We start from the raw sequence: 70,291 nt of genomic DNA on the forward strand, positions 1-70,291 counted from the left end.
CTCTCCTGTTACCTCACAAGTCCTTATCCACCTTTAAGTCTTGCCTGGGTAACAGCAGTATTGTCCAGGCTGATCACCGCACTTCTTCTCTTTTCACAGCTTATTCTCAAAAGGGAAGGAAGAATGTTAATTAAATCTTCTCCTGCTCAAATCCCTTAAATGATTTTCCAAGGTCAAAGTCCTCACACTGATCCCAGAGGACTGAATCTGTTGCTCATCTTCCCCTTGGCTCTCTGCATTCCAGCCACACTGGCTCCTGTCTGCTTCTCAGACACCTTATGGCTTTTCCCTGGCTGTTCTATTTGTCCAGAATGGCTCTCCTCCAGATTTTTGAATGGTTGAGTCCTCATCTTCAAATCATGCTTCAACTATGCCCTCAGTGAGGTCTATCACAGCTGCCTTATTCACAACTGTACTGATCTTCTCTCTTGCTTCTTATCACCTTTACCCCACTTTCTTTCATTAATTTGCAGCCCTTGTCCCTAACATACTATGCAATTTGTATGTTGTGATTGCTAGTTGACTCATCCCTTCATTCCCACTCTATCAGCTCCTCAGGATGAAGAATAAGACAGGGATCTTTGATACATATATATATGTATATATATTCACACACACACACACACACACACACACACACACGTTGTTGTTGTTCATGGGGCTAGAACTCAGGACCTGGAAACCATCCCTGAGCATTTTTTGTTCATGGATAGCACTCTACCACTTTGAGCCACAGCATCACTTGTGGTTTTCTGGTGGTTAATTGGAGGTAGGGGTGTCATGGACTTTCCTGCCCGAGCTGGCTTTAGTGGTGATCCTCAGATCTCAGCCTCCTGAGAAGCTAGGATCACAGGCATGAGAGCCACAAGCACCCCCACTTTAATTAATATATTTAAGTGCCTAAAAGATGTCAGGCATACAGCAGGTAGTCAATGAAAATTGTTTCATAGAAGCAATAGGATAGAGGGGTATATACCAGGCACTAAGCCTGAGAAGAGGTGAGAGTTATTGGGTAGTAACAGTCATCTTACAGGGTTCATAGTCTAGTCTACTCTTTATGTTGCTCTGAATCCGGAGATTTAGCAGTGGAATCTCCCAACCTGAGACTCATGGTTTTCCCTGGAAGGGATATCTGGAAAACAGAATGTTTCTACCTACTGCATTAACCATTTCATTAATAAGTACGCTTTGAGGATGCTCTTACTCGTGTGTGTGTGTGTGTGTGTGTGTGTGTGTGTGTGTGTGTGTGTGTGTGTGTGTGTGTGTGTGTGTAATGGGACTGGGATATTAAACCTGACCTTTCCAGGAGTGTGACCAAACTCCCAAGGAAGGTCACTGGACTCATTTTGGGAAATTAAAGAATGAAGCACTGGACTGTTGATTCAGCTTTGAGTAAGCTGGGAGAGTTGGCGCCATGGGATCACTGGAGGGAAAGCCTCTGAGTAGGTGTGCCTGGGGTTGGGCTTTGAATCACCTGCTTGGGAAGGAAGGTGGATGAAGGAGTGCATGCCAGGCTGGGAGAGCCTGGACAAGGGGACCAAGTACGTGAGAGTCTCCTGTTGGAGGCGGGCAGACAAGATCCCAGTCTGTTTGAAATGGAGGCTGTGGGTAGAGGCTGTTGAAAGAAGACCCCTTCCCCCCAACCTTAAGGCCTCCTAGGACTAAGGCTGGAGTGGGTGAAACATGTGTGCCATTTGCTTCTTGGCTAGATAGCCATTCTCCAGGCCAAGGCTCCTTATTTCTTCTGTGGCCAACTGTCCACCAAACCCCACTCCCTCCAGTACTTGTTTCCTCTCATTTTCCACAGATTTCCTCAGCCTGGGCAGTGCAGGGTGACTCTTCTCTTTAGTGTCCAGAACCTGGCTGACTCAGTCCTCTAGGAATGAGGCCTGGCTCTGCTGGCTGCACTGATGCCATGCTGGCTGCCCGAGGCAAGAAGACAACTTGGTGTGGGTCCTTCAAACCGGGTGGTTGCATAACCCCACAGGTGGCTGTGTAGTGAGGGGGAGCGATAGACACGTGGTCAGCGTGTCAGGGGATAGGGCACAACGGCCTCTAGCATCTCTTCCATAGCACAAGGAATATCCTTGCCTCAAGATCCAGTCTTATGCTGGCCTCAACTTTCTGTCTCTCTCTTCCCTAGGCAACCACTGGTCCTCAGAACCATCTAGCACATCTCCAGTCTAGAGAAGCTGAATAGCCAGGGACACAGTCTGCTTTTAGCCCTGTTGTAGCTCTGTAGCCTGTTGTGAGCTCTTATAGAGGCAGGTACTGGCAATGCCCTCCTCACTGGCCAGCATGGCATGCTGGGGTCTCTTTTTTCTAGCCTCCTGCCTTCAGGCAGCAAGTCTTGATGTTCTTCCATAAAAGGATACCCCATAACTTTTGACCTGACAGATACTATGTGCCTTTGAGGGACAATCACGGCATCTAATAATCCAGCTGTTTCGCAGTGAATGATGCATGTTTGGCCATCCCACCTGACCAAGTTGCTGAGTGGGGCCTTCCATGCTTCAAGAGTGGCCATGGGGTGGGTTGGAGTCAGTGATGGTGGGGTCAGGAGTAGTTCCTCTTGTATCCTGAGGCAGCTCCAGCACCCTCAACATTCTCCTCAGTACTTTCTGAAAGTCGTAGGCAGGACTCAGGCCAGGTGGCTGAGAAACTCACCAGGACACTTTGGGCCCAGAACAATTTGAGTTAAAGATGTTGTGAGAGATGACTTTATCCAAAGTCATCTTGCAGTCTCTCCATCCTCAAGTTCATGGTAAAGTATTCTGGTAACTGATCTGCAATATGAAAACAAACCAACAAACCAACAGTACTTGACTATATAAGCATAGGTGGAAAGGGAATCAGGCAGAAATGGCCTTTTCTTTAAGTCAACTTACACACAAATTACAAGATTCTAACAAAATTACCTATATTTGGCCAGTTTTTGTTGTTGTTGGTCATGGGCTTGAACTCAGGACCTGGGCACTGTCTTTGTCAAGAATAGTACTCTACCACTTTGAGCCACAGAGCCACTTCCAGTTTTCTGGTGATCAATTGGAGATAAGAGTCTTAAGGACTTTCCTGCCAGGGCTGGCTTCCAATTGTGATCCTCAGGTCTCAGCCTTCTGAGCAGCTAGGATTAAAGGCATGTGCCACCAGTTCCTGGCTCTTGACCAGTTTTTTTTTTTTTACTTATAAGAACAACAGTTTTCATATGATTCAACCCAATATATTGTTCAGCCTCCAAATATCAGTTCCTTTTCAAGCCCTTCTTCCCTGGTTATGAAAGACACATGAACTCTTGACCCCATGCTAGAACATGATCTTCTGTTTTCATTGCTAGTTTGGGTGATTGACACCTTGGGGTGCTTTGTTACTCAGATCAAGTAGCAAGCTCCTGTGGCACCCTAGACCCTCCCTCAGCTAAGGGCTCCAGGCCCTCTTGACTTTAGCTCCTCTGTATTTATTAGCGCCATCAACTTCTTCCCCCCATTTTCATTCCACGCTGCCATCATTTCCTGCTAGGATTACCAGAATCACTTCATCACCCCACTCCCACCCCCTTTTCTCTGTGCTCCATGCAGGACCCAACATAGTCCTTTAAAAATGCAAGTCGGATCATGTCATTTCTTTTCTTAAAGCTCTTCAGTGGCCTCCTTTCACATTTATAATTAAAATTTAAATCTTACCATGTCCTACCAGACTCTGCCTGACCTGACCTCTGCAGCTGTCTCCTCCCAGGGTCCTGCTTGCTCATTACCCTCTGGCTGTGGGGATCTTTCCTTTAGATGTTCACACAAACCAAGGTCTTTCCAGAGGGCTTTCATACTTGCCAGTTCCTCAGCATGCAGCATCTCTTCACTGCCACTTTACTAATTCTTAATTCGGGTTGCACTTTGAATATCCCTTCCTCAAAGAAGCCCTTTGTGCTGCCCTCCCCCAGTGACATTTTGTTATTCTTCTTCATGGCTATTGGTGATTTTCTTTTGTACAGTTTAGCACAATTTTAATCAAACATTGATGCTTATTTGTTCAGTGTCTGCCTCTGCTTACTAGATTGCAAGCTTCTTGAGTGCAGAGAAATGTTAATTCTGTTCACAGCTGCCTTCTCAGTCTTTGACACACAGTAGGTACTCACTAAAAGTGTACTGAACTGGCCTGAGAACGTGGCTTAGCAGTAGAGTGCTTGCCTACCATGTATGAAGCCCTGGGTTCAATTACTCAGTACCACATAAGTAGAAAAAGTCAGAAGTGGCTCTGTGGCTCAAGTGGTAGAGTGCTAGCCTTGAGCAAAAGAAAGTCAGGGACAGTGCTCAGGCCCTGAGTTCAAACCCCAGGACTGGCCAAAAAAAAGTGTATTGAACTGAGTATCAGTGTCTCATGCCTGATATTCTAGCTACACAGGAAGATGACATCTGAAGGGGCTGACTTTGAAGCCAGCCAGCAAAAAGCTGGATTGGAGGTGTGGTTCAAGTGTTAGAGGGCTCGCTGAACAAGCAAGCAGAGCAAGCATGGGGCCCTGAATTCAAACCCCAGTACTGGCTAAACAAACGAACAAACAATACAAAGGTATGCAGGATGATGGCTGAAGGAAGACAGCTCAGTAGGCTAGGCCGTCATGGCCTGTTGTCCCAGATTTAGGTTCAGATCCCTGCTGTTGTGCACCTTCTGAACTGTAGTGAGAAGTGGGGGTTTCCTCTTAGTCACAGAGGGAGATCTCAGGTTTGGTGGATGGATGGATGGGAGTTGTGATAGAAAAAAGTCCCATGGGAGGTTACTTGATAGTCAATACTGCCCTTCACATTTGTAATTATAATTTATGCTAACAAATTCTTATAGACTCTTCAAGCATACCAGGACTTGGTAAGAGAAACTGCTTTAGACCTAAGGACTCCTCTTCTCACCTACATCTCCAGGCTAGAGTATGTTTGGCTCTGGGCCCACACATGTGGAGCCTCTGGCACCTCTGTCTACATCCCTCCCCAGATACCGTCACACCTGGGGTGTGCATAGAGTGGGTTTGGTCTGTTTGGGGCAGGGTGAACCATGTGGGCAGGGAATTTGAGGATCCTGGATTCATGGAGTATAGCTCTGGATGGGTAGTGAGCCCCAGAGGGGGCATCCCATGGCTCCTTGAGGTGGAGATGAGCCAGAGCAGGGCTTCTAGAGCCCAGGTTGAGGTATCAATCTTCTTGCCTTGGTGCAGAGGTGGAGCTACTTCTGTGTGCATGTTCTCTCTGGAATAACTGGGCAGGTCATGGAATAACAGGCATCCGGCTGCACTTGTCCTTTAGGAACACAGCCCCTGTAAACTGCGTTAACCACGGCCTGGACTTGGCTGAGGCTTTGAGTGTTCGTTGTGGTGTTCGGTGTGAAATTCTCTTGCAAGTGAACGATACTAAGTAATATGGGAGCCTCTATCTTTCCCCTGTACCTCTCATCCTTCTTTTTTTTTTTTTTTGGCCAGTCCTGGGCCTTGGACTCAGGGCCTGAGCACTGTCCCTGGCTTCTTCCCGCTCAAGGCTAGCACTCTGCCACTTGAGCCACAGCGCCGCTTCTGGCCGTTTTCTGCATATGTGGTGCTGGGGAATCGAACCTAGGGCCTCGTGTATCCGAGGCAGGCACTCTTGCCACTAGGCTATATCCCCAGCCCCCTCTCATCCTTCTTCCTGGAGTGTCTGGGCCTATGATTGGTTCTTCCCCATCACATTCTCTTATTAAAGGTACCATTGAGTATGAGAATGTGTGCTCAAGTATGCAGGAAGAGTCCAAGGCCCTGTGTATGTGTAAGAATTGTTAGCAGTTTTCTGAAAATGTCAGGCTATAAGGCTACCATTATCAACAAGATTGTGTGTGTGTGTGTGTGTGTGTATACCTATGGGGGATGACAAGATGTTTTTGAGCAGGTAAAAGAGAGAGGGCCAGACTACCAGCAGATTGTGGCTGGTAGGATTGGTGGATAATGAGTCCTTGGGCCTGGTATGTAGGACCACAGTGAGCATGTAGAGCTTTGAGCTACTGTAGCTAAGCTGGTTGAATACAGGCAGATGTGAGCAGGCCAGTCAGCACACAGACAGGGGGTAACCAGCAGAGCAAAGACCTCTTCATTTTCTCTCTAGCAAGGCTGAGTTTCAGTGACCTTCCTTGGCGCCTGAGCAGCCCCTGATGGGATGTAGTGTTAAGGCCAACAGGATGAACATGTCATATCAGCTTTCTGGTCCAGGCATCCCAGGTAATACCCTTGTTATTTTGTTGTTGTTTCTAACATCCATAGGATCTTGATAGATGCAAGTCTTTCCCCATTCTTAAATATTCTAAAGAACGTGAACATTTCTGTGGCTGTATGTTTTATATTCATTTAGCTGGTTGAAGTGCTTTTGTTCTGTGTTTTCCTGGTAATGGTATAACTGATGCTTGAGTTACTTCTACCATTCAGTGAAAGTTGGGAATCAAGGTGAAACTTAATTTTCCATCGCTGCCAATCACTCTGTTCTGGAAAGCTCTGAAACTTCCTCCAATCAACATACCCGGAAAAAGTGCAGAAGAAATGAAGGCCGAACATGCCTTCTTTAGCAAAAGCAGGGCTTCTGATACCCGTGGAGAATCTTCTCACTGGCCTCTCCTGCTATACATTCAATTGTTGTGCCAAGTTGCGAAACCACCACCAAGAAGACCACCAAGACTCAGACATTCTGAAATGCAAAAGCAAGGCAAGGCTTTATTTAAGCAAGCTGCAACTTGGGCCTCGTCCTACCCACCGACACAGCGGAGGTTAGGAGGGAGCCCCGAGTTGTGATTACACAGGGCTTATAAAGGCAAAGAACAAAGTTACAGCAATCAGGTGTTCAAGCAAGCAAGATTAGGACACAGGTACAAATCTGATTGGCTCAGGGTTTGAGGCATTTTAGGGGTGGTCAGAGTTAAGCATTCCCAGCGGTTAGAGTTCTCGACCTACTGGGCCCTAATGGGCTTGTCCTGGGTCTGCTCACAGGGCCTGCTTATCTCAGGTTTGCGTGGTAAAATGGGGTTCGCGTGGTAAAATGGGGTTCACGTGGTAAAATGGGGCCTGACTTCAAAGTCTGGCACTTCATTTCCCCCTTTTTCTTTTTGGTACCTTGTGAGCCAATCATGGCTCCATTCTGTCCATTTCAATGGCTTGCATGTCTAGGGGATGATATAGAGATAAGGCATGGGCCAATAGGGCCCAATGTAGTAACCAAAGGGCCTGTCACCATTTCTCACAAGTACAATCTCTGTACCTCTGTTTTGCATGCCTCTAGTTTATCCTGCCTCATCTTCCCAAAAACAACTCTGGTCCCTCTTTTTTTTTTTTTTTTTTGGCCAGTCCTGGGGCTTGGACTCAGGGCCTGAGCACTGTCCCTGGCTTCTTTTTGCTCAGGGCTAGCACTCTGCCACTTGAGCCACAGCGCCACTTCTGGCCATTTTCTGTATATGTGGTGCTGGGGAATCAAACCCAGGGCCTCATGTATATGAGGCAGGCACTCTTGCCACTAGGCCATATCCCCAGCCCCTCTTTTTTTTTTTTTTTTTTGGCCAGTCCTGGGCCTTGGACTCAGGGCCTGAGCACTGTCCCTGGCTTTTTTGCTCAAGGCTAGCACTATGCCACTTGAGCCACAGCGCCACTTCTGGCTATTTTCTATATATGTGGTGCTGGGGAATCAAACCCAGGGCCTCATGTATATGAGGCAAGCACTCTTGCCAATAGGCCATATTCCCAGCCCCTGGTCCCTCGGTTTTAAAGGACTGACTCAGGGGCGTTGACCTTACCTAGCCAGGAACCTATAACCATAATCTACTTTACCAAGGGACTGCAGGATTACTGCAAACTGAAAATTAACTTTCAGCCATACAGACTTACCATTAGCTGTATAGTGTTTAGTATCCAAATGTAAGCAACAAAATAATACATAACTTCTCAGCTGTGCTCTAAGGGTTGGGTGGCTATACCCGTATTCCTGAGCAAGCCCAAAACTACCTAAAATAAGGGGGTCACCTCACTTTGGAGTGAGCTGACAAAATAACATCAACACTAGCCAGGGTAGTAAGGAAAGAAGGCAAAAAGAAAATTATAACAATATTCAGTCTAACTTTCTTTTCTTGAGGCGAAGGCGAAGCGGCTGAGTCGGGTGCTTAGAGACCTCCCATGTTCCACCACTGTAGTCTTTGTCCAGGGCAAAGGGGTCAACTGGCCTAACACTCAGGCCTCTGGTCTGAACAAATGGGGGGTAGGGACAGAAGCAGAATCATATAGTGCCTTAAGTTGGGGTCACATATTCTTGTGCACGAGCTGCAATCGAGTTTACACAAAAATTCAGCATCATCCAAATCAGCAAGCAATTAAAGTCAAGCTGATAGGGAGAATTTCTTCCTCTAAGCAGAGCAAAAGGAAGGAGTGACACCCAGTCTGCGCCAGTCTCTAAGGCCTATTTAGTTAAGGTCTCTTTTAGAGTCTGATTCATTCTCTCTACCTGTCCTGAACTCTGGGGTCTATAAGCACAATGCAATTTCCAATCCGTCCCCAGTGCAGCAGCTATTCCCTGACTTACTTTTGAGATGAAGGCCAGTCCGTTGTCCGACCCAATGGTGGATGGGAAGCCATACCTGGGTAGGATTTCTTCCAGGATCTTCTTAGCCACTATATTCACAGTCTCATGCTTTGTTGGATAGGCTTCAACCCATCCTGAAAAGGTGTCTACAAAAACTAGCAAATATTTGTAATTTCTGTGAAATCTACTTCCCAATACATGCCTGGCCTATTCCTACAGAGGCGAGCTCTTTTAGTAATCCGTTGATTGGGGGCATTGGCAAGCTGACAGGCCTTGCAATTTTTAACAATATCTTCAATAAGTTGATCTCCTTGTCTAATTTTCACTTTGGAGTGTTGGAGCAAGTCCTGCATTTTTCGGGTTCCCATGTGAGAAGCTCAGTGGATTCTCTAAAGGATCCCCTTACCTAGCCCTTGTGGCAGGATAAGTTTCCCTTCACAAGTTTTCCACCAGTCATTGTTTCCTTCTCTGTCCAGGGGTTTTGTGGGCCATGGGAATTTTCTTTATCCACTCCAAGCCTTCTTGGGAATACTGGGGCACAGGAGGCAAAGCTCATGGCCCTGGGTCTACTAAAGTCTGTTCCCAGGAACTCTGACTTGTCTGGCTGATTTAGGCACAGGGATTTTCAGCACAGTCTACGTGCATCTGACATCCAACGCTTGCTCTCTTTTAATATGAAGCCCAGATGGGTGACTTTCAAAAGATCTTAAAGCGTGCTGAATAAGCATCGGCCGTACATTTTAAGACAAAAACCTTTAACAAATGATTTTAGCATTCTCCAGCCTCATTTTCCAGGGCTTGATAGTTTTAGTAAAACATTTTTAGTCTTAGTAAAACATTTTAGCACACCAAACAATTTTCTGCTTAAGAAGGCTGGGTGGGGGTGCCCCTAGAGTTCTTTTTTGCGGACACTCTCACTGATTGACTGATTGTGGGCTGTCACCTGTACATCTTTCCAGTGAGCTAAAGTCAAGTCCAGGGGAGTGGAAGGAATGTTCCCCATCATCCGTTTGTCAGTCAGGCACAGCGCAAGAAAGAAACACACAAAAATAATCACAGGCACAAAGACCAGACAACACTTACAGACAGACTTAGGGAGCCGCGGCTTACAGGTTCGACTGTGTCTCTCCTGCCCCTGTGAGGGGGCAGACCACACAGTCTTACTGTGTCTCTCCTGCCCCTGTGAGGGGGAGACCACACAGTCTTGAGGCTCTCTCTCTCCCGTTCCTGTGTAGGAGCAGACCAGACAACCCTGAATATAGAGTGGACTGGACGGGCGCCCGTTAGAAGGGCCTCCCGGTCCAGTCCTTCAGGTTCAGGATGGTAGTGGGAAGCCTGAGCCCCCCGTGGAGGGCTTGGGGGCAAGTCCTCCAGGACTGCCCATACGAGCGTGTCCACTCCGGCTGGTCCTTCACTACCTACAGGTTCAGATTCAGGCAGCTGGCCAAAACAAAACCAAACTACAAATCACACAGACACAGACACACAGAATGAACAGCGCTATTTTCTTACCTTCGGAGTCTGGGGTCTCTGGGGTCTTTGGGGCCATCCCGGACGAAACCCCAAATGTTGTGCCAAGTCGTGAAACCACCACCAAGAAGACCACCAAGACTCAGACATTCTGAAATGCAAAAGCAAGGCAAGGCTTTATTTAAGTGAGCTGCAACTCGGGCCCCGTCCTACCCACCGACACAGCGGAGGTTAGGAGGGAGCCCCGAGCTGTGATTACACAGGGCTTATAAAGGCAAAGAACAAAGTTACAACAATCAGGTGTTCAAGCAAGCAAGATTAGGACACAGGTACAAATCTGATTGGCTCAGGGTTTGAGGCATTCTAGGGGTGGTCAGAGTTAAGCATTCCCAGCGGTTAGAGTTCTCGACCTACTGGGCCCTAATGGGCTTGTCCTGGGTCTGCTCACAGGGCCGGCTTATCTCAGGTTCGCGTGGTAAAGTAGGGTTCGCGTGGTAAAATGGGTTTCACGTGGTGAAATGGGCACTTCACAATCACTATTTCTTTCATTTATAATTAATTTGGAATATCAGGAGGGCCTTATATACTGTTTGGGCAGCAATGTAAATTGGTCTCATCTTGCCTCCCGACTTTAACTGATTCATAGAGGTAATCTGAGCATTGCATCTGGTCTCTTCAGGAAGAGTGTGTCACAATTAATTAGCCACATCTGACAAGGCCCTGGAAGGCAGAGTCTGGATATATGTGCCATATACTTGTCATTCCTAATGCAGCTTCCTTCCTAATAGTCAACGTGCCCAGTGCGTGATCTTGCTCTGAGATAATTTCTGCTTAAGCACATTCATTGAAATAGCTCATTTCATATTTAGCTTTCTTTATCTGCTAATGGTCTTTCCCTGGTTGTCTGGTGCAATGTGAGGAGCTGTTGGATTGAATTCTACAACCTAGAGCTAATTCTGACTTTGTGCTAATTATATCCATTTGGGGAGTGACAAGCACTGCGGGGCTCAGCTTTCCATCTAAGACATGAAAAGCCTTGAACTAAGTAACCAAGAAGTTTCCTCCCAGCTTAAATACACTGTTATTTATATGAACCGATATCTGTCTTTTAGGGGCATGCTTCAATGACCCCAGTTATACAGTCTGGGCTTTGGTGATAGCCCTTCAAATATTTGCAGATCATGCTTCTCTGAGTTTTTTGGTCCAAACTAAACATGACCAGTTTCTTTAATCACTGCTTCTATGAGAAAGGGCTCTGGGTTTTTCACCATTCTGGTCATATACCAGTGTCTCTCTGAAAGTATGACAACCCCACAACCTCTTGGTTATCCACATGCGCAGCCTGTCTCTACAGGCAAACAGTGCTGCCCAAGAATCTGTGTAGAGTTATGTTTTGTGGTTTTGAAGCCCTTCTTCCAGGCTGCCTACAGAACAGATGCAAGGAGTCACAGAGTCCAATCTGGAAAGGGGAGGCGCTTCCTGTAGAGATCAGTAAGCAACCAAGAGTGGATTTCAGAACAGGTAGGACTTCTTCATAAATTTAGAAGATTCACCAAAGATACCTTTAATGTTCAAAGAAGTTTCTTTCTTCTCTTCCTCAACCTCTTTGATCTCTATGAATGAAAAAAAAAGTGTTCTCTCAATCTGTCTTCTTTGTTGTTCCCCTCCCTATTCTAGCCAGTATCATGCCACATGACCCCATGGCCCTAGCAGCTCTTTAGTTTGTCCTTTGCACAGAAGGGCAGGCGTAAAGGCTGTTTCTTTAAGGAAGATAAAATCGAAAAATAAAAGAAAGGCAAAAACACATTTGGGGAGGGTTCTAATTAGACTGTAAATCTACTGTAAACGAGGGTGCAAAGGTTATTCTGATGAAGTATGACACCCTGACATATCAGCAGTTCTTCCCACCACCTGAAAACCAAGGACAGGATGAAGACCATGAGGTTTCATATGATGTAGCCCTGGGCCATTTCTCTGGACTCTTCATCTCCTCTCCCTCCCCTTTGCATGGCTCCATCCATCCTTGTCTTTATTCTTTGACCATATTTCTGCTTAGGGCCTTTGCATTTTCTGGCCTTTCCATCTGAAAGACTCTTTGCCACTACATGGCTCATACATTCACTGTCCTGGGCTTTGGTTCCAATGTCACCTCTTTAGAAAGTGTCTTCCAATCACCTTATTTAAGATGAATACTCTCTTCAAACATTTCTTCTCCTAGCCCTTTATTCTATTTTATGTTTTTCAACAGAACGTATCAGCACCTAACATAGATTTAGTGCCTTACTTACAAGAGCTGAAACATAAACCCCATGAAGGCAAGAGCTTTGCTATTTCTCATGACTGATTTCTTAGTATCTCAAGATGTATTTAGTATATGGGAGCCCTCAGTTCATTTCTGTGATGATGTAACTTTTCATTCATTATTTTTTCTCTCTATCTCTTTTTTTCTTCTTCTCTGCAACCTCTTCAGTGCCAGAAGCCCACAGGTAGAGGCCAGGCAATGGTTTGGGACCACAGTTTGCTCTGGCATGGGACATTATGAAAGGCCCAGGGGATGGGCTTGTGTTGGGGAAGGGCAAGGAGAGCTATCCGGAGACGCTGCCCTTCCCCCAGCCCTGGGGCTGTGTGGAAGCAAGCCACACCTCTCTGGGTCTGGAACCAGAAGGGGTGGCTTTGCGACCAGCCCCCCAACTTCTCACCAGCTAGCACGTGTGCTCCCCATTTCGTGGGCTTTGCCCATGGGGTGGTGCTTTGGGAGTGACGTTAGCCCATGAGGGGGTCTTAAGACAAGCTTGCCAGCCTATCGCCAGCTCTTGGTAGATCACCCCTTTTCTCGTCAGCATTACTATATTAACTGTTAGCCACTCCCCTATTAAATCAGATTTGCTCTTGAAGCTGTCTCGGAGACTCCGTGTATGCCTGGCTTCCTTCGTGGGTAAGGAGGGAGGAAAGGGGATCTCGTTCGGCCACGTGCACCTGAGGCCTTCCCTAGCTCCCCACTCCACCCTGGCCTTGCCTGCTGGTCCGGCGAGCAGGGGAGAGGGTGAGAAAGGGAGTGCAGATAAGAGAGTAAGCCTAGCATCTCCGTGCCAGGGGAGGCGAACCTAGCCCGGCAGGCCTGTAACTGTTAAAGCATTAATTTCAGTGATTATTAGCACAAATATTAGTGTCACAGATGCACTTCATGATGTCTAGTAGAAAGGTAGTAAGTCTCTTAGTTGACAAGTGAGTTGGGGATGGGAACATCAGTTGATTTGCATAGTACGGCCTGTTCAGGGGCAACTCACAGAAAAATCAACCATTGTCTATGCAAAGTTGTCAAGAGTCAGTGTGTGCAAGGGAGCACCACAGGCTCCATTCAAAGGTGAGACTCTAGACATGTAGGGAAGAAATGGGGAGTAGTGTATGCTTTTTTCTCCCCCCTCCCTTAAAGAACCACCAAAGCTTATTGCCAGACCTTGAGCTTTCTTTCGCCTGTTATTTTTAGGGCAAGACCAGCTTTGCATGATTTGGTGATTGGGCATGAGGAATGCCTCTAGGTGGCAGGTCAGGGCAGCACAAGCTGCCAGCTAAGTGGGCATGTATGCTGCTCAGGTGGCCTTGGTAGGGGAAAGGTGGTAGGAAAGAGTGGGTACAGAAGAGGGATAAGGATTTGTTAAACCCAGGACCAACAGGGAACTCTCAAGCAGAGCCCAGAGGGGAAATTCAGGAAGTGTAGTGATGTGAATCTGGAGTTCAAATCTGCCAATTATTTGTCCAAGGTGAAGTGACTCTCCAGGAAGTGGGGAAAAGAGGGTAGGTCCTATAGTAGGACATCTGAGGTGGAGAGAGGGAAGCCATCTTGTGAAAACACTCAAAATACACTGCTGTTCCATCAAGAGCTTCTTTATTATCAAGACTTGAGTGAGACCCCAGAATAAAACCTGGTTACATGGGGTGGGAATAACTGTGGACCTTATTAGTTACTACTTCTCAAGGGTAAATCTCACTCATCAAGTGTTTTTCCCCCTTCAGTGGCAATAATAGCCTAGATTTTTTTTCCCCCCACAGAATCAGTCAGTGGCAGAATGACTTTTCTAAAGATGGTCACAATAGTCTCTTCCATCCCATAAGTCAAAGTGACCTTGATAATCCTTTTGAGTGATGGGGTCTTGTCTCCTTCTTACACTTGGTTGGATCTTCTGCACTTGCATCTAAAAATGAATGTGGCAGATTTTCAAATGCCTGGGCACCCTTCCCTTTCATATTTTCCTCTTTTGTAGTGGCTTCCTCTCCCAGTCTCAGGCAAAAAGTTAAAAAATAAAAAAGAAAGGTTTGCCTGGAACTCAGATGCTTTTCTTGAAGATATGCAAGAGCTTCTTGTTGGTAGTCATCTCTTTCAGGTCACCATGCTTTGATTATTGTTGTTTGTTTTTTTTTGCCAGTCCTGGGGCTTGAACTCAGGGCCTGAGCACTGTCCCTGGCTTCTTTTTGCTCAAGGCTAGCACTCTGACATTTGAGCCACAGCGCCACTTCTGGCCGTTTTCTATATATGTGGTGCTGAGGAATCGAACCCAGGGCTTCATGCATGCGAGGTGAATACTCTACCACTAGGCCACATTCCCAGCCTAGTCACCATGCTTTGAGTAAAGAGAAAACCACCAACACCATCCCCAGCTCATGCAGGTGTCAAGGTCAATGGAAATGGCAAGGATGTCTATACAGGAAGTATCACCAGGAAAATGGCTTCTATTCCAACCATGGGATGTCAATCATTCTGGGTCATCTGTAACTACCATTTACCTTTGAGAGGCCATGAACTCCAATAACCTCAAAGTCCTTCAGGTCCAAAAGATAAAGCCCTGTCTGCCACCTCTGACCTTTATCTATTCTAGGCCTTGCCTCATGACTGTACTTTAGATCAGCCCGCAGTGGGTGATTTACTTTCCCTGTAGTTCAATCATCTGATGTTGTTTAGAGACTAGGACTCAGGTTGGAGGCCATTATTCGGTGCCAGTTGGGCTATCCTTTTATGTATTATGGAGGAGCAAATAGTGCTCAAATCTTCTGTGGATCCTGGAGAACCTCTGGTATTCTTCAAGGAACATTTTATTATCCCATGTTGTCCCGAGGAGAGCCAAGGGAGGGCTGACGAAGTTAGCTCAGGTGCCCTCTGTCCTCTCCATGTGTTGGCTGCCCAGATTTTCCTGAGAGGCAGGACTGGAGGTTTCCAGGCACTAGCCATGTCCCAGAGCATCAAGTGTCGGGGCAAGGAGGCTCTTCATGATCCAAGTCTCAGCTCCCAGTGTCCTTCATGGCACACGTTACACAACTGGGCTCTCTGTCTCCAGAGCTACTCCATCAGTGCAGACATCCTTCTTCCTTTTCCCTGGTAATGACAAAGATCCCAGAGTTACCTCTTCCATGTTTAGCATTTTGTCATACTTGGCCTGGCCCCTGAACCTATGTGTCCTGACATAGTCACCTCAGGAAAAGGAACATCTCCAAAATCCTGAGGTGGGGAAGCGGGGGAAAGAGATTCTTTAAGAAGAGACATTCCTTCTAATGTCTAACTATGTCATATATATGGCTTACTAAAGGTATAGAGAGTTAGGGCCATGATGGGCCTGGGTAAGTAATCAGAAGCCATAGGGTAGAATTAAAAGCAGCATGTGACTCCTTGTGTGGATCCTTTCCACTATCCCAGGTGGTTGAGTCCTCTCTGTCCTCTCTGCCTCAGAGGCCAAAGCTACCCTTTTATGAACCTTGAACCATCACACAGTGTGAGTCCATTCGTATAAAATGTCCAGAGTAGACAAATGTATAGCGACTAAAAGATCAGTGGTTGCCCAGGGTCATGGGCAGCATGGGAAGATTTCGACAGTATTGCTAAGTGGTTATAGGGTGGTTCTTTTTTTTGGTTTGTTTTTTAAGAGAGCAATGGAAATGTTTTAAAGATGGTTATGGTGTTAGATGTACAACCCTGTAAATATGCTAAAATTTATAGAGGTTTACACTTTATAAATAGATGGATTGTACAGTGTGTGTCACTTACCTTAATAAGGGTTTACTACTATTGTTGGTCGTAGGGCTTGAACTCAGGGCCTGGGCACTGTCCCTCAGCTTTTTTTGCTCAAGGCTAGTGTTCTACCACTTTGGGGCACAGTTCCACTTCCACAGTTTTAAGGTGGTTAATTGGAGATAAAGGTCTCATGGACTATCCTGCCTGGGATAACTTTGACCGTGATTCTCAGATTTCCACCTGAATAGCTAGGATTACAGGTATGAGCCACTCGTGTCTGGCTAATAAGGATGTTTGTAAAGAGCTGTTCTTTTCCTGAAGTCTATCTTCTTCATTTATTTATTTATTTATTTATTTATTTATTTATTTATTTATTTATTTATTTATTTATTTATTTGCCAGTCCTGGGGCTTGAACTCAGGGCCTTATCATTTCCCCTGGCTTCTTTTTGCTCAAGGCTAGCACTCTGCCACTTGAGCCACAGTGCCACTTCTGGCTTTTCCTGTTTATGTAGTACTGAGGAATCAAACCCAGGGCTTCATGTATATGAGGCATGTATATGTATATGTATATGTATATGTATATGTATATGTATATGTATATGTATATGTATATGTATATGTATATGTGTACTCTACCACTGGGCTATAGTCCCAGCCCAGAGTCTATCTTCTTACTGAAAATAAATACTGGATCTCTCAGGGGCAAAGGGCTAGGGTCAGACACTATTCTTAGTAGACAGGGCCTGTAGGAGGAGTGCAGTCCAAGCTGCTGCCAGCTCTTCTTGTCCCCTGGGAAGAATATACAGCCATCATTCCCTTCTTGCTTGCATGCTTAGGGGATGTGCCAAGATGCTGGCTTTCCAGGACACATTCACTATGGTGAGGTCTCAGTGCTTCTTCTTTGCTGATTCAGGGACCAGCAAGCTTAGACAGCTTGACATGAAAGCAGCTACAGAGCCTGGGTCAGTCAGGTCATGTTTTCAGGGATGGGGGGCACCTGGGGGCAGAGGGAAGGCTAAGCTGGGTGTAGGACTCAGAAGTGGGCCTGATCTCAGGCTTCTCCCCTCCATCCTCTTTTTAAAGGTGGCACTGCCAGGCATTGCCCAGGGAGGGTATTTCTTCTCTCAGAGAGACACTTTCTAGGAATGGTAGGCAGGAAGAGGTTGTGAGTCATTGATACTTTTCCTCAATACGTATTTATTAATCCTAGTCATATTTTATGAATCATTCTGTTTGAGGCATCACTAATGATACCCCATGGTGGCCCAGCCTTTGCCTTAAAGTGACCAGAATTCACCAAGGGAGTTTTATTGGCTCTGTGGTCAAGGTAAGCAAGGGAGATGAAAGAAAGTCTGCAGCTAGCTGTGGGTATATGAGGGAGGCTTCCTGGAGCAGGCTAACTTGGAAGATTTAAGCCAAATAGAAAAGGGGAGTTGAGAGGAAACTCCCAGGCAGAAGGAATAGAAGGTGCAAAGGCCCAAAGATGTGTAGGAGAGTATGTCATTTGGAGAATGTTGAAAGAGACGTTACATATTTCAGTCCAGTTGGAGAATGATGAGTGAGATGAAGAGGGTCAAGAGACGAGGTAGGAGAGGTGAAGGGAATAGGTCCTCTGGAGCAGAAGAAAGTTCAACCCACATCTCCTCCCCAGTAGATTCACCTCCTTCCCCATCTCCTGTACCCGCTGGATTCCTCCTACCTGAGCAGGGGCCACAGTGCCATGCTGAGAAGAGACCAACCAGGACCAGGAGCAGTGAGACTGGCACCACAACCAGGAGCACATCCTTGTAGGAGGTCTTCCCTGATGCTGGACACAGAGAGGTGGGGTCAGGGTGGGCCTAATGCTTTACCCTCCTTCCATAACTGATCCCTGGCCTACCTGCCTCATGGTTGCAGCTCTTCCAAGGGGTGACTGTGGCCACATCCCAGCTGACAGGGTTGGAGACAATACAGGAATAAGCCACATCCTTGTCTCTCAGTCCCATTGAAATACTTAGCACCTGTCCCTCTGTAAAGAGGCGATGTGGCTCAACATCGAGGCCCAGTGTCCCCTCTCGTCGCCAGCTATAGGTAATGTCACTGATGTTGGGGCCCAAGCAGGACAGGAAGACCTGGCAGGTGTTGGAGGGCCGAGCATCCCCTGTTACAGCAACGAACACTTGAACTGTGGGCCTTGGTACTGCATCTGGGCAAGCAGAGTGAAAAGATATTACAGCGATGCCAGGTAGGGCCAATCAGACAAAAGCTGATTCTTAGGCCAATATCAAAAACCCTTTGTGAAATGATTCCCATCAATATCTCCAGCTATACCTCCTTTTCATACTCATTAATTTGTGACTTGCCTAAGCATGTGATGCTGTTCCAGATTGTTCATGCTTCTGTGTAGCTCACTGGTGCACATAAATGGTTTCTCTCCTCGTTCTTCTAAAGAACTCCTATGCAATCTTTAAGACCCAGCTTGGGGGGACATAGTAAAGTCATTAAAGTGTAAATCGTGAAACTTTCCCTGTTATTTCAGGAATGTTTCTTAGCTTTCTAAGTAGTCAACAAGAGATAACCAACACTGATCAATTCAGGCAGGAAAACACATCCCTGGGGATCTGGAGTTTATAGTTTAGTAAGAAAGACAGATACTGACACATGATCATGAGTAACTAAAAATGAATAATGAGAAGAATGCAGGGCAATACACTTTTAAGGAACTCAGAAGGAGGGGGCTCTTTCTAGTTACCTCAGTAACCTTAGTGGTCTAGTGTTAGAAAATAAGTGTTCAATACCTTGGCCACTGAGCAAATTGGTGTCCTGGTGCCCTAAGCAGTGCCTTCCTGATTCCTATAGAGATTGATGAGTAAATCCGAATCTCTGTAGCTATGGGGCCTGTGGGAGAGCATTACGATGTCAACGGGAGTGCTCACTGTCTGACAGCATTCCAGAGTCAAGCGGAGTAAAACCTCCTTAATGCCAGCTCGGTCTGGTGGGATTTGTGATATGAAAGAGGAAATGATTTGCTGGGCATACTAATAGTATAAACAAAGATTACAGAGGGGATATTTACACCACTTAGGAGGACACAGCGGCTTCCAAACACGATCAGGCGCAGTAGAAACACCCATCGACATGTCTAGTAACTGATCTGCTAATTCACATCATTCTTATCTATTGTCAAAGCAGAGCTCCTAAGGACGGCAGCTTGGCAGCTTCCTGCAATTAGTTCTAATCACGCTATGTATTTGGAAGCAATAAAACAGCAATTTCCTTAAAATCTGTAATTCAGATACTGAGAACAAGGCATTTTAGAGCTTAGCCATGTGGGTGCTGTGTGTGTTGTCACATTCAATGTCCTCATTTAACACACGCAGCAGCTGAGAATCACAAGTGGGGAGGGGCTCCAGGGACTCTGTGGTCGTGGGGGGCTACTCAGTGCACAAGGGCATCAGGCTAGGGGGCTAGAGGGGTGCTGAAATCCAGCCAGCATTCTGCTTGCCAAGATATGCAACCTGTCTCAAGGCTTTGTGTATCCAAAAGGGCATCCTATCATTGCACACCGGTACCATGAATGGCTCCCCCAAGGGCAGCCTGGTAACTGTCTCTAAGAGTTCAAGATGCCTCTCTGGTTTGCTTATAGCCTTCCTTTCCTCTGCTTCCCTTTCCTCAGTTTCTATCCCTACTTTCCATTATTGATTAATTGATTGAATGGGTGGGCATGTATGACAATATTGGGGATTGCGCTCAGGGCCTGGGTGTTATCCCTTAGCTTTTTGGCCCAAGGCGGGCACAATATCATGTGGATTACAGCTCTACTTTTGGCTTTTGGTGGTTAATTGGAAATAAAAGTCTCATGGCTCTTCCTTCCTGGGAAGGCTCTGAACCATGATCTTCAGATCTCAACCTCACTAGGATTACAGGTGTGAGCCGCTGGCACTGGGCCCTACTATCCATTTGGATTTTTCCTTTCCATTTTATGCATATCTCAGTCCACTATTTCCACTGAAATAGTGGTTTGGGAACCCCTCTCATCCCCTCCCGAAGCCATTAGAGAGATGAATGAGACTAAAAGGTCATTCTTTCTTGACTAGCAGAAATGTGTAGAGGCGGTGGAGGAATGGAAGTGGGCGGTGCAGGAGGGGTTGTTGCAAAACAAGGCCCACCCTGCTCCCAGACAACTCAGCTACTCCAGCTGCAAGGGATTAAAGCAGCTGCATGCACCACCCTGGAAGATCAAGTGAAGCAGAAAGTTTGCCTAATGAAGCCCTGCCAACCCAGAGGACCATGAAAAATACAAGCAGCTGTTTTTTAGCTCTTAAGTTTTGAGGTATTTTTTGTTTTTTTGCAATGATGAATGACAGAGAACTCAGGGATAATATATAGTTAAAATGTCTCTAAAAACAAACCACCTCTTTTAACAAATGCAGGGCTACATTTAATGTACAGATGTGAAAATGGAACCAGGTAACTTGAGGGGCTGGGTGGGGAGCGACTGATGGAAGGAGTACCTTTGATCAAGATGTATTATACTCATAAACAGGCACATTGAACTCAAATGCCTTTGTACAACTACTTAAAGATAAAAAACAAATAAAATAATTAAAAAAATGCAGGGCTGAGAGTATAGATCAGTGGCAGAATCCATACTTAGCAAGGACAGGCCTTATTTTCAATCTCTAGCACTCAAACAATAAAAACAGTGCCAACAACCACACCCCAAAATACCAACAATCAAACTAAAGAGAAATACACACAAAAAACGATAGTGTAATTATAGTAGAAGTTTAATCTAAGTCATAAGCAAAAACTGTTATGTTGTAATTTATATTTTAATTTGAAAAATTTGTTTGACTAGGATTCCACAACGTGTTCAGAGGACAACAAAAGAAGGGTGCACAAAAGGAGAGAAGAGACGAACAAATATAGCCATTATGTTCATTGTACAGTATGTAAAACTGAACTATGTAGTTTGAGGGTAGGAGTGGAAGTGGGAAAAATGGGGGAGAATGGTGGAAGGGTTGGCATTGATCGAGATGCGTTGTAGTCATAACCTGACATGGAATTGTCACCTCTTTGTACAACTACTTTATAATAAAACAAATACGTCTTTTTTAGTGGAGCTGGGGTTTGAATTCAGAACCTTGCATTTGGTAGCACTGTTTAATATGTAACACTCTTCCTTTTTAGTTGCACAGAAAAGAATTGCATGACATAATCTGTTGGTGAAACGTTAGAACGAATGGACAGGGCAGGTCTGTCTTAAGTGCTTTTGCAAGTGTCATTGCATTTCGCCTTTATGGTCACTGCCCTCAGGATTGTCGTAATGCTCACTTCACAAATGAGAAGGTTGAAGGTCAGAGAGGTTAAGAATTGTGTCTAAGGCTGCTGAACCAAGAACAGATCAAGTGGAGTTCAGAGAAGGACAGTGGGATTGCAAAGCTCAGCTGCCCCAGGCTGGTTCTCACATGGAAGTATCTGGGGAGTATTCTTTGGTGTGACTGTCCGGGAGCAGCTGTTCCCTGAGTTAGCAAACATGATCAGAGTCCAAAGCTTTCTGGAGCTCACCTCTCCCCAGGTGCCATGACTCATGATGCCGGCTGCTTTGCAGAAGGAGAGGGTCAGGAAGCCAATGTCACCCACACTCACCATACACCTTGAGCTGCAGGGTCTGTGTCCAGGCCCGGCCTCCTGTGTCCACCATCAGCACGGAGAAGTTGCCGCTGTCTCCAGACTCCAGGGGCCCAAGTTCCAGGCTGAGGTTACTGTGTAGCTGAGCTCGGCCCAAGAAGCGAGAGTGGTACAGAGTCTCCAGGGAGCCCCTGAAGAACGTGGCCAGGAGCTCCTCCGAGGGCCCCAGAGAGCGCCAGATGGCCTCACGGACTTGAAAATCAGGCGGGTGCTTTACCACCAGCAGCACAGAGCCCCCCACCTTGCTCAGCACTTGAGCACAAATAACTTCAATAAGAAGTAGTGCTGGAAGGACAGAGAGCCTGGTCAGCCTGCCTGTGAAGGCTTCTTACCCCCTCTCTCTTGCATGACCCCCAGCTGCCCTGGAGTGAATGAAGGCTTCCCTCTCTCTTCTGAAGTTGAGTCTAGGTGTTGGGGATAAAACAACTGTGAAGAGAATTTCATTGTAGTCTCTATGCATGTTGGAAGTCAGCCACTCAAGCAAGTCATTAAGAATATGTTAATCTGGGCACTGGTGGCTCATGCCTTCAATCCTAGCTACCCAGGGGGTTGAGATCTGGGGATTGAGGGGTAGATAAATCCTCAAGACTCTTATTTTCAATTACCCAACAAAGTGGGTAGTGGAAGTGGAGATGCAGCTCAGGCGATAGTGCCAGCCTTGAGCGAAATAGTCATGTAAGATTGTGAGGTTCGGAGTTCAAGCCTGAGCACTGGCAGACCCAGAGACAAAGAACATTAAGTATTGTGATGGAAAAATGGGGTGGTCCTAGGAAAACACAGGGAGGGTGATAGGGATTTTCACTCAGCCTTGAGGGAGTTGAGAATGGAAGGAGGAGTGTGGGAATCAACCAGCCAAGCAATGGCTGCTTGAGGTAGGGATGGGGAAGTGTTTAGAAAGTGGGAACAGCAGTGGGAGGGCAGGAGAGAGAAAGCATGTGCCTGGGGGAACTGAAAGTGGCTCTTGGGAGGAAATGACACTGCAGAGGTAGCAGGAGCCAGATAGTGCTCAACCCCTGGAAGCTGCATTGGACTTTGGGCTTTAGAGCACTGGCGTGTGTGTGTGTGTGTGTGTGTGTGTGTGTGTGTGTGTGTGTGTGTGATGGGTTTTAAGTAGTAGCACAACATGACTAGAAGCTTGGTTGGGAAGATCAGCCAGCAGAGGTGTGGCGAATGCATCCCAGGGGGTGAAAGACTGAGGGAGAGGGGATGGAAACTTGAGCCTAGGGGAAGGAGCCTCAGGAGAAGTGGGACCAACCAAGAGATGATTGTAATCAGTAGGATTTAGCAATAGATTAGATCTGGGGAGTACAGGAGACAAAGGAATAGAGATGGCTCCCAAATCCTTGGGACCCTTGGGCACCATTCTCTGTGAGCTGGAACTGGACAGAAATTCACAGGGGGAGGCTTAGGGGAGGGGACTGAATTTGAGTTTGAAATACCCTCCTGATTTTCTTCTCTGGCTGTTTTCTGCCCATTCTTGAAGTTTCCCTGCTCCTTCCAACCTCCCCCACCCCATAGCCCAGGTTACAACTCTCTTTCTGTGCTCCCAGGGTGGCCAGGCATCAGCGCCATGACTATTGTTATTCTATTATTGTCTGCTTCTGAGTCAGCACCTCCTGGCAGACCATGTGCTCTTCAAGGCCAACAACAGTTTATTTCATCCTTGCACTCTCCATGCCCACCCTGTTTAGGATCAGGCTACAGGAGAAGCTGAGTCAATCCTGCTGAATTTGCTGAGGACTGACCGCTGTGCTCGGCACTGTGGCAGACAGGAGGGATAGCACTGAATAAAGGCTGACATGTAGTGGACCTCAGTGCTGGGAACTGGGTTAAGGAGTATGTTCTAGATGGTCACAGAACTGGGTGCAATCGCTCCAGTCCCTCATCCATCTCACATCCTTTCCTAGCCCCAGTTGTTTCCATCTCGCTTAGACGTGGCTTCATGTCCAATGTTAATGCAAAATGGAGACACAGCATGTAGGGAGAATTATACTAGATGCCAGTTGAGACTTAGGTTGTATTCTGCCCTGGTGTTGACACAAATCAGTTGTGTCATTCATTGTGTCAGTTGTGCGCATTCATTGTATCATCCTCCCTCCCTAAGCTTCAGTGGTCTCACCTGTAAAACATGGGGTCTGTATTAGATCATTTTTTACTCATCTCTTTTGCCCTGAAGAACCCTATTAAAATGATTTAAGGGCTAGGGATATTGTTCAATGGTTAGATCACCTGTTTAGAATGCACAAAAGCAATAATTATCTTTCAAAAAGTACACATGTTCAATGTCTAATGCCAACGACAGACATATCCACTGACTTACAAGGTTTTTAAAGATCTTTTGACAATTAAAGTGCCACTTCCCACATACATTTAGAAATGCTGAAGACAGCCAAAGGGCTTTTAGAGCCCTAAGGGCCAGAAACTCAGGCAGGGATGATGGGCAAAACAACAGGTGTGTCTCTGTTGTAAACAGTGGCGTTGTGGCCTTTGCTATACCATTTGACTCCCATCCTGTGGCCTGTGGGGGTTTATTCTTGTCATGCTGGCCACTTGTTGATAAAGAGGGGAACTCAGGCATCAGACTGATGGAAGGATCTGCCCAATGAAGAGGAGGCCCCCAGCCATTCCCACATCATGCCATTGTCGGCCATTCTCAAGTTCATAGGAACTATGTTGAAGCCTGCTTTACTTTCTCCTTCCTACTTAACATCCCCCCTCCTCTTGAACAGGCTGTAAAGAGGGACCCCAGCATTCCCACAGGCTTCTGAGAACACATTTCTTAGATGGTAAGGAATCCTGCTCTGCCCGGGCCTTCCTCTTCTCTCCCCAGACTGTATGTAGAATTCCTACAGTAAGAATACCACAGCCTCATAATTCCAACTTTCTCCCTGGATCAGCAGTGTTCCTGGTTTGGTTCTAACTGTCCTGGGCCACAAAACAGATTATGTCTTGGAGCAGAGATGCTTCTAATGTGGTTACCTCCTCCCACCCAGTATCCAGCGTCCTACTTTGCATCTGCTGCCTTTAAATGTTGCCCCACAACTTGCTTTACTTTTCTCTACTCTCTAGCTCCCAGTGGTGGTGGTGGGGGCTGCTCAGGGGTCTGCATGGGGCCTTCAGTGCTCTGAGGACAGACTGCCCACCTCCCCCGACTTACCTTCCCAGAGAAGCAGGCGCCAGAGGGACCACATGGCCATCTTCTTCCTCCAGACAGGCAGGCAAACTCCCTTGACAACCCAACTCCAGAACATCCCAAGGCCAAGGCAGATGCACAGAAGCAGCTGTGGTCTCCTTCTGGAAAGTCCCACATTGAGAAGGAGGAATCTTGACTCAGAACAAGATACCCCGAAAGTGAAAACATCCACAGTAAAGTGGAAGTTGGCAGCAGGCCTTGCTGGATCTCTCTGGGTTTTCAAGAGCAGATTCTTGTAAGTCAGCCTCTTTCCTGTGCACATGGCTGGCTGATGCATGTGTGACAAGCACACCCACACAGCCCATGCGTAGCTCGATCACTGTTAGCAGGCCTCACCGCATCCAGCCCTGCCCAATGCTGCCCATGTCCACCCTATAGCCACAAAGAGCCATCTGAGCTGCAGTACCGGCCAACTCACTTCCCCTCTGCTTGGGAGTTCATTTCTGGCTTCCTGTTGCTCTCGGGATAAAGACTGAACTCTCAGCTCAGCACTCGAGGCTTTGGCATACCTACTGTGCTCTCTGGCTGTTTCATCCAGAACCATCTCTTGTCAGAACCACCAAATTACTTGTTCCTCCTCCAGGCATAAATGCGTTTCCATTTCTTCTTGCAGGCCTGGTTCCGCTTTGTGCCTAGCCAGGTTGTCCTTCAAGACTTCCTGACCTCAGGTGGAGTGAGAACGCCTGCTCCTGCTCTGTTTCTCTGTGTGATAGGCCCTGTGCACATCATCATGGCGAGTTTCCGACTTTCACTGATTAGCCTGCGATGGACAGTGTTTGTTTCTGTGTTCCCTTCAGTGCTGGGTACATAATAGATGTTTAATGCATATCTGTTAAATGATTACTAGACATGATTGCTTGTTTTGCTGCGTGTAGTCTCTGTGACTGTTCTCAGACAGACCTTCTGGTAGCCTTGTTGGAAGTGGAAGAGTTAAAGGCAAGGAGTGCTCTGACACCTTGCTGAGGTGTGCAGAGAGGCAGAATGAGCTTCACGTTTGCCACAGTTACCCTCTTTTCACTCTCTTTCTCTTTTCACTTTTACTTACTTGGTAGCTTATGTGAGAAAAGATGTTGTCCTTGAAGAAGATTCCTGGCTGTCCTGAGTGAGGGTGATTGAGTCTGGTCCTGTGTAGCCTTTGACAGCATGTTTCGGACGCAGCCAAGGTGCAGGCGGATGGCATGGTGGGAAGCAGAAGAGTTTGGGACTAGAGCTCCTGCCTTCCAGGTGCTCACAACTAACAGGTAGAAGAAACTATGCTGCCTGTAAACAGGCCTCCTTGATTCCATACTGCAGGGGGTGGGGTGTGGAAGAGGTCTCTGGGGATCTGGGCTGGGAATGCCTTCTGAGCAAGTGGCATGGGACATGATTTAGATTAAGGAGAAAGGAGTGGGCCAGAGGCACAGATGGGCCTTGAGCACAAGGGAGAGAGCAGAATGTGCAGTCATGCTGGTAAGAAAATAAGCTGGGGATGGAGGAGAGAGGAGATGAGGGCCCACAGGGAAATGGTGGGATTGGGTCCAGATTACAGGGACCTTGAATGCTAGGTTAAGATATTCTGGAGGCCAGTTGCTCACACGGTTGTGAAATACTTGGGTTGGCTTCCCAGGGATGCTGGCGTTGTGGGTGGGGATGGTCCCAAGAATCTTAGTTCTAACAAGCACTTTGCTTCAGGGGAATGTGCAGCTGATGGATTTTGAGAGAGCTCTAAGAAGCACTGCCTGGATGCCTATTTTGGTTTGGGGGTAACTTCCTGATAAGAGGACAGCATAAAGGGAAGGTTGACAGAGAAAGAACAGACAGGAAAGCCTGGAGACCAGCTGTTGTGATGGTCCTGGGAAAAGGAGATGGACCTGAAGTAGGAATGAAATAACTTGAGTAGAGAGAAATGGGACAGAGCAGAAATCCTGGCAGAACTTGGAAGCTTCCTGGTTGTAGGATAGAGAGACCCAGGGAGAGGAATTATTTATGACTGTATTGTCAATTCTGTCACCCATTCATCAGGCATTTATTGAGCATCTATTTAGGTGCCAGGTGCCGGGGACACAGACATGAAAGGCTTAGCCCCTGCCCTCAAGGAATTTGAAGTTTAGAGGAGAGGATGGGATATGTAACCCAATAATTACAATCAATGTGGTGAGAACAATGCCAGAAGTGTTCAGAGGATGCTATGGGAGCTGGAGGGGAAGAATCCAGCCCCAGCCTGGGAGGGTGGGAGCTAGGGAAGGCTTTGTGAAGAGGCTGGTGTTTGAGCAGAGCAGGGAGTTAAGAATTCCAGCTCTTTTTTTATTTATTTATGGTCTTTAAAAAAATTATTGTCAAACTTTGTCAAACTGATGTACAGAGAGGTTACAGTTTCATACATTAGGCATTGGATACATTTCTTGTACTGTTACCTCCTCCCTCTTTCCCTCCTCCCCCTCCCCCTTTCCCTCCCCCCCCCCCCCCAAGTGTTTGGTGTAAACTCCAGCTCTTGAGTTAGAGTTGGGATTGAATCTTGGCTGTCAAATCACAAGTGAAGTAACTCCTGTGTTGCAGTGTGCTCCTCAGAGGAATGGGAATTCATAACAAGATCTGCCTCTTCATGCTGCCAATCCAACACCTGTCAGGGTTTGCAATAGGTCTGTTGCATGTGGAGTTCTTAAACCATTGTGAACCATTGTTTTATGAAGGCGCACAAGATAAAGAATTGGGAACAGCTATGTGGATGAGGATAAAGGTATGTTTGAGATTGAGCAGTACCCTGTTTCAACTCTTCTCCTAGTTGCAAGCCCCATCAGGGCAGAGACCAGGCCCTGTTCATTTCTGCATCCTGCCCATTCCTGAGGACAGGCTTTCCATGGGGGAGATGCCCTCTAAGCATCTTCCAGATTGGACCAGAGCCAGCATGGACCAGATCTTGAATTCTTTCAGAAGGGATAATGGACAGTCATTATTTCTTTCAGAAAAATTAGTTGCCCCTAATGGTTCTCTAACTCTCTCTCAGCCTTGGAAGCTGAGGGGGAAGAGGAGGAGGTTTGGTGAGGAATGGAACATACTTCAGCTCCCCAGAGAGAAGAAATGTGAGCCAGCCTTGAAGGACCACTGAAGAAAGATGGACTGAAGATGGCCATGCTTCTGCCCAGGTGCAGGGAAGGGTTAAGGCAGCTACAGGCAGGTTCTCCCCACTGCTGCTAATCACTGGTTCACACCACATTAATTACCCAGCCACAGGGGGGAGTGTGCAAGAGCAAATTAGCAGGTGAGTTCAAAGGGGCCACTCCCTGCATTCCTTAATTAAGAGAGCAGCTGGCAGCCAGGGCTGCTACTCAGCCTCCCCGGGGCCTTTCTGGGAAACTGGAGTCAGGCGGAGCCTGGTGTGTGCTTGTGTGTGCTGAGGCCTGAGCAGTAGCAGCAACATCTGCCAGGCGCCAATGGTGCAGACTCCACCATTAGCCTACCTCTAGTGTAGGCTGCCTGGAAGGGGAGGGAGGACGGGGGGGAGCAGGTGTTAACCTTGGCCAAACAGTTTGCCTGACCTTGACCATTCACCCTGAGTTGTCTGGTGTAGAGATTCAGGCTGGATGGAATTTAGAGGAAGATGTGCCAAGCGATGCATGAGGTGCCCACGGGGCCTTGCTTCTCCTGGGGACTGGGGGCAGGGGAGAGAGTGGAAAAGGAAAAGAAGGCGGGGTGATGGAAAAGTTAAAGAGGGGGAACCAGGCAGGAAGGGAAGCAGAGGGAGCATGGAGGAAGTTAAGGCATTTGACAGGCTTGGGGGGTGGGGCGCAGCATGCTGGGAGAAGATGCAGGTGTTATTGGGGAGAGGCTAGACCCCTGGGTACAGATTTGATGGACATGTGGGGATGGGGCTGAAGGGGACAGGAAGAACCCGCTCAAGAACCCCACTGCTCAACTTCAAGGGGATTATTGTTTTGGATGGAGATCCTGACCAGTCCAAACCAGAATGGAGTTATTCCTGCTAAGTGCACACTTAATCCAATTGATCTTTAAACAGGCGAGTTCCCAAAACAAATGAACAAAAGTGAGAGACTCACAGCAGCTGCTTAGAAGAGGACCAAACTTCCTGTGCCCAAGGAGGTCCCTTCAGGAGAATAGCTTTGAAATGACTTATTAAGTAGCTGGGTCACCTACTAAGCATGTAGAGAGTTGTGGCCCCAGTTCATGACTTGTGAATAAAAGTCAATTAGATCACATAACTAAATTGGTTGAACTTTGGTTTTGCAACACCATGAAAGCCCTACCTGCACGGTCCGTCAGCAGGCACTGTGCCGGGGTGCTGAGACCCTAGCAGCCTCTTCTTGGCCAGCCATGGTAGGCAGCAGTGGAAGGGCAGGAGGATTGGGCTTAAGGCAGACTACCCCGGAAGGAAAGTTGCCTCTGTCACTTCTGAGAAACACCCCCTGTCGCTGTGTTTCTTCAGGGATGACATGCAGAGGTACCTTACCTCTCCTGACACGGCACAGGCACGACCCTGCATCTCACTGTCTCCTTCAATTTTGTGCTTGTACCATCTCTCTCATCTCATCCTGGCCCTGAGGGAAGTAGGGAGAAGAAAGGGGATCTTCAATGAACACACAGGCATCAAACACACAGCTGGGTGGGGAGAAGCTGGAGATCCAGGAGGAAGAGTGTGAAGGAATACCTGTAGCAGAGTGGGTGCAAAGGGCCTACTACTTAGGTTCCTTCTGCTTTTGAGGCAATACTACATCCTTCCAGAGATTTGGAGAAGAGGAAACAAAGTCCCAGTTGTGCTTTATTGAGGCAGAGAGGGGAAACTAGAAGCTCCTTCACGCATTCACCACACACTTAGAGTCCCATCTTGCATGCACGAATGCATCAAACAAACATTTATGGAGCATTGAGCATATGGATTATACCCCACGAGGTCAGGAACTCACGCGGATGATGACAGCAATCATATACTAATGATGAAAGGAACAGTCACTATTGATCTGGGCCTCACGTGGGAAAGAATTCTACAAGAAGAACATGGGCTATTTTCTCAGAGTCTGAAAGAATTGTGCTGAGCCAAGGCACAGCCAGCAAGGCAGACTCGCTGATGGTTTCAGGGCCTGCCAGCTGCTGCTGCTTCCAGCAATGCAGAAGGAAATACGGACATGTGGCAGCACACAAAATATCTCCATAGCAGATGGAAAAGCTGGGTGTTTGGCATACCATACAGCCTGTCTGTAGTCAGTGTCATTAAAGTTTATATAAAGATGAAAGACACCCAGTGCTGCTTTGTGGATACTAGTTTCAATAAAAGTGTAGCATTTATTTATTTATTTATTTATTTATTTATTTTTGCCTGATCTAGGGCTTGAACTCAGGACTTGGGTGCTGTCTCTTAGCTGTTTTTGCTCAAGGCTCGTGCTCTACCATTTGAATCACAGCTCCACTTCTATTGTTGGTTAATTGGAGATTAAAGCCTCACATACAAACTTTGCTGCCTGGGCTGGTTTTGAACCATAATCCTCAGATCTGAGCCTCCTGAGTATAAGCAAGAGCCCCTGATGCAGGGCTAAATTTTCTTAGCCAAATGTAAACAGACTGGGAATTGAAATATCTTGTGCCAGGGAAAAATCATGCTCCATTTTTAGCTTATATCTAAATTGCATAGCCACATACAAAACAAGGACTGCATGTCTCATCATATTTAATGATGAAATTGCCCAGTGAATGAATCAATCCATGTGGGTGGTGTGTCAGGGCTTGGCTTCCTGAGAGCACCACCAGAGGGCAGCCATGAGTCCCCAGCGGTCTTGGGTTTGTTTCTTTATTAAGGAAGTGGCTCCTGGTTCCTAGAAAAGGTGGCAGCATTAACTCTTTGGCTAGGTTTGCATTAGGCTCTGTAGAGAAGGGGGAAAAAAACCAAACAAAAACAAGTTTCATGGAGCAGGATGTGTGACGCCTGCAGTAGGCAGTGGATGGTGGCAGCAGCACCCGCTAAGGCTGCTCCTAGAGAACTGTGGATGTCCTCCCTGGGTGATGGCCCTGGCCCTTTCCCTACTCACTACTCCCTGCTCCAGCATCCTTCAGAAGTAGAAGCAGATTTGTGCTCCTAAAACCAAGGGCTGGGTGTGTGGACATTCTACAAACCAGTGAGAGTCGGGCGGAAAAGCATGGGTCTTCTATGAGAAGCTCTCCTCCCTGCCCCCACCCTTAAATTTTTAGATATGGTTCATTTTGGAAAAAGAAATTCCAGCTTATTCTTTTCAAAACTAAGGGGAAATGATGTTGTCATTTGCACAAACAGATCTGGGGCGGGGGAGGGTTTCCATTAAGAGTGCAAAGTGCCTGAGCAACCAGACAGTGCTGTGTGTGTGAGAGAGAGAGAGAGACAGAGAGAGAATGGGAGTGTGTGTGTGGTAGGTAGATAGGGCTTCTTGCCCATCAGGCCATTGGGGCTGAAGGACCTATTTTTTTAAACTTCAAATCCATTGTGGAGTTATACTTTTGTAGAATACAGTTAAAGCAAATTACTAGGAAATCCTAACTTGTTATGATTGTATTAGGCCAACACAAAATGACTGTCAGATTGCTAACAACATTTCTCCATTCTTCCTGTGATTTGGCGGCATAATCTATTTTCATGGATTATTAAGAAGCGATTCCCTGTGTGATACCAATCTTTGGTCGCCACTGGTAGAGCAGTGGTGGGAGGGGCAAAGATACCACACACAGCTCAGGAAGGAAGTGGTCTCTGGTCTCTGAGGATAACTGGAACGGGTTTCCCTGTCATCAGTGTTTTGCTTCTTGAGCTGATTTGTCTATGTCTTGATTTTTATCAGAGAGTGATTTTTCCCACCCCATAGAGGTTGGTGCAGCTTAGTCTCGAGGGAGGGACCCACCCTGTTCTAGATTGTCCACCCGGTGTTGCTCAGTCCTTACAGCAGGCAGGTCTGACACTCTGATTGGTGGCTAGGAGTAGGAGGTGTTAGTATATTCTGGACACGGATTGGACTGGTGACAAGAGAGATGGGATGAGGAAGAAGAGGATAGAAAGGGGTTGGTATGGGAGAAGGAAAAGAGGAAAAGGGAATGGAAGAGAAATGGAAAAATAATGCCTGCACAGTTATCTTACTAGTTCTCCTGGCCTTTCTGTCTTTATGCAGAGCAGTACCACAGGCAAAAGCCCCCATGATGACTGGATGAATGTATATGTACCGTGTAGCTTGTGGGTAAATCAACACTTAAAAAAAAACCTCCAGTGTGTGTGGGAATTGCTTGGGGATCTTACTGAAATGCAGATGATAATTCAGCAGGCCTGAGATTGGGTTTCAGAAGCTGCACTTCTAATACGAGCTGGCCATGTCAACACTGCCAGTCTTGGAGAGAAACCATGTTATCAGTTCCGTGCCAGAAGCATTTTGGTAACACTGGTGCCCCCATCATATGTGAGGGAGATGCAGTCTGGTGTAGTCCCTGTCTATAAGCTGGTTCTTGCTCCTGTGAAGCCAGAACAGAAGCCTGTGCCATCAAGCTAGGGTCTCACAGAAGCAAGCATAGCTAATCCTTTATTGACTACCATTAGGCATCAAGGAGTGTGGACTGTTGAGAGAAACTAACCCAGCTGTCAGGGAATGCAAATGATTGATATTGTTGAAAGACATGAAACAAACTGGCATATTCCTATTAAGGAAATTCATTTTACAACCAAGTAACTTTTAAAACAAGTAAAGAGCACATGACTTTACTGATGTACTTCACAACCAAGAGCTTCAGGCAAGCCTCAGTAAATAGTGGGATCTGAGGAGAGGTAGAGCCGGGGGTGAAGGCAGAGGCCTTGATGCCTGCAGAGCTCTGGCCCCTGTTGCCAGGAATTCTGTTATATAGTTTGGGCCAGACCTGTTTCTGGCTGACTTTGGCCTTGTTGAACTTGCGAGCGTCCTCTTAGTCCTGTGGTCACTTACAGGCCTCAGTAACAGCATAGATGTTGGAAATTCATTATGGAGCTGCTTGTTTAAAATGTCAAGATTGATGATCTCTCCTTTGATGGTCAAGCCAAGCACATTCTCTCTCTCTCCCTACCTATCATCTACCTGTCTGCATTGCTATCAGCTATTTATGTATATATGTATATGGATGTATGTTATCTATTAGCTATCTATCCATCTATCTATCTATTAAAGGGGAAATGATCTTTCCTATTTATGTGGAAAGAAGACTTCAGGCTCTATGTTCGGCAGTACTGTTGCAATCCAAGTGGGAGGGTGGGATGGGATGGGGGCCGTCCTTTCCCGCCTCATTACTTTGTCTTTTGCTAAGAACTCACAGTTTGAGAGTTCTGTCTAGCATAAGAGAACAGAGGCTTCCTCAGGGATGGGGCCAGGACCTGGAGGACACACAGAATGGGTTGGAGGGAGATGCCCGGAGGTGGGTATATGTTGGAATGAGATGCCATCACTTGTAGAGAACATTCTCATAGTCATCTGAGGAATTTTGTCTTGATAGGTCTGACTTCTTTGACTGAACTCCTTGCTGAACTCTCCCCAAGCGGTGGGCATCTCACCTCTGTGTAGACAATAGAAACGTCCTATGAGAGAGTTGGATTAAAGTTGAGAACACAGATATTAGACAGAGGGTAAGAGAAGAACAAGGGTCCTGCGCACCTTTTGGCTCCAAGAGAAATCCTCAGCGGGCCTGGCTGTAGGGGAAAGAGAAGAATTCAGGTCAGGATATCTGTGCTCATCTGACCATCTCACTGCTTTCTTCTTGTCATTCCTCTCGCTCTACATAGCATGGGCCCAACCCAGGAAGTTTTCCTTTCACTTCTCCTCTGGAGAGGAAATAGAAGTAGAAATCATGAGACTAGAGTTCTCATCCCCATTCAACCACTACCAACCGTGCAACCTTAGGCTTTAGATTCTGAATCTCAACTTTGTCAACCACCAACACCACTGCCAACACCACCGAACCCAAACCAAACCAAACTAAAACAGAAAAAAAAAAAACACCCCAAACAAAAAACAGAACTGGTAATGGGTAAGGACTTCATCACAGTGATAAGACTGAGACTCAAAAGACACACAAGGGATGCTTTTAAAGTAATGGCTACACTAGACTCCACTGGAGTATAACCTTTTAGGTATGAGAACTATCTTTATTGTATCTAATCTCACATAAGTCCTGCAAAGTAGAGATTATTGATTTCTTTTAATATTTGGAAATCTACTGTCACTTCTATAAGAAAAGGAACTGTAAGAAAATACCAAATAGAAACTATGAAGCATTTTCCAAATGATAAGAGATTCAGTACCTTCCTTCTTTAACATCTTGGAAGCATAATGGCCTCTCTTGAGATAACTCACCTTTGTTCCTTTTCAGGGTTGTATGCACTTCTGTGTAGATAACACCTTCATCTTCCTCATCTTTCTGATGCTGGTAATATGCTGCCAAAAAAAATGAAGCTTAAATAGGACCTGCCTGACTCTTCCACCTCAGGTTGAAAGTGTCCTGAAGACATTTAAAGAAGGAAGCCAGTCAGTGGCTCTGTCAGGAAGATGACTAGCATGGGGATCTGTCATTAGGGAGGGGATGTCTACCATGGCATAGGAAGACCTCTGCACTCAGCAGAGTCTAGCTGCTTCCCTAGCTCTGACACACTATTTGAACCAGATTGACAAGCATTTTCTTTTCTTTATTTTTGGTCAGGGAGCCTGAATACTGCCCTTGGCTTTTTGCCCAAGGCTAGCACTCTACCACTTGAACCACAGCTCCACTTGTGTTTTTTTGCTGGTTAATTGGAGATAAAAGTCTCATGGACTATCCTGCCTGGGCTGGCTTTGAACTGCAATCTTCAGATCTCAGCTTCTTGAGTAGCTGGAATTATAGGCGTGAGCTACCAGTACCTAGCTGTCAAACATGTTCTATGAAAAAATAGGATAGACATTTTAGGCTTTGTGGACCATATCATCAACATTCAATTCTGCAGTGAGACTGTTTGTTGCTGTACAGAATACACAAATAAGTGTGTATGATTGAGTAGTAATAAAACTTTACTTTTCAAAAACAAGCAGGAGGCTGGGTTTGGCCCATGGGGTTTCAACTTTTCCCCGCCTTGTCCTAAAGTCCTGACTCCTTTCCTGTCTCCATCTCCCACAGTCAGCTGCACTGCGCTTGCTCCTCAAGCCCTCCCCAGAGGTTGCCATTTCCCATCCCTGGATGCCTCCACTTCTGGGGACCTGGTGCTGGGAAGGGCCTCCTTCCTATCCCTGTGAGCCATCCTCCTCTGTCTTCACAGACAGACCAGGGTCCTGCTGGAAGTCCTTACCATTGCCATGCAGTGGGCACTGCTCTTCATCTGGAGCTGGGGACTGATTCTGGGATGGAAGCGACCCTAGGAGATACAGAGGCATGTCACAGAGTCTTGTTCATGGCATAGATGGGGCACTGGGGACAAGAGGCTATGAAGAGGATGGTGGCGGAGTTGCTGGCTGTTTGTCAGGATCACTTCACTCACAGGTCTGGATGTGGCTAGTTTAGTATGGGATGTTTCCTTGGGAACATCGTCTCCTCATTAGGAGAGGATAGCTCTGTGGGAATCACCGAGAGGGTGAGAAAGGAGAGGGTCACAGACAGGGTGCAGGAACACCTGCCACAAGGCTTTAGGAGGATAAGCTCATAATAATGTTACCACATACTGGGTGCCAGACACAGGACCAGAAATTTCAAGTGAAATTCTACTTCTGTGTTCCAGGGATCAGCCTGCAGTTGGCTTCTAAGAAAGCCTCCCTTCTTAATTCTTAGGCACTTGCTATTCTTTGTTATCATCTAGCAATGTGCTGCCTCTGTTTGGTTGATGAGAGGACTGAGACTGGGAGAGGTGACCTTTGCAAAATTACAATCAATGGAAGAGACTTTCTTTTTTGCCAGTAATGGAATTTGAATTCAGAAGCTCACTTCACTTGGCTTGCTTTGTTGGCTGGCACTCTACCACATGAGCCATACCTCCAGACTAGCTTTTTGCTAGTTATTTTTGTAGATGGACTTCTGTGGATTTTTCTGCCCCAGGTGGCTCCAAATCATGATCCTTGAGCCTCCTGAATAGCTAGGCTTGCCAAATTAGGTTTGCCCACCTGAGATAGATGTTAATCCAGACATCAGCATGTAGTTGGATTTCACAATATGCTTTTTCCTCCACTAACATACAGCCTCTGTGAAAGCCAATACTTCTAGAATGAAAAAGTAACTTCTGGGGTGGGAGTTGTATAGACTTTAGAATGCCTGCCTGATTCATACCTGGTGCCTGAGAAACACTCATTAGCTCTAAAAGCAAGAAACCCTCAGATTCAACAGGTAGGATCTGTGGAAATGGCCACCTCTCTTTCTCTTTCTCTCTGCTTTTTGTGCCAGTCCTGGGGCTTAAACTCAGAGCCTGGGCACTGTTCCTGAGCTGCTTCTGCTCAAGGCTAGCCCACTAGCGCTTGAGCCACAGAGCCATTTCTGGCCTTTTCTGTTTATGTGGTACTGAGGATTTGAACCCAGGGCTTCATGCATGCTAGGTAAGTACTCTACCATTAGGCCACATTCCCAGCCCCAGCCATTCCTTTAAATGTGGCCTGAAGCCTAAGTAACCTCCTTAACACCCAGCATTCATGCTTAGTTATCACTGCCAAGATAGGAAGAGGAAGATAATTTGGAATATCACAATTAACAAATAGACATTGATCTACTTGTGTTTACTTCCTCTCTGTAAAATCCTTTACTTTGGAACTTTAGCCAAGCTTGTGTGTGTGTGTGTGTGTGTGTGTGTGTGTGTGTGTGTGTGTGTGTTCAATAACTGATTTTAGAAATCAGAAAATGAACAGCAGGTGGAAGAGCAGACCAGGGAACCTACTGGGGTAAGTCTGCTGGGACTAAAATGAGGACTTGCTGCTTACCTACTATGTGCCACTCAAACACATTAAGTACTGGATATACATTAGCTTATTAGCTTGAATCCTGCAGCATCCCTGAGAAGGAGAGAATTTGGTGCATCTTAGAATGAACTGGCCTAAGGCCATAGAATTAGTAAACAGCACTGTTAGGAGAAGGCCACGGCTGAGTCTTCTCTATCATGTTTCCTTTCTGAAGTATCACCATCCATTGAACACTCCCCTAGATACAGCATTGCACAAGGTGAGTGTGAGTATATAAGCATGCACATATGCACTCTAGCTTTCATGTTTTTCTCTACCAACTTGTCTGAGTTTAAGGAAAGTCAGAGGCTTTTTTCCCCAGTCATGCTGAAAACCACAGATTATTTTCCCAATGCAAAGGACATCAATATAAATCACATTTTACTTGAAAGAATTCCTTGGTTCATGACTGTGCAACAGTATGTTTGTGTACAAATCGGTGTGATTGTGAGCATATGCAATAGTGTGCCTGTGCATGTCAATATTCTAGAAGTTGTAAGTGTCCCTCCACATACCCCCTTGTGTGACAAGGGAAGAGAAGATCCAAATTCCACCTGCTACTCAGAAGAGACTGCCTGGTCCCTGTTGGGTTTTGACTTCTCAAAAACTAGGCAGTGGCTGACATGGAAATTTAGCAATCACGAAAGCCCCAAAGAGATACTAACCAGCTTTTCTCCAGGGTCTGAAATATGCTAGAAGTGCAGCAGCAATTAACATTACACCAAGCAGACTCCCAGGTAACCAGGCAACCAACGAGTTGCTGACGGTGAGTGTGGACAGGACTTGAGAACCTGGGAGGGGGAAAGTGACTATGAACAGTGAGGATAAACTCTGGAAATGTGTCCCAAACCAGCACATAAGAGGAAGAATGGCTGGCTTTAGAAGAACCACCTTCCTACAGGAGCACTGGAGAAGGGAATGCAGGATGGCTTGCAAGTTGCCAGCATGACTGAGTCATGCTCTGCATGACCACGTAGCCCCACCCCAAGGTACATGCCATTCCCTGCCATGCCCAATGGGCAGGCCTTTTAGTCTGGGTTCACACGCAGTTGGGTAGAGCCCATTGTGGGCCATCACTATGGTGTTTATGGTAGGTCACAGGGAAGGGAGATCAGGTCCCTGACAGCTTGCTTGATTCAGGCAAAAAAGTATACTTCCCAGACAGTGATACTTGGGCTCACTATTATCTTTGGAGACACTGTCCTTGGCCTCAAAGGAATAGTTCCCTACATCCTTCACTGACTTCATTGGGAAGAAGAAGGAGGCGGCTCTGCCATAGGGAGCCCAGTTGTTCCCTAAGATCTCCCCATGGAGGTAGCATGGGTATAGGGTTGAAAAGGAGCCACTCTGGGACCCATAGAAGAGCTCCACTTTGTCTTCTCAAGCAGAGCCAGTGGCCCTATGTCTCAGAGAGAGCATAGCATGAGACACAGGAACAGAGATGGCACAGGGTGTGTGTGGGAGGAGGAGGGGGTGAGAGTGTTAGCCATCACCACTCAGGGCCCAGACTTCCTCCTTCCTAAGGACTCTCTGGTCCCCGCTTCCCAGGGAGTCTTGTCTGATGAGTGGCCCTTGGGAAGTGTCTCCCCTCCTTCACCCACTTACCCTGGACTGTGACCTCCGTGCAGTAACTCTGTTTTTGAACTTGGCTACCCTCAGTGGCTACCTCACACCAGTATATCCCAGAATCTTCCTCCTTGACTCTTGGGATGCAATGTACTGGGTGGTGGCCCCTGTCTTGCAAGGTGTAGCCATCCTTGTAAAAAGAGAAGAGGAGCCCCGAGGCTGACTTCTGGAGGTGCGTCTTGGTCTCACATCTCAGGGTCAAATGGCTCCCCTCATGGAGCTCCAGAGAGGGGATGGTGCTCAGCACAGGAGTCTGGAACCATTCTGGGGAGACAACAGGCCCAGCACTCAGGAAAGGAGTACTGGACAGGGAGGCCTGGAAGGCTGGGAAAGACCTTGCTTCAGCCATAGCCCAGGCAGCAGCTCTGAGGCCCGGGTGGGAGACAGTTTGCGCCTCAGGATTGGTCCTCCTGTCTTCATTCACGTACATCTGAAATGATGCCCGCAGAGCCATGCCCCTCCTTTAGTGGGTGTCTGGTCCTTAGAGGGGAAAGATGAGTGGCTGGTCTGCTCTAGAACTCTTCCCAATCCTTCCTCCTCCTCCTGGCTCCGGACATGCCCCACGGAGTGAGGGGGTATTTGGACAGCACCCTGGGCCCTCAGGACACCATGGGTTGGCTCAGCATCAAGCGCGTCCAGAAGTTGTTGCAGACAACTTCTGAACTCTGGAGACTCAACCGAGTCTTAATCCCCTGCTGTTCCACCAGACTCCTTACTGAGTGACTCACCTTGGACTTGAACTGTGGTCCTTTCTGAGGTTTGTGTGGGTTCAGGCATGCCAAACACCTTCCCAGTGCAGCTGTACTGGCCACTGCTTGTCATGGTCGCTGTCCCCATAGGGAGGGGCTTGTTGGTCTTAAAGGAATCAAGGACTTTCCCATCTTTGTAGAACTTCACTTGGGACACAGCTTTGTTCTCCTTTCCTTCGCACTTCAGAGTCAGTGTGTCTCCTTCAAACACGGGCTGTGGCAGGACTCTGAGGTGTAGCCAGGCTGTGAGATGGGGGAGATAAGGTCAGCCTTGGAGCTGTAGGTCTCATCAGCCCTGCTTTCCCTCTCTGTTTCTCTGGTGTGGATGGAGGCTCGGGAAAGCACCCTTACAACCTTAGTCTGTTTCAGTCCTTCATGCCAACTAGGACAGGCCAGGAACATGACTTTCTTTTCTTCTGCTCTTCTTCCTCTTGCCACTCTGTTTTCCCTACCTCCTGCCTCCTCTGCCTTTCTCCTCTCGGTGCCTCCTTCTCTCTAGCCTTCTATCCCCCCTTTATTCTTTTCTCCTTTTAGTTTGTACTTTCCACCACTGCATTGACAAATTGGCTAAGTTAGGTTTATTCCATCCACTGTCTGGCCTCATTCCTCCGGACCTCTTTTCTCCTTCCTTACATTGGGCTTCTTTATTCCCCAGCGACTGCAAGTGCGATGCTTTCTGCTGTGTGATGATGCTTTCTTTCTGTGTGAGAATACTGCATGTTGGCCTCTTGGAGAGAAGCTAGCTTTCTGGCTAGCTTTCCCAGGTCCAGCTTCCACCTCCACCCTCAAGAGGGGTTTTCATCTTCTCCCAGCCATGGGAGGAATTGCTTATTTTTCTGCACTTATTTGTACATTCTATGCTATGACACAGACAAGAGAAGAGGTCCTGGGCATTCAGAATCCATCTGGAGGAAAGCACCAGGCTGGATCTATCTCCATGCTGTACCTGTTCCTAATAGCCTAAGAGTCAATAAATATGGATGCTCTGAGAGTAACGGCAAGCAATCATGTAGGAAGCCTTGAGGCTAGCCCTAACACATGCTGCTTTTGCCTGGATCTCCCTGCATGCTTAGGACCCCCCGAAGTTATCCTAAAAACAGAACATCCTATGATGTTCACAGCATCACTGAAGGATGGGCTTTGTTTCCATGACTGTCCCTCCCTGAATCATGAAGCAGGTCACTGGAAGTCAAGGTTGTCATAAGCCTTCTTTTCCTAGTGGACAGAAAGCACATGAAATGTGATGGAATGGGGAACAAGAGTAGCTGTAGAAAATTATAGACTGGATAAAGTACCCACCTCTCAGAACATAAACAGGAGGGAAAGGATTTATAGCCTTGCTGAGGACAGAATGTAGGAGATCCAGCACCATGCAGAGAGGAGATCCATTTCAAAGAAAGAGAAAGAGGCCCAAAGCCACTGAGTTGAGACTCGAGTCACTCTAGAACTACTCAAAGCCTTAGTTCGTGGATCTCCATGTTTCTCCTTACCCTGGACACTAGCCAAGAATCCTGAGGAAGGGTCCTTGTCTAGTGCTGCTATGCAGATGGTTGCTGGGGACTCAATAGAGCTGTCCTGTTTCTTTTTGCCCATTCAGCATTGGCCCAGAAACATATTTGGAGTTAGAAGAGATATGGGCAAGACTTACCAAATTTCCCATGACAGGTGACTATAAGAGAATAAAAAGATAACATTAGATTAAAAAGAAGAAAGAAACTTCATAGTGGAAACAACTTTTATACCTTTCACTTCAACAATTGGTAGTTACCCCCAATCATCCATCTATCCAGCCATCCAACCACCCAGCCACAAAAAAACCCCACACATCCAGCCACCCAAGTATTCACTCACCTAATTACCAAGCCCCCCAAACATTTAACAAATCAAATTTTATAGTGATAGGAATTCTGTACCCTATCTGAGTCTTGAATAACACCTTCTTAGACACATCTTTCCAAGTACCACCATCAAAAACGACTCTCCCCAATCACTTTGATGATTTCCCATGGCACCATCATCCGATCACTTACTAGTAATTGAATTTTCCTCTGTCAGTAATGCAAACATGCATGCTACCTATTTTATTCACCTGTTATGCTGCTTCAGCAATATCTCCAGTCCTTTTTACTCTGATTATTTTTTTAGGTAGGATCTCACATTTTGCATATGCCAGCCTAGACTTTGATCTTCCTATTTATGTGTCCCTGTTGTAGGTGGGATGTTAGGTACATACTGTCGTATCTAACTTTTTCTAATAAGATTAAATTTCATGTCTTTTTTTTTGTTTTTTCTTTGATAGGGTCTCAAGAATGTTTTGCTTAGGCTCCCTTTTAGCCAGCATCCTCCCAATCTCAGTCTCCCAAGTGGCCAGGATTGCAAGCATGAGCCACAATGTCTTGGATCGTGTTTACTTTTGACTGACAACTTGATTGAATTAAGAAATGCCTAGGGAATTAGTAATTAGTAATGCATATCACTACTTATGTCCATGAGGGTGTTTTCAGAAACAATTAGGTAATGAGGCTCTGGTCTAAGCAATAGATTCATTCTTGATAATAGATCTATAATATATAGATAGTATGATGGGCATTATTGGGAAATGGTGAAGAAGAGGAGATGGGACCTTTGGAGGAAGTAGGTACCTGAGGCTTGTTATTGAGAGATGTGAAGACCCTGGCACCTTCCTATAGCTCTTCTCACTGCTTTCTGGCTACCATGATATAAACTATTCTTCTTTGCTATGTCTCTCCACCATTATGGACTGACACTTCTGAAACTGTGAGCCAAAATAAATCCTTTCCCCCTTAAAGTGTTTATGTCAAGCATTCTGTCACAGCAATTGAAAAGTCACAGAAACAGTAAGCATCCTTTGAATTTTTTCCTTTATGCTCAAATGATTTGGGCCTACCTCCCATCATATAGCAAGGCCTGGACCTAGTTCCTGTGGCCCAGGAATAGTTGTAAGGAATAGAATATAAAAGTCATCAAACTGAGGAGGCAAGTTTCTCTGAAGGAGTAATCATTTAAGGATGTAGGATGTAAGTCAGGCAGCTCAGTTAAACAAGAGACTGGCCAACAGCATTTGATATCACCCACCATGCTGGCGCTTCATACTTATTGCATTAATGCTTTTAAGTGAAGAACTGTTGGATGAAAATAAGTGGTCTGAGAAGAGAAGACAAGCTCCCTTCACCCCCCTGCCCCCAAAAGATATATAGATATGGCTAGATGGGCAAGGTATGAAGCTTAGGGAGGGGAAGGAGGACCCTAAACTGAATGGCAGAGTTGGAGAATATTCTGGAGAAAAGTCTGATGTTTGGGGCAAGAGATGAAGCATGAGTGGTTATAGAGCTAAATGTAGGTACAGATAATCTTTACAGTTACTTGTGTCTTCCACTGATGACATGTGCTAGGTGCTTTGAAGGAGATGCTGAGAAACTCTGTCTCAGGGGTTATTATGGTTTAAATATGAATACTTTTCTCAAAAGGTTGAAAGCTTATCTCTCAACATAGCCACATTATTTGGGAGTGGAGTTTTTGGAAGGGATTGGGTCATGTGGACTCTAATCTCTTCCGTGGATTAACTCACTGATGGGTTCTTCATTTGGTGGCAGTATTGGGATGGAGGAGCTGGAAATTTAGGAAGTTGAGTCTAGCTGGGGCCCATGTTTAATTCTGCCCCTCAATTTAGGGTCTTCCATCCCCTTAGGTATTAATAACCATCTACCCATATCCATGATCACTTTTTGGCTTGACTTCTGTTGAGAGTGTACTGGCACGTGACCTGAAAGAATATATGCCCCGGGGTGGGGTGAGGGGGAGGGAAAGTGGGGGGGGGGGAAAGGGAGGGGTAACCATGTGTATAAGAAATATACTCGTAATGATTCCAAAAGCAATACTTACAAAACCATTTGGTATAAACCAACTGTACAACTCATCAGGGGGAGAGGGAAACAGAGAGGGGGGACGCAGGGGAATATGAGGGAGGAGGTAACAAGTTGAACATGAAATGTACTCATTGCCTTACATAAAAAACTGTAACACTTCTGTATTTCACTTTGACAATAAAGGGACAAAATGCAAAAAAAAAATCTTTCAGAGTTAAAGTATCAATAAAAAAAGAAATGTACTCCTTACCTTACTCATGTAACTGTGATCCATCTGTGACATCACCCTTACAATAATTTTAAAAAAGACTATATGCCCCTTCCATTTTCTCTGCTTTCTGGCTACCATGAGGTGAGAATCTCACCTCTACCATATTCTCCTACCACGATGTTCCCACCTTGCCACAGGCTTAAAAAAAAGTAGACAAATGTGGACAGAAACCTCGGAAATTATGAGCCTTCTGCTGATTTTTCTCATAGCAACAGAAACAACTCTTGTAAGTGTGGTTTGTTAAAACCCTGTAGAGTGCACATGTGTCGCTACTTTGGATGTAGAGCTTTTCAGCCTAATTCTCTTCTCAGCTCACAATCAGCTCAGTTACAGGTTCTCAAGTGTAAAAAGAACCACAAGGATCACTTTCTTTGGATCCTTCTAACCTATTTTTCTCCTCCTTCCCCATTGATGAGATGGTTGTAGTAGAAAGCATGCAGTGATGGGCACTGTTGGCTCTTGTCTATAATCCTAGCTACTCAGGAGGCCGAGATCTTAGGATCATGGTTTAAAGCCAGCCTGGGTAGAAAAGTGTGTGAGCTTTTTATATCCAATTAACCAGAAAAAAGCCAGGAGTGAAGATATGGACAGAAATGGTAGAGTACCAGCCTTTCGTGGAAGAAGCCAAGTGAAAATGTGAGGCCCTGAGTTCAAGCCCCAGTACCAGTGCAAAAACAAAAACATCAACAAGGAAAGGAAACATGCAGGTTTTAAAAGCAGATGACATGCATTAGACTCATGAATCTGCTTCTTTCTGTGTGAGCTTGGATATATGTCTAGATTACAAGAGCTTCCAAATCCTCATTCTGTCATATCATATAATGGGAATGATAATAGTAATTTCTTTTTTACAGCATGGCTATAAAGATTATATTGACCCACTGCCTGGGAAAGTGGTTAGGACACTAACTGAAAGCAGAAAGAAGGCCTACCTTGAGGGTGACTGAAAAATTGCTCTGCAGTTTTGCCTTCCTACTTTTCCTTCCTCATTGGAAAACAATAAGTACAAAATGGTGAACAAACAGGGCTGAGGGTAACTGAAGTTTATAGCATGAGAGAAGTCATCTAGAGAGCAGAGTCACTTTAAATGAGCTGTAGTCTCCAAGACTTGGACCTTGGAGTTTAGATAGTAAAATTGCTGTCTGTAATCAAGATGGTGGCCAACTGGGAACACTCAGAATGACTCCTGCTTATATAGCAGCTCCTATAAAGTGGGCCTGGAGATATCAGCTAACTGTAGGCTAAAGATGATGTGTGGCAGTGTCATATGATGACCAAAAGCTATTGTGGAAGCAGTGTTCCCTGTGGACTCTATGCTAGTCAATCTACAAAGGGAGAGAACAGAGAGTTCAGCTCCTTAGAGTGCTGATAAAACACACCCAGAGAAACTGATTAGGATGGAAAATAGATCTAGAAGCTATTTCCTATAAGATTTTCTGAGGGATTGGGATATATTTACTCTATTGACGATAGTATAGGAGTACATTAATAGCCTTCAATCATTTGGTAGGATGTTTAAAAGTAGAGAGAGACTCTATTCTGAGTCATTTTATGGGATAGCAGAGAGACTAATTAATGGAAATTAGAGCCACCAGGAAGGCAAATTTTAGCTCAACATAAAGAACAATCTCACACCTGAGCTTTATCATGGTGGCATATGCTACTTTGCCAAAGGTGGCTGCCATGTTTCTGGGAGTGTGCATAGATACTTTGTATATAAATATGTGGGAGGTGAATTCTAGTAGAGAGGGAAGTGGGCTAATCCTCAGTACAGGGAAAATTAAGAATCACTTCCCAAACTTTATATACTTAGTGTTCAGCCATGTTGTGCTAGCATGTTGGAATCAGGGGTCCCTAATTTTCTAGAAATTCGAGAACAAATAATAGTAGTAGCCACTTATGAGGGAGATGCGTTGCTAGAAATTTTCAATGAATTATTATTTTTCCATTATTCCTTGATTAAAATTCAGCTATGTCTTACTACAGATAGAATGGAGAAAGCATGAGGTTTGACTTCAGGTGGGCTTGCATTTGTGTCTCTGATCTCAGGAAAGTTTCTTAATCTTTTTGAACCCTTGTCTCTTCCACCATTTAACAAGGATAAAACTAACTACCCCCTAGACTCCTAAAGGTTAGATGATTCATACAGTACAATATAGGCATTTAGTGGTTTTTTTCTCTCTCTCTGTCCACATTTGAGAGGAAATAGCAACTCTTTACTTATGGTAGCTGTACACCCATGCCCAGCCCTGGGGTTTCTGGAGTCACCGAGCATCAAATGTAGCCTACAGTATCTGGTTCTCCATGATATTATACCAGTCAGCTGATTGCTAGCTCCCCTCTCCCAACTTTGCTAGTTTCTACCCAAATCCGGGATTCAAAACTGGGATTTTCTTGAATTCTCTATCTAGCTAGGTCTAAAGGCTGTTATTTGTATAAAGTTGTGCACTCAGTGGAAAGGAACAGTTTTACTTTTCTGTTCCCATGAAAACAAACAACAAGCAAACAAATAAGCAAACCAATAATTGGAACTGAGTTAAAAATAAAAAGGTCAACTCAGAAACTGTCAGGAGAAATAGAATACATGCACAAATTGTGTCTTTGAGGTGTAGCATGGTGAAACTGACTGATAGAGCTGAATTGGGGTGGGGGGTGCAGAGAATATTCCTATTGTAGCCTATACCCAGAGATCAGCTCCTTCTGTCGCTGCATGGCTGGCTGGTGTGGAAAGAAGTGGAGAGAAGAGAGAGACACTGGTCACAGAGAATAGATTTGAGACTTCAAACCAACCCCAAGAACCATCAGACTCCAAGCTTACCATATTCCCAATGGAAAGAAGATAGAGGCGGTAGAGACGGAAGAGAAAGGGCCAGATTCAAAACGGCTTTAGATAGTCAGTGCACAAGACTTTTTAGCTCCTCCTCCAGAGTCTTACCAATCTTATAATGTGCTATATTTAACCTCGATTTTTAAATTTTATTGTAAATTGATGCACAGAGGGGTTACAGTGACACAAGTCAGGTAATGAGTACATTTCTTTTTGTACAGTATCATCCCCTCCCTCATTTTCTCCCAGATTTTTCCCTCCTGGCCCTCTAATCCTCACCCCTAAGCTGTGTAGTTCATTTCCAACATAGTGTCCAGTGAGTGTCACTGCTAAATTGGTTCACCCTTTATTCCTACATTTCTGTGCTTCCCCTTCCTTTCCCCAAATCAGATAAGTTTATATACAATGCCAAGGGTACAGAAGTAAAACAGTGACAAAAGGGAATAAACCAAAGGGGGAAAAACTGCAAATAGTACAATAAAAAAGACCCTCTTGTTTCCATTTCTTGGAGTTCATTTTGATAAGCATCATTTATATGATCACATACACATAGCTACTGAGCCCTTGTACAACAAGACTTTTGACCAAGTGAAAAGTCAGGTCATTGGCAAGAGGTTCTAAGAAAATGTGAAGGCTATGCAAGCATGTGTTATCTTATAAAATCTCTCCTCCCAGTGATCTACAGAGTGCAGAAGTCTCTCTCCTTGTTCTTCTGATATCTCATCTTATGTCCCTAGCCTTTCCTTCCATCCCTGTTTTCTTTTTGAGACAGCTGTGATGAGTATTTTAATTTGATTTCACTAGGTAAAAAATGTCATCGGAAAATAGGAACCTCAGAATATGATTTTCTGCCTTCCTAAGTTACCTCTGACACATTGAGGGGCTACTCTGCCAGGACAATAGGATAAAATTATGGCAGAAACCATGTCACCGGTGCCAGGAATGCTCACTACTCAGGAGGCTGAGATATGAGGATCATGGTTCTATGCCAGCCTGGGGTAGGAAGATCTGTGAGACTCTTATCTCCAATTAGTCACCAAAAAGCTGAAAGTGGAACTGTGACTCAAGTGGTAGAGCATTAACCTTGAGCAAAAGAGCACACACATAGACATCACAACAAAACAAAAAGAAAGAACATGACAGAGTTTCTCATACATCTGTGCCCATTTCCCCTCAGTATGCCCACATGAATAAACTTCAGTCACCTTCTCATGAGAACAGGGAAAGGAAAGGTCAGAACTTTTTATCTCTGAGAAGGCTTGGTGTCACAGGAGCAGATGCCTGGGCTCAGTGACTTACCGAAGAGCAGCAGAACCATCCATAGCAGTGTGGAGCCCATTCCAGTACAGGTCTGGAAACACAAGGAAGGCTGCAGGCAGAGGTGAAGTGGAGGGGAGAGCACCCGGGCTTCTGGCCCAGGGTGAATGGGTAGCCCCCCTGTGATCTGGGTGGTGTAATGGCGTGGTAGTCTACACAGAGGAAGTGGGGGAGAAATTTGAAAAACTCAAAGTAGCATTTCCTTTTTGGTTCAAGTATATCAAATATATTTGTTTTCTTGACTGTGAACCCTATATGAACCAAGTAAATGGCGAATAAATGCTTGCTGACATTCTCTCTCTGTGGCTTCAAAAACGTCACTCCAAGGAACAGGATAGAACATGGTTATGAGACATATCCATTGGGAAGATCCTTTAGAAAGAGACTTCCAGAATTGACTCTCAGCTTTTCTTTTGTCTTGGGGATAGCATAATACTGACAACACTAAGATTGTCTGCCACCCCACCCCAATTCCCCAAGAGACCTCTAGTTTGAGGTCCCTCTATAGCTGTTGGGAGGTGGCGGGAGCTTTAAGAGGTGGAGCTTAGTGGAAGGTCCTAGGTCCATGGAGCATGCCTTCCAAGAGGATTGTAGGATGCTGGTCTCAGTCTCTTCCTCTGCCCCTGCTTCTTGGGAGTGAGAGGGTAAGCACCTAAGGTAAGCTGCTCACCTCATGCTCCCTATAATATGCGGCCTCTGCACAGGCTCAAAAATCGATACATTGGAAAATGGCTGGACAGAATCTCCTAAAAGTAAAATAATGGATACCTGTTGGCCCAGCCCCTTCCTAACAATAAATTATATGGGAAGACATATGTAGGGATATCAAAACACATGCACAGGAGTGCTCACAGATAATCGTTGATGATGATTAAAATGGATAATAATTGGGTTAGATAACAATTGGAAACTACTCAATGGCCCCTCACAGAGTAAGAGCCAATCATCAGAGCTGATCTCAGTCATCTATGAGTCAGAACTTAGGACATGGGAGTTTAAGGCAAAATGTGGAAATGTCTGGTAAAAATACTAGGAAGCACTTTCTGACAATAAGGTTTTTCTTGAAATCCTATTTATTCATTTATGACAGGATCTTATTATGTAGCTCAGGCTGCCTTTTAATTTACCACCCTCCCGACTCAACTTCTTTAATATGGGATTATAGGTCTAGTCCATGTTAGACTTTTCCCTGTCAGTCTTTTTCTTTCTTTCTTTCTTTCTGTTTGTTTGTTTGTTTGCTCTGGTACTGGGGCTTAAACTCAGGGCCTTATGTTCTTCCTTGGCATTTTCACTCCAGGATAACACTCTACCACTAACACCATACCTCCATTTCCAGGTTTTGCTGGTGAATTGGAGATAAGAACTTCACAGACATTTCTTTCCCAGGCTGTCTTTGAATGTGATCCTCAGGTTTCAGCCTCCTGAGTAGCTAGGATGACAGACTTGAGTCACCAATGCTTGGCTCCTGGAAGTTTTTACATGAGAAGCTTCATATAGTCTGGAAGCAATCCAGCATGCTTATTGCTGAAAGCAGAGAGAGAAAAGGTGCACTTTTTGTTTTCTTATTCTAGATTCTCTAGATTCTTGTCTTAGCATTTTTTGGGGGGGTAGGGTGAAGGTAGGGAGGAGATAAGTTAGGAGTAAGATATCTTGTCCATCTGCCTAAAGATCTTAACACCTATATATTTCTCTCTGCCATTCTCTTGCACCTCCTGGTTTGAGTTGTCTCCAACTTGGTTCAGCTGCTGGTGGTGTGGATGTAGCAGAGGCTCTGCAGGGCAGCAGCTGGGCCTGAGACAGATGGGGGTGGGAAACCGCAAATGGTCGAGCTTGAAAATAGCCTTGGTGGTTTACACACCAAACTGCTGTAGTTCTGCTCCAGCTACTTCAACAGTGACTGGGTTCCAGCAGCTGAAGGTGTGAAAAACAGCTTCTCTCCACACACCACTTCTGCAGTCAGGCTCTTCTGCCCCGTCCTCAGCAAGTCCTTTGACCCTGAGCCGGGCTTACTGTTCACCCTTCCTCTGGGGAGCCCTCTGGGCTACTGCCCAGGTTAGGAATCTTACAAGATTCAGACTGACATTGAACTAAGGCTGCTGTAGGTCAGGGAATGGCCCCAAACCTTTATCAACAATATCAATTCTCCATGGGAATGGAGAATTCGAGACGATTTTCTTCTAGAAGGGGCTTGAATCCTAGATGCCGTCACTGCTCAAGATCATTGTCTGGATAGCAGCTATGAGATCAATGGCCGTTGGGAAGTGAGAAAAGTAGCTCAGTTCCCAGGAGGCCAGATGGGAGTATGGGAGATGTGAGGCCAGGGGCAGCTCTAGGCATAGAGGCAGAGAGGCAGAGAGCTGGGTGTAGAGTCAAGCCCTCCAGCTTGAATCCTCATTCTCAAGATTAATCTGCTTATAGCCCTTGGCTAAATTTTATAACCTTTCTGTGCCTCAAAAACCCTTATCTTGAAAGTGATACGTAATTATACTGTATTACAGGAACCTAATCTAAGGTTAAATGAGAGAAAATGTGAGCTGCGCTGAGATGCTGTTGTCTAATGGAATGCTCTGTGATGGTGAAATTCTCTGGCCCAGTGCAGTAGCTCCTGGCTATAAGGAGCTGTTGGCTAATTGCAATTAGATGGTGAAACTGAGGAGCAGAAGTGCTCTCTCTCTCTGTCTGTCTCTCTCTCTCTGTCTCTCTCTCATGTTCCAGTACTGGGGTTTGAACTCAGGGACTTGTTCTTTTTCACTCAAGGCTAGTACTCTACCACCTGAACCATAGCTTCACTTCTGGATTTGTGCCAATTAGTTTGGGATGTGTCTGCCTGGGCTGGCTTTGAACCAGGATCCTCAGATCTCAGCCTCCTGTGTAGCTAGGATTACAGGAATGAGTCACTGGTGCCTGGCAAGTTGTTATTTTTTTTGTTTGTTTGTTTTAATGACTCCAAGTTTAAATAGGTAGCTACTGGCTGTCCTTTTGGCTTTCACAGTCTTAGAGACTGTGTCAGGTCTCTGATGGGGAAGGCACGAAGCCTTCCTCTCACCGGAGCTCTTATTGGCGAGGCCTAGAACTATGTAGTAATTTGAGTAAAGGAACTCAATCAAACATTCAGCCTGTTGGGATTGGAGCTACAACCCTTGTGAGAAGTGGCAGTCCAAGGAAAGACTGGGCACCATTTCTGAGTTAGTTTCTATGGTGAGAACATATTGGAGATGTGTGCCATAAGCCTAGAATTTAGGGGAGGAGCCGAAAGAGCAGGACTAAGACTTCAAACTAAGATCTGTCCTGGATAGGGCACCTTGTCATCAACCTCATGCCGACTCCCTCCTTTTCTTAGGCAACTGGAGAGATCTTGAAAGGGCCAATGGGAAAACTTCATTTGTGTCAGGTCTGCAGCGCCCTCTTGTGGATAAATGGACAAGAGTTGCTCTAAGGAGGGACTAATCATACTGAGATGTATCCAGTAGTCATTCATTCAACCACCCATCCGCCCTTTTATCCATCCTTCAGTCTTATAAATGCTCTTATCTATGTATAGTGTTCCTCTGCCTCCATAAACCCAGGAAAAAAACAGGCAAAAATTCGACCATTGTCTCTTGTGCTTCTTAAAGCATTTTTCTTTGGGTCCCATTTCAATTGAGCACACTGTATTGCATTTGTTTTCTTCTACTGTGAGTCTGTGATATCTTCAAATGTAATGATGGAACTGAGTTTATCTTTGTGACTCCAGGCCTTGTATAGTGTGAGTTATAGTCCTGGTTATGGTGTTTAGTAGGTGGAGGGAATAGGGATGGCGCCTTAACCTCATTAGTCCTTAAATGTCAAGTTTGCAATCATGGCAGTGATTTTTAGTGCTTACCACTCTACATATTTGATTTATTTTAGTATTTTTTTTGCCAGTACTGGGCCTTGGATTCAGGGCCTGAGCACTGTCCCTGGCATCTTTTTGCTCAAGGCTAGCACTCTGCCACTTGAGCCACAGTGCCACTTCTGGCCTTTTCTACATATGTGGTGCTGAAGAATCGAACCCAGGGCTTCATGTACATGAGGCAAGCATTCTTGCCACTCTTGTCACAGTCCCAGCCCTATTTTAGTACTTTCTTATGAGACTTATACTCTTTCTCAACTGTATCTTTTCTGTAGATACTTTTGAAAGATGCTCAATTTTTCTTCATTTTTAAGATCAATTGAGGTCAGGCCTGGTAGTTTACACCTGTAATCTCAGCACACAGGAGGCTTATGTAGGAGGATTCTGAGTTTCATATTAGCATGTACTTTATAGTAACACCTATCCTAAAAAGTAAAAAAAATCCACAAAAAACATTTAAAAACTAATCAAATTAGCGTAGCAATGCTTCATTCCATACCCTCTGTGAGCCCCCACCCACAGCCAGTGTCTGTTGGTAAAGCATAGTCACAGGTGTTATAAGATAATGATCTTCTCTGGCCCAGGAGCTGCTATGTGGGGCTGTGCTTCTAGCTAAAGCAACCTTGCTCAGCCAAACAATATTCCATTTAAAGATAATCTTTATGTGCCACAAAGAAACAAGTCCAGGAAGCACAAGGGTAGATGGTACCCTCTCCCATCTCTCCCATCTCACCCACCTCAACCCCTTCTAATTTGTCTCCAGCTTTCTTTGTGCCAGCAGAATATTCAATGGAAAGAGTTGTCCTCATTTTCTTTTTATGTCTTTTCTTTTTTCTTTTTTTGTCCTGAGGATCGAACCCAGGACATTGTACTTGCTAGGCAAGCACTTTGGCACTGAGCTACTACTTCTAAGCCCTTTGTCCTCATTTTGTTTTTGTGTATGCCAATTTTGTTACTGCTGATTATGACCTCCTTCTTTAAATGCCAGGACACCAGCTCTCTCCTCTGTTTTCTCTCATATCTCCTTTCCTCATTTTTTTTTGCAGGCTTAGCCACTGTCCTCTCCAGGCTTTGAAAGAGCTCCGCCAACCCTGGTCCCAGGCCTTTTCTCTTTCTGTCCTGTATCCTCTCACAAAACATTCTCATCTGTGCCCATAAATTAAATGATAATCTCAAATCCAATGAATCCCAGTGATATCTTTCTAGCATAAAGCATCATCCTGAGTTTCAGCTATGAGTAGCTAACTGCTTGAGAGCTCCTCATGACTTAAACACAGACAGTTACAATGGAACCCAAACTCTGCTTGCCAACTCAATCTTCTAGTGTTTTCTAGGTCTTACTCTGATGTATGAGTCAAAATTCTGTACTTTGATTAGCCTTAAAGTACAAATTAGCCCGGCCAAAGTGTTCTCATCAGTACAACCCTTAGATAATTGATATCATGTATATGGGTATGTGCATAGATATTTTATATTTTTATTGTTGACTATCTCCACCCTTCCTCTGACAGTCTGGATTAACTCTAGATTTGTCTTTGATCTCAAGGTCTAGATTCCTTCTTGCAGACACTCCTTTCCAAGCACTGTGAGCTAGGTGCATATTCCCCTGCTTTAGCACCTGCCACTTTCACCTAGTATTGGAGCTGCCTCGCACAAGCATTCTGTCATGGGGATGAGTGCTTTCTGGGGGCAAAGGTCAGGGCTAGGCTTGTCATATTCTTTGCTGCACCTTTAATGCCTGCTTGGCATAGAGTATGTACTTAAAAAATAGGTGTGGAATGGAGACTGAGATAAAGTAGAGCCTTCTTATTGCTGATCCTGCTTATGCGCAGTAGCTGAGCTGCCCATTCTCCTTTTGTGGACCTTCTCACCCTCCTACTCTGGTAAAGAAGTAGGTTTTAGAGTGTGACTGCTGTTCTGAAAGATGGTTGGTGGAAGTTGAGTACAGGTTGCTTGTAATCCTGGCTATTCAGGAGGTTGGTTTGAAGCCAGCCTAGACAGAAAAGTCTATGTGACTCTCATGACCAACAAAAAGCTGGAAGTTGGAGATGTGGCTCAAGTGGTAGAGTGTCAGTCTTGAGTTAAAGAGTCAGCCAAGCAAGACTTCAAGGCCCTGAGTTCTAGCCCCAGCACTAGAAAAAAAAAAGATGGTTGGTTGACTCTGAGTTATCTTGGTGTCCACATTGACTCAGTGCCTTTATATTTTCCACAGTGGCAGTGGGAAACCACCCATTTTCTCCAAAGGGCTTCAACTTCATCTCTGCAGTTGCTTTTAGTCTCACAGTTTCATGTTCTATTTCTTCGCTTCTAATTTAATTGTACTTATTACATACCTCTTGGATTGTACCTTCCTGAGTAGCACGTTAAAAATGTTTGGATGTGTTTCAGATGGGGCACCCTCCACTAAAAATCTGTGGTTACAAAAGCAGCCTCAGGAAGTAGAGACGGGCTCCAAAGAAGATGCTGAGAATGGCTCGAGGTTCATTGCTCCCTGGGGATGGAGAAAGAAAAGCACATATAATTAAAATGATAAATTGGATCTTTTTTTGGGTTCTCTGTTCACCACTGTCAAACATAATCTATTTCATGCCTTGATACAGAATGCATAAAATAAGTTAGAATTAATTTTCTTCAGTTTGCTTATTTTCCCCTCCAGTTCCCTGGGTGGATGTAGAACCCAGATGGAAATGAGGAGACTTTAGAGGAAAGGACGGTAAAGGATTTAGTACTCCAGGGAGCTGGACACCCATGAGCAAGTAAACAATGACGAGAGATAATGACTGTCTGGGAACGAGTGTGGCCTCGGATCAGGCAGAGCAGAGTTACAGACCTGGTTTAGCCAAGGGAATGTATGTGGCTTGGATTCCCTTCCTCTTTTCTTCTCCGGGCACTCTGTTGTTGGGGATTCTCACTGCCCTTCAACCAGCCCTGGGGCAGTGTGGGAGGGAGCCCCTCTCACCTTCCAGCCTCAACCAGAAGAGAAGCAAGCCCGGCTTGGCCTCCGGGCTTGGCCACATGTCTAAAGGCCGGGGCCAGGCCTGTTGGGGGACTGTAGTCCCCGCCCACAGAGGAAGGTTCATGACATCACCTGATGGACAGCCCAGCTCATCCAATCAGTTAATCACCCCAAGTCCCTCCCCTTCCGCCTTTGTCACTGTAATAAATTTTTCTGCCCACCCCCTGGGCAGGCGAGACCTGTTCAACCATCAAGCTGTCTCCTGCATCAGACACGTGAGGGGGGCTGGCGGGGAAGGGGATTTCGGCATTTCTCCTCAACTCAGCAAAGTCCACAAAGATACACCTTATTCCTTCTGCCGGTGGGAGGGGTAGGGCTGAGTCTCTTTCATAGTTTTGGGGTTCAGGCATTTTCCCTGGGAGGTAGGGGAAAAGGGGTCCTCAGAGGCCCCAACACTCTGTCTTTCCTTTATCCCTCTACTCTTCCCACAGCAACGTGTCTCTCCATCAGAACCTCTTCATTTGCATGGCGACACAGAGCTCTACCATCCCAAACAGACCTCTCCTCCCTTCCTCTTTCCTCTCAGGGCCCAGTGCATCTTTCTCCTTCACTCATATCCATGCTGCTGAAGATTCCCCCACCTTCACGTGCCAATTGTGGACCATCTGGCCTTGGTCCCCATGGAGCCTCCCTCCACTCAGTGGAACAACTTTGTCAACATCACAAAGACTCCTGGTGCTTCTAACTCCAACCAGGGGGTGAGTGTGTGTGCCTTGCTAAGTTGTTCTCAAGTAGTATTTCCACAGTTGAATGCTGATCCTAGCCTTAAATACTTTCCTGTCTTGACATCTGCCATATTCCCCCATCTGGATTCGGCCTTTACCCCAAGTTATTTACTGGATTCTTTTTTTTTTCTGGTATTAAATGTAGGAATGCTCAGAGCATATATTTTACAATATCTGCCTAGTCCCGTGGCTTTAAATAATATGCTGGTGACACTCGAGTTCATATCTTCTGACCTGACTGGACTTCTTCCATGAAATTCAGACCTGAATCTACACCTGTGAGCACTGCTTCTCCACCTGGGTAGTCCACAAACATCTCCTTGACATCCCCAAAATAAGACTCTCCATCCATCTCCTCCTTGCTTGGAACCAATTAACCAGCTAGCCACCCTTCCCTACCTATGTTCCCATTCATTTTCTCAGCTCAGAAAATAGCCTCCACCCTCAGCTGTTCAAATTGTACTTCAGACAAAGGCTTCACCTCTAATCTATGACCAAGTGACATCAATTCCTCTCCAAAATGCATCTCAAATCCACCTTATCTCTAGAGTTCCTGACTCCTTGTTATTGCCCCCAATATCCTTTACCTACATTATTGTAAAGACTTTCTTCTCCCTTTTTTCCTGTGCCTTGGATTCCGTTTTATGGAAGAAAAGGAGGACAGTGTAAATAGCAAATGTCAGAACTCTGTTTAAAGCCCAGTGTCTCTGCATTGCACTGAGAATAGCCATATCCACACACACCCTTTTCTCCTGCCTGCCCAGGCCCTGTCTCTTACCCCACTTCCTCTAAGGCTGGGCCCCATACTTATCAGGCTCTGGCTGATCTTTCAGCTCTGCAAACCTCATTCAGGGAGCCCCTTCCCTCCCTCCGCAGGCCTGGGGAGGCTCTTTATCACCTCTGCCTCCACTTTTTTCTAAATAAATAAATAAATAAACCAAGTAAGTAAGTAAATAAATATTACAACAGAATACATGATGGATTTGAAATACTAAAGATGATGCAAAAAAAAAAATCACAAGAAGCAGCCACCTACCAAACACTATTTAGTTCTAGATTTTTTTTGTCACATTTCTCATTTTTTGGTTTTTGTCTGAGACTGGGACTCTGCCACCTGAGCCATGTCTCCAACCCTGAAGCTTTAAAAAAATTGGCTTATATCAGTTATACAGGGGAGAGGATTTCATTTACACCTCCATATATGTTTACACTGTATTTCAAGAAATTTCACCTCCTCTATAATATTCCCCACACTTTTCCCTCTAAGAATAGCATCTCCAATAGGTTTCCTTGTTTGGTTCATATAGCACTTTAGGATTTTATCCCTCCCTTTCTTTTCCCCTCATCCCCCATCCTCTTCTTTCCCCCTTTCCTTCTCTTCTTTCTTATCTAGATCTTTCTGTAAAGTTCACCTGGCATTAAACTCAAAACCTTCCCACCTCAGTTTCCTTATTACTGGGGTTACAGGTATATACTAGGTTTTGTTTACCATCAAGAAATAAAGCACAGAACTTGGGGTTGGGCTCAGAAGTAGAGAAATTGCTTAGCATTCATGAGGGTCTGGGTTGGATCCCTGAAATGCAAACCAACCAACCGACCGATTAAACAAACAAACACAAGAAATCTGAATCATCTGAAGCCCTTGTGTATAAACTCCTTTCCAATTCTATTCTCCCTCCCTTTCCAGGAGCAGCCCCAGCATTTGGTATTTATCCTTCACAAGTCTGTTTTCACAGCGATTACATACGTGTGCTCAACCAACAATCTCTAGTTTTGTTTGGAGTCATTACAATTTTCTGTAAATTGTCCCTTAGGGAGGAGGAAGGACTCGCAACTCTTCCTTCGCCTCAGTGTGGGGGTGTGAGGCAGATTGGCACGTGGCTCTCCATTGCCATTTCACTGTGGCTCAGTGTTTCATTGGATACAGATGTAGTCTAACACTGGTGATCTCTTTTCCCAATGATGGATACTGGTGCCATTTTCTACTTTTGGCCATTGTGAACAATGTGGCAAAGAACATTTGTACAGATTTCCTTGAGCATATGTTTAAAAGCTCCTGTAAGATTGAAGACCTTAAAATCAGGATAATAGAATAGTGTCTCTTCATCCTTTACTAGATAATGCCAGGGTAAATCTTTAAGGTGACCGAATAGAGGTGAGGGTGTGGATCAAGTGAGAGAGCACCTCCCCAGCAAGCACGAAGCCCTGGGTTCAAACTCCAGTACTACTGAAGAAAAATGAAAGTGTTTCTCACACTCCCCGTGGTAAGGCAGTATGGGTGAGTTTACCTTCTTCCCGACAGAGCTGCCAAGCCAGTTGAGGCCATCAGGGGGAGCCAGACAACTCATTGGGAGCTTGGGTTACCTGGGCCATAGCTGGATTCTGTTTTGGTCCTACTACTAGCGTCGTGCCCCCCTGTGGGTGAAGATGGGATCTCAGGCAGGTGTACAGGATAGGTTCCAGCCACTGGCTCGCTGGAAGGTGGGGGCTTAATGCTCTTGTTACGAACTCTTTTCTATAATTTGCAAGAAATACCAGAGGAAGACTTCTCTATCTTGAACTGAATCTGTCCATAAATGTATATGTGCTGGGATATACTTACAGTGTCTATATGTTGGGGTGAAGACTATTGAATCAGCTGGGTACTGGTGGCTCATGCTTACAATCCTAGCTATTCAGAGGCTGAGACTTGGAGTATCAAGGTTCCAAGCTAGCCAGGGCAGAGAAGTCTGTTAGAACTCATATCCAGTTAACCAGCAAAATGCTAGACTAGAGGTGTAGTTCAATTGGTTTAGTGTGAGCTATGAGCAAAAACACAAGGTTTAAGTCCTAGTACCAGTGAAAAAGGAAGGAGGAGAAGGAGGAGCAGGAGGAGGAGGAGGAGGAGGAGGAGGAGGAGGAGGAGGAGGAGGAGGAGGAGGAGGAGGAGGAGAAAAGGAGAAAGAGAAGAAGAAGAGAGAGGGAGGAGGAGGAGGAGGAGGAGGAGGAGGAGAAAAGGAGGAGAGGAGAAGGAGGAGGGCAGGAGGAGGACGAAGAGGAACAGAAGGAAGAAAAGGAGGAGGAAGAGAAGGAGGAGGAGGAAGAGGAAGAGGACGAGGAGGAGGAGGAGGAGGAGGAGGAGGAGGAGGAGGAGGAGGAGGAGGAGGAGGAGGAGGAGGAGGAGGAGGAGGAGGAGAAAGACCACTGAATCAATTTATATAATTTGGCAACTTGAGAGTTGTTTTCTCTTAGACTTACCAATCTTAGTATTTTGAGATTTGGTGTATATCCAACACTTCTGTATGTAAAAAAATAACATCTTAATGTTTATTTCCTTAACTGCTTTTTAACTGGTCTCCCCTTAACTTCACCTGTAACGTCCAGGTTATCAAAGGAGCAGACTGAATTGCGGTGAGTTGAGAGTCACTTCAAGGATGCAGCCTGACTCTGGCATGGACTTGGAGCTCACCCTAAGTCCCCAGCGTTTTCTTCCCAGGAAGGATGTGAGCACACAGACCAGGGCAGTTGGGGGATTCTCAGGACGGAAGACAGTGTGGACAGCTCCAGTTGCCCTCCTTCTCCAGTTTCATCGTGAGCTCCGATGGCCTCTGTGAAGAGCAGGAGGAGCTCCTGGAACACGCGGGTCTATTATCCTCAGGGCTGTGGTGGAAGAGAGCCAGCCAGAGGAACCCTAGTGCCAGGTGCTCTGGCTTTGTAGTGGCCTCAACTCCTCCCGGGACCCTGTTGGGTCCATCTGTCGGGGATGCCTCTCCTTGGAGTGCCCCCCCCCCCATGTCTCCTTTGGTTATGGGAAACATGGGACCTGGTCTCTTTAGCTCCTCTGCACTTGATAAATTGAATACTATTTGGAGGGAAACAATGAGAAGCGTTTAAAGGTCAGGGTCATGTGGACTGGCCCTGGGGGGGAGGGAGGGGGCCCAAGAAGTAGAGAGGAGGCAGATTCAAATCCTCAGAATGGTCCTTGGCCTTAGGATAGCAAGGAGGAATACCAGAGCCCTAGGTGCAAGGTAGCACCAGGGGCCACTGCTCCAAGGACATTGGACCCGGGCTAACTGGAATAGGGCCACAGCCCAATTTACAACGTGCCCCCAGTGAATCCAGCAGGGCAGTGGGCGTGAGAGGCCAGTTCTGGTTGCCATGGGAAATACACACCTTTCCAACATGTAGGAAGGATGACACTTGAGATCCTTTCCCATTTGGAAAGCATTAAAAAATCATAACCTGCAAGCCCAGAGGGTGAGCACGCCGACTTAACAACCCTTTTACTTTCTTTTGCAAAGCATTAAAGCCATTAACTTCCAGTGAGAAGGAAAAGCAAGTTCTTACTTAACTCTTATCTTCTAAAAAAACAAAGTCTTAAAAAGCCAGCTGCAGTAGGCCTCATCTGTCTTTGACAACATTAAATCACAAAAGCACCATACTGCTGCTAAGTAATGGGGCTATTCTGTCAGAATAGATCGTAAGGAAAATAGAACTTCATGACATGTCTTCTGTACCCAGAAACCTGTGGTGACCTGACATTGTGGGTCAGACATGGTCCTTGCCCCTGCCCTAAGTATCTCTGCCCTTCTACTTCATTACCTTACTATGCGTTCTCTGCTTCCACTGGATTCGACTTCATCTATGCCAATCAACTTCCATCTTTTCCCTTCCCTCACAACACCCATTTGCTATGTCCATGCTGTTCTCACCCTAAACCCCCTTCCATGCCCTTTGTACTTGATAGCTACCACTGGCTTTCTTTTTAAGCTGTGATTTTCAAAAAGATTTACTTGTTTTTATTATCTTTAATTGGTTGTACAAAGGAGGCGCCATTCAAAAAAGCAGTTTATGAAAACAATGCCTCTTGATCAGTGTCACCCCTTTCAACATTGGTGTATACCTTTAGGCTATCCAGCCGCAGCCTCAACATCTCTTTGAAAGCCCAGCTTTTTTTAAATTTTATCAACCACACCGCTCTGATCTCTTCAACCACTGTAACAGTGCTTAAATACCTGCACAATGCACATCTACCTTCTGTCTTTGCATTTACCCCGAATGCATGTATAGCTTATATTCCTCTACTAATCTATTAACCCACTCAATTAGGCCAGAGTGAAGCAGCATACCAGCCAAGAGGAACAACAGGTGCCCAAACTGTTATATGGGGAGAGAACACAAAGTATCTGGGGGTGCGAAGTGAGGACAGCAGGCCTGGGTTGTCCAAACCCTGTATACTGAGAAGGTCTTCCGGATGGCCCATCCACCATTGCCTGAAAGACGACTACTGGACCATTGGAATACTCTGTATGACAGAGTATCTTTGTATACCTGAAACCTAAGGCCAGCCAGATGGTCCATGCTAACAATGTGATTTATGCTGAACACCTGTTTTTATATACTTAGGCTGCTTTGGGCCATGCTGTTTCAGTTTGACCTCTGTTGGGGCTGGCGACAGAGTGGCTAAGGTCAATTATGCACATGCTGCCTGCCTGTGTGACTAACCCCTTATAAAATCTCTGGACATCAAAGCTCTGGGGAACAGCCTTAGTTGGCAATATTTTTGTCTGCGTTGTCACACATTGTTGCTGGGAGAACTAAGTCTGTCCATGTGACTCCCCTGGGAAAGGACAATTGAAAGCTCTGTCTCCTTTCTTTTGTACTCTGGAGTCTTGTCTTTTCCTCCCTGACAATTATTACCTGCATTCTCTCACTGCAATCAACTACGAGCAGGAGGAAAACAGCTTTTCTGAGTTGTGGGAATTCTTCTTGTGAATTATTCAATTGAGGGTGATCTCGAGGGTCCCCCAAAATGGGTAAACTGGAGAGAACAAGGGCTGTGGAAGAGGGGAACAGCTGAAACGAGGGGGAAGAAGGAGGAAAGAATTGACTGCTATAGATCATTGTGGATCACTACCAAGAATGGCACGGTTCTACTTCCATGCTGAGACTCTATATTGTACCCAGCCCCAGCTAGATCCCATGGAGGTGGGGTGTGGGGATCCTACTGAAAACATGCAAATTAGTGAAAGAATGGGCAAGGCCAAAAGCACATTGAAACCTACAGGGGGAGGTCAGCAGTAGGACACATATGGCGTCCATTATCATTTCCCACAGAAGCTCCTTGAATCTAGAACAGTCACTACTCAGTGTAGGGAGGTAAAGAAGAGGCAATGTGGTTATGATAAAAGCCAAGGAAGGGGCAATCCTAAAACAGTTTGCCATACTGAATGCCACACATTAAAAATTCAGAGGTAATATGGCTAATTTGTTTCATGATCACATATCCATAGTGACAGGAGAAGTCAAGGGAAAAATAGGGTGAGAGAGTCGTAGAAGCAATTTAAGCAATTTATTGGTACAAAAGACCCAGTTATCAAGGTTGCAAATAAGTCATCAACTTCAGGCATGGTTGTGCACCAAAGTGTTTCTCAAATCTCTGCTTGCTTGGGCAGGCATGCTGCCTCCTTGAGAGTCCGCTTTGAATCTGTAATAGCTGGGGAAAATGGTAAGCGTAATGGAAGATGTGCTTCTGTGACTCATTTCTAAATGAACAGGGGGCTGTGTGTTTGATGGTGCTGGAGGCTCGGGACAAAAGCCTGCTAGGGGTTGATGACAGGTCAGCCTATGCTGACAAATGGCTGGGCAGCCCTGTCCAGGAAGCTGAGCCATCAGAGACTTCACCCAGGGCCCCCAGGCTTGATTCTGGGGGAACACAAGAAGCTGCTATTATTTACTAATTACAGCGCAGTCTCTCTTCTCAAGAGCTTTCTTGTTAGCTTCAAGTATGAGTCTTGTGCTACTATGTGACGTTTGGAAAATTATTTAAACTGTGCACCAGCTTACTTACTAACTGTACACTGGATATGGTAGCAGTACTTTGCATACATAAGGATTTTAATTTTGTTTTTGAGGAGCAAATGGGATAATATTACTTTTGGCACGGTGCCTGGCATACATTAAGGGTTCAAACAACAACAAACCCAGAAAGAGTTTTCAGTAAATCACTATATACATAAGGTGATATATATATATATAATATATATACACACACACACACATATATATATATACATATATATAATATTATGTGTGTGTGATAGTTTTTTTTTTTGTTCCAAGTTTGGATTTAATGCATACTATCGTTTAAATTCACAAATGTTCCCAATCTTTATTTTTACAGAGAGGAATACTTATTTTTATTAGCGAATACTATGTTCAGCATAGAGATGCAGAATATTTTAAGTAACTTGAAAGGGAGTGTCTTCTCTAGAGTGCTGGGTATTGGTCAGTGGGTTATCTGCTGTTCCTTTTCTGCCATTTCTTGTTTGCGAATTGTATCTTGCGCTGCTTGCTGCATTTTTTCCAGTTTTTCCAGAGTCAGAGATTTCAAGGGTAAAATTCTGGGTTTACACAGCACCATAGTGGTTACATCTTCTACAGACAACTGCCCTTGTTTTGGAAGAACTTCTCAGAACATTGACTTCACTTCCGCCATATCTGAATTGTTGGGTACAGTAACTCTCCTGAAAATTCTGGTCTTATTCTTGCAGCTTCAGGCATCCAATCTTTTCTGTTATGGGCGGTCTGGTCACCCGTGGCCCTGCGGTGGGCCTACTTACATAGGCATCCTTTCGCCGACGACTCTGTGTGTGATAGTTTTAAGGGCTCTGTGCCAGCCACAGATGCCTAAGACTCTCATTGCTTTGATTAGGTAATACTGAATGTGACAAAACCATCCTGGTATTCTGACCATAATATTTAAACAGAAAGTCTGTGGTTTGAAGAGCAGTGTAGAGTCCATGTGCTATTGACTTCAGTGCCAGGTGCAGGGTTCATCTCTGGCCTCAGAAGATGAAGAGATTGACCACTGGCCATGTGGATAAGATGGTCCATAAGGTTGAGCTCTGATGATGCAGACAGACTCTTCTGTGTTCTGAGAACTGAGGACAGCCTAGGAAGGTTGATGTCTCATGAAAGAATGGGTGAGCTCTGGATTCAGGAGATGGCTTGGGTTTGTTTCCCAGTTTCCTCGGTACAAGGGTGGCTTTGGGAATGCTATTCAGTTCTCTAGATCTCAGTTTGCTCATCTACAAAAGGGGAAAGACCTGACTGGCAGAGCTGTCGTTAAGAATAAAGTAATACAAAGCAATGTGTAGAAACCACCAGGTAGGTAGTAAGTGTGTCCTTACATGACAGCGATGATGATAGCTGAAGCAAACCCACTGTGGTCATGAGCAAGTGTGAAGGGCCCCAGCGGTAGATGATGGCATTGTTTCATGACTAAGAAATCCTGGCAGACAAAATTAGTTTCTTTCTCAGAAAGAAGACACAGATAACAGAGGGCTTGAAGTTTGACAACAGGTCAGGTTTATTTTGGGAGATGGTTTATAGTTTAATCAACATCCTGGCATGAGTTATATGCTTGGGTGGGTGGGTAGGTGGGTGGACTTGAAGAGCACACCCCCTCAGCCAGGAGACCATCAGAAATGAGCTCCTGCGGACAGCATCCTGCATGTTATGAATGGCTAAGAGGACTGGGCTGTAAGGGTGCGGACCCACTCTACTCTGAGAGAGGTGTGGGTAGCTGCAGGTGTGTGTAAGGGTGGGCTTGTGTCCTCACTTGTCTTCTCTGCACCAGGAAGCCACACGCTGTGACATATGGCCTGTCCTGCAGAATGGAACTCAGAACCCAGAAAGTGCCAGAAACCCAGATGGGCATCCTAGAGGGGAGGCGCAAGTAGGGGCAAAGCTAGGGAGGAATCTTCTCAAAAAAGCTTGTGGCATTGATTCTCTTCCTGTCCTGATTCCAGTTATTTGTGCATCAGAACAACTTTCTGGCAGAGGAACCCCATAAAATAATCAGGGAAGAGCTCAGATGTTTCAGAGCAAGGGTTTTACACAGAACAGCTTCTTTTTAGTACAGAACCCTGATCATGTACCAAATATGAAGAGACCTTTACCCCAGGGTGGAAGGAGTTGTGACTTGTAGCCATGTTTGCTAGTCATTCATCAGAAACAGAACCTTCTTGAATAGAGGAAGTGAGCTATGTCTATTACTGCCTGGAAATTCAACCTTGGCAGGCTGAAGGACTAGAGATGATGGACAGCCAGCCAGATACAGGTTGGAAGATACTGCTATTTGATGGCTTTTTCTCCCTTACTAAGATGTGTGCATCCACATAAGAAATGGCCGTCCATCTCCTCCCTGACTCCCTCAGGGAATGAAAGCTGATGGCAGCAGCTGCTGCTTGTTGATCCGATGTGATCATCAACTGGGGGTGGGGAGTGTGGATTTCGTTCCCCCCAGGGGACATTTGGCAGTATCTAGAGACTTCATTGGTTGTCACAACTGGTGATAAAGGGGTGTGTTACTAGCATCTAGTGGGTAGAGGCCAGAGATACTGCTTCATGTCCTGCTCAGGACAGCGCAACCACAGAACAAATCATGGGACCCAACCTGCTAGGAGCACGGTTGGGAAATCCTGGCTGGATGCAATGCCACGAAGGAGGCTTGTTCCCGCCCTCTTCCCTCAGGATAGTACAGAATGGGAACAGGTCATGGCTAATCTGCGACCTCCTCATTGGTGGATAAATACAGAAGAGAGGGTGACAAGAAGGCAAAAACGTAAAAAAATTGAAGGCCAAGAATGAGCCCAAATAGAGCTTCAGGCTAACCTCTCAAGGAAGATAGAAGGGTAAGGGCAGAGTTTTTCATTTGAAGTCAACTCTTACTTATTTAAAAAGCGATTTCCTTAAGCACATAATTATATGTTTATTTCCCTAAGGAACTCTTGAGGCAGAGGAGACCTGCTTAAATTATGGGGAGGGAGGCTGCACACAGGGCCTTAATGGGGTTAAGAGAATTTTTCTATCACCTTCAAAGGAGCCTGGGAGGAAGGGAAGGGCACAATTCTGCTTGTGTGGCACAGAGGATGTGGGGAGGATAAAACAAAGGAGGAACAGAGAGACAGGATGAAGAATGGTAGTACAGCCTTCACAGCTCAGGACAGATGTGCAGACATGAATTCTGGGGTGAAGCTTCGAGACTCCCACTTCCTCCCCATCCTGACAGAACAGAGAGGGCGGGGGGGGGGGGGAGTGTGTGTGTCCAGGAAGTGGCTGCGCACACCCTTCTTGCCTGACTCCCTCTACATGAAAACCTGTACAGACTCCTTTGGAAGATCATTTAGCTTGCATCCGGGCATAGGAAAGCTACAGAGCAGGGATGGGAGAGGCAGGGGGATGGGCCTTTTCAGGGGAAGGTAATAAGGGTTTCATGTGTGTGGCATCTCTTCATGCTATTTCTTATTTCTTCTGGTGCAGTCTGAATGTTAGGTTTTCTTCTCTTTGGGCAATATCCTTCCCAGGGGGGACTGGGAATCTAAGTAAAGCAATTGGTCCCTCAGATGCAACAGCCAGACTGTGTGGAGGGTACCTTACAGTTGGTGAGATGCAGCCGATTCACCTTTTGTGTCAGCGTGAGCAGGATACCATGGAGTCGGGTGAGCAGAAGGGAGAAAGTAGACAGAGGTGGGGATGGCTGGGACTGGCTCTTGACTGAGGCCCTAGGGAAGGGTCTACAAGGATGGAAGGACTCACCTGCTCCATCCCTCTATCTCACTGTGCCTGGATTGACAATTTCTAGTGTCCATTATGTGTGTGACTGGACTATGTGGTTAGCTTCTCCTGCAAGGTGGGAGCTCCTGAAAGCAGAGATCAGGCCTCATTCTGCTCAGTGCCTTGCACCCCTAACTGAGCCTCTTTCAGATAGGCACACAATATGGATCTCATGAATTCTACTTTATTCAGCATAGCCTGCTATAGCAAGGACAACTGTTCAGACCCATGTCAGCCTAACAGAGCCCATTTGGCTAGGATATGCGATTCACCCCACCTCTCAAGAGGTTGAAAGTACGATAAAGAAACGTGCCTAAGATTCATAGCCCGACCACTCTTTATTTCATTAATGAATATTCACCTCCCTGAATAATGAGAGTTGTTTAGCTCCAGCATTCTTTGGTCTGATACTAGGTAGGATGGAAGAACCACATGAACAAGGCAGTACTGGGAGCTGGCAGGTGGTTCCCGGTCCTGGCAAAGTGTAGACAGTTGTCACTCATGAGCACAACACCCAAGCTTCCTCTGTTGTGAGAGGGACAAGGGTGACATGCATGGGGCGAGTGGGCTTTGATTGAAGGGTGCCATTAACAGGGTCCCCCTGACCAGGAAGTAGCAGAGATCTGGAGATTCCAGAAAGCTTGGCTGCCAGGGATGTGCATTCTTTTCACTGACATTTCCCCCACAAACCATATCAAATGGCATCAGGGAAGAGGTACAGAGAATTCCAGCACCTTAAAGAGGCCAAAGATGTCCTGTCCATCTTATCACTTTCTAGAAGTATGACCTTGGCACATCTCTGAGCCTTAGCCAACCCATCCAAAGAACAGAGATTTTGTTTTTTTGTTTTTTTGCCTTTCCTATATCCTAGAGCTAGCATGAAGCTTAAATTGATGTGTGGGAGTGCTTTGTAAATTGCTGTTCAGTGTGAGCTGGTGGTGGCAAGGTATTTATTCAAGGAAGCAGCATGGGGTCGTGTTCCCTTTGGTGGGGTCACAGCTATTCTGTCATTCAGGACCTGTCTGCCACACAGGGCTGCCTACTGCAGTCCAATGGGAGCCAACGGAAGATGGAGGGCTTCATATATCAGTTTCCTTCCTCTGTGGCTCCATTTCCCAGCACAGGGCAGGGGGCTGAAGTGCCAGCAAAAGACTTCCGAGACCCTTCATTTCAAGAACCCTTATTTTGTTCGCTGGTAGAACTGGAAGACTGCTTTCTCTTGTTCGTGGGTCTCTATGGAGCCAGGTCGCAGGCGACGAATCTCCATGATGGCGTCTCCTGCAGTCAAGCCCAGGTCCTTCGCCAGGTAACAGGCCAGCATGGTGCCAGTACGACCCAAGCCCAGGGCACAGTGCACTGCCACGGCCTGTGAAGAGGCAGCTTAATGTGGTGGAGCCCAATGCCCTTCCCAGTAACCTACCACCCAGCCTCAGACCATCAGAGGGTGAGAAATGCCACGTAAACCACAGAGGGCTATCCTTGCATGGAGTGACTGGCTCCAGAGGGGGCACCTAGGTAGCCTACCTCCGGGACCCCTCTTTTACCCTTGCTGTCCAGCACAGAAGCCAGTAAGTCACCCGTAGCAAACGTGGGCAGTCCAAATTGAAATGCGGTGTAAAATATACACTAGGACTTGAAGATGCAGGACGGGCAGGGCTAAAAATATCTCATTAACATCTTTATTTGATATTGATTATATGTTGAAATAATACTTTTTTTTTGGCCTTACTGAATCAATAGTACCAGAATTGATTTCATCTGCTTCTATTTACAGAGATAGTCTACATTACATATAATCTACATTGTATGTGATATGCCTTGGATAAGACATACGGCATGCCTTATGTATAATACATAACACACATTATATGTCATCTATAATGTATATCATGATATATGATGCTATATATAATGTGGCTGCTAGAAAATTTACAATCACAAGCTGTTGCTCCCTTACACTGGACAGCATTGTTCTAGAAGGTGGTAAACAGCCTCCCTCTGGCCTCCTCCCACTGGGGTACGGTCCCTCCAGTGCCTGAAGAGTGTGTGTGTGTGTGTGTGTGTGTTCGTTCCCGGTTTCCTCCAGTGCCTGAAGAGTGTGTGTGTGTGTGTGTGTGTGTGTTCGTTCCCGGTTTCCCCTCCTCCGGCCCCGCCCCTCCCTCCGCCCCAGTCCCCGCCCAGCCCCGCCGTTTCCCCCCCCCCGGCCCCGCCCTCTGACCTCTCCCCGCGCGTTGGCCTGGTCCACGATCTGCACGAAGCGGTCGATCTGGCGGGGGTCGGGCGGGCAGAAGTCGGGGACGCGCAGGCGGTGGAGGGTGAGCTCGGGACACTGGTCGCCATGCGGGGGCCCGTGCTCCGTCAGCGACACCAAGTGCCGCACGCCCTGCGCCTGCAGGAACTGGTAGTGGGCGGGGAGCCGCGGCAGCGCCATCCCCGCCAGCCGGCCCGGGAGCACCCAGGAGAAGTTGGGGGGCTGTGCGCCCATCGTTGGAGTGGGACAGGGAGGGCGAGCGCACGGGACGCGGGGTCACCAGGGACGAGGCTGGCCGCCGCTGCTCCGCCCTCCGGGGTAACCGGCGCCCGCCCAGCTCCGATGGGCCACGTGGACCGCGGGACCCGCCCGGGTGACGCCCCTCTCCGCCCGGGCGCGGGCAGCACCGCCGGGGGCGGGGCCGGAGCGCGCACCCCAGCGGCAAGTCACTCAGCTTGGCCCCGCCCAGCCGGAGCAGGGCGTTCGTTGATTGGTTGGATGACCAACTACCCGGAGGGATTCCGGCCGCGGAGCTCCCCCTCCCCAACAGAAATGCAGAACAAATTAATTGCTTTTGTAGATGACGTAACCGGGGTCGGGCTCTGCTGCTCCCTGGTGGCGCATTGGTGTTACTGCATCGCTGGCCACCTCGTCCCCTCTTCCCCGGTCCCCACCGCGGGCCTGGCCTCGCCTTCCTTTCTTCACAGTGGGTGTAGGAGGGAGAGTTTAAGAGGTGACAAATCTATTCCCGTCTCCTCTCCAATGACGGAGCAGTCGTTGTGGGCTACTTCTTCAACTTTTCCAGTAAGAGCGAATTAACTACGACAAAGGTGGTTCATTTAATTTTTCCCTTTGCTGGAATTGTTTAAACAACAACAACAACAACTGGACTATCACGTGGTCCCCAGCAACTTTACTCAGAATAATGAAGTGATGACATCCATTCGCATAATCACATTTATTAGCTCCACCCTGTGGCTCACGCCTGTAATCCTAGCTTCTCAGGAGTCTGAGACTCGAAGATCATGTCTCAAGGTCAGCCAGAAAACTCCAGAAGACTCCATCTCCAAAAGGTCAGGTTAGAGGCATGGCTCAAGCACTAGAGTGCCAGCCATGAACAAGCAAGAGAGAGGAGAGTGTAAGGCCCCCCCGAGTTCAATCCCTGGTATTGTTATGCTCGAGTTCAGGACCCCTGAAAAGACCACCAGAGACCAAGATTGATGTAAACAGCAAAGAGGTGTTTATTGCGAGCTAGCTCAGACCTCCACGCACACAGCAGCAACTGGTGGCGGTGAGAGGCCCAGAGTCAAAGTCTAGTAGTCTTTTTATATCATGAAACAAACAACTGTTAAGCAATCTGGGGAAACTTCTCACAGTCAGGCCTATGTTTGATTAACGATTAACAATCACATCATCACACCAAGCAAGCAGAGGGAAATAGGCTAACCTTATTTATAGTTAACTTTGTTAGCAGAGGGCTATAGTTAAAATTTGTTAGCAGAGGGCTATAGTTAACTTTGTTAGCAGAGGGCTAAATCACATTCCTTCCTCTAGTGCCTTGTCTGTCTCAATCTCTGTTTATATTTAACACAGACCTTCAGCAGTTTTTCTCAAAAAATGTTTGTGCAGGCTTTAAGATGGAGTCACTTAGGTCTTTTGTGTCTCTTCAGTATTGGCTTAACATTAACTGTGAGCCAGCTACTCTTCTAAGTACGTTACATATAAGAACTTAGTTATGACGTGGGTAATCTAATTAGCCTCATTTTGTAGATGAAGAAACAGGCACTGGAGAGGTTAAGGAAGATGTGAAATAGCTCCGGAAACATGGTACTGTTCTAAAGTTAAATAGGAAATTATATCCTTTTCACAAAACCACTCTTCACATGTCCTCAGATTTAAACACCCTTGGCTTTTCTCCATTTTAATTCCTATTTTGCCATATTTCAAGATTTCCAGACCTTCAGAGTCCTCTTGTTCTGGGCAAGTCAGGCAGTTTATCACTGTTCTTATAAGCTGGGGGCCTAAATCTAAGCATGGTGTCTCAGCTGGGATGGGAACGGTCAGTACCTTCATATGAATGATGTATTTGTAGTGGGGCCAGACTACTTATTACTGTGAGAATAGTACCTGGTACTGTGCCAGGTGTTTCTGGGAGAAACACCTGAAAGGCATTTTTATATCCTTTTCTTACAGAGTAACCTGATCCTTAGAGGAGTTGGTTAGCTTGGTCAGGGACACACTCATCTAGGCCCAGGGCACATAACCATGAAGAGGAACTTTTCTCCCTCTCTGCCTGGCATATGACTGACATGCATGTTTCACCATTTAGTCCTCTGGCTCCAGCAAAATGAAAAA

General features: G+C 46.1%; 3 protein-coding genes and 1 pseudogene across 3 annotated transcripts; all 4 read right to left on the reverse strand.

Annotated features, from left to right (window-relative positions):
• Positions 1-14,073: 14,073 nt before the first annotated feature.
• On the reverse strand, positions 14,074-25,034 carry Slamf8 (SLAM family member 8). Its single transcript, XM_048357022.1, has 6 exons — positions 24,862-25,034; positions 21,663-21,989; positions 17,911-18,216; positions 17,731-17,838; positions 14,644-15,396; positions 14,074-14,419 (listed from the first exon to the last, which is right to left on the reverse strand). The coding sequence occupies exons 1-5, from the start codon at positions 24,953-24,955 to the stop codon at positions 15,332-15,334; spliced, it is 900 nt and encodes a 299-aa protein (XP_048212979.1). The 5' UTR covers positions 24,956-25,034; the 3' UTR covers positions 14,074-14,419; positions 14,644-15,331.
• Positions 25,035-32,911: 7,877 nt separating this feature from the next.
• Fcrl6 (Fc receptor like 6) lies at positions 32,912-48,838 on the reverse strand. The gene is made up of 10 exons (XM_048357306.1): positions 48,799-48,838; positions 47,457-47,626; positions 40,821-40,841; positions 39,152-39,415; positions 38,403-38,687; positions 37,463-37,588; positions 35,171-35,236; positions 34,209-34,289; positions 33,510-33,544; positions 32,912-33,433 (listed from the first exon to the last, which is right to left on the reverse strand). The coding sequence occupies exons 2-10, from the start codon at positions 47,494-47,496 to the stop codon at positions 33,326-33,328; spliced, it is 1,026 nt and encodes a 341-aa protein (XP_048213263.1). The 5' UTR covers positions 47,497-47,626; positions 48,799-48,838; the 3' UTR covers positions 32,912-33,325.
• A 13,339-nt stretch (positions 48,839-62,177) lies between these two features.
• Positions 62,178-62,706, reverse strand: LOC125359517 (annotated as a pseudogene).
• Positions 62,707-66,004: 3,298 nt separating this feature from the next.
• Dusp23 (dual specificity phosphatase 23) lies at positions 66,005-68,288 on the reverse strand. The gene is made up of 2 exons (XM_048356785.1): positions 67,904-68,288; positions 66,005-67,051 (listed from the first exon to the last, which is right to left on the reverse strand). The coding sequence occupies exons 1-2, from the start codon at positions 68,168-68,170 to the stop codon at positions 66,866-66,868; spliced, it is 453 nt and encodes a 150-aa protein (XP_048212742.1). The 5' UTR covers positions 68,171-68,288; the 3' UTR covers positions 66,005-66,865.
• Between the last annotated feature and the right edge of the window lie 2,003 nt (positions 68,289-70,291).

Source organism: Perognathus longimembris, chromosome 11 (assembly GCF_023159225.1).
Source record: "Perognathus longimembris pacificus isolate PPM17 chromosome 11, ASM2315922v1, whole genome shotgun sequence".
NCBI classification, from domain to species: domain Eukaryota; kingdom Metazoa; phylum Chordata; class Mammalia; order Rodentia; family Heteromyidae; genus Perognathus; species Perognathus longimembris.

Bases quoted from the DNA above. Each gene is read 5' to 3' on its own strand.
- Slamf8 (XM_048357022.1), bottom strand. From the start codon at position 24,955: ATGTTCTGGAGTTGGGTTGTCAAGGGAGTTTGCCTGCCTGTCTGGAGG. The intron at 17,839-17,910 runs GTAGGCCAGGGA...CTCTGTGTCCAG, and splicing joins GAGCTGCAACCATGAGGCAG to CATCAGGGAAGACCTCCTAC. The intron at 15,397-17,730 runs GTAGGAGGAATC...TGTCATTACCAG, and splicing joins GCACTGTGGCCCCTGCTCAG to GGAAAAGGAAGAAGGATGTC.
- Fcrl6 (XM_048357306.1), bottom strand. From the start codon at position 47,496: ATGGGCTCCACACTGCTATGGATGGTTCTGCTGCTCTTCG. The intron at 39,416-40,820 runs GTAAGTCTTGCC...CCCATCTCACAG, and splicing joins CACCTGTCATGGGAAATTTG to CCTGGCTACACCTCAGAGTC. The intron at 37,589-38,402 runs GTAAGTGGGTGA...TCCCCCTCCCAG, and splicing joins CACGGAGGTCACAGTCCAGG to GTTCTCAAGTCCTGTCCACA.
- Dusp23 (XM_048356785.1), bottom strand. From the start codon at position 68,170: ATGGGCGCACAGCCCCCCAACTTCTCCTGGGTGCTCCCGGGCCGGCTG. The intron at 67,052-67,903 runs GTCAGAGGGCGG...GCCTCTTCACAG, and splicing joins AGGCCAACGCGCGGGGAGAG to GCCGTGGCAGTGCACTGTGC.